The sequence below is a fragment of the Chelonia mydas genome, chromosome 8, assembly GCF_015237465.2.
Source record: "Chelonia mydas isolate rCheMyd1 chromosome 8, rCheMyd1.pri.v2, whole genome shotgun sequence".
NCBI lineage: Eukaryota > Metazoa > Chordata > Testudines > Cheloniidae > Chelonia > Chelonia mydas.
This window is the reverse complement of record NC_057854.1, coordinates 59,648,926-59,721,014: the sequence shown is the minus strand read 5'-3', so window position 1 is coordinate 59,721,014 and position 72,089 is coordinate 59,648,926. Positions and strand designations below refer to the sequence as shown.

Sequence of the window (72,089 nt, the reverse complement as noted above, 5' to 3'; positions counted from 1 at the left end):
TTCATGGCCATAAATTTGGTAAGGCCCTCGCCATGGTATATCAGCCCTTTTTTTCTGCAGTACTTGGAGGGAAGAATTAAAGGCACATCAATTGCTAGGCCTCCATATATTCTAGCACCTGGTGGGTCCAAATAAGCATTCCTACAAATGGCTCAAATTAAGAGATGTTTTATTAGGGTTGGAGAAAAAAATCACAAGTACTGTAGGCTTACCAATTTAAATGGTTACAATTTTTAAAAAGAATCGTTTCTAGTTTGGGCACCAGGGAGTATCCGAAGATGGGCAGGGTTTCCCCCTTTTAGCCCATTCCTCCAGTAGAGGTCATTGGGTGTCCCTGCAGATCCTGCACGCCTGCCAGGATTCAGTTCTGTGAATTGTTCAGCCAGGTTGCTACATGGCTCTTACCAGCATGCTGCTCCATCTTCTCTCAGAACTTGTCTATACTACTTATTCCGACAAGAGGGGTTCTCCTGTTGGTGTAGGTAATCCACCTTCCTGAGAGGTGGTAGCTAGGTCAATGGAACAGTTCTTCAGCTGTCTATACAGGGACTTAGGTCATCTTAACTATGCCACTCGGGGAGTGGATTTTTCACACCCCTGATCAATGTTGTTAAACTAACCTAATTTTCTAGTGTATACCGTGCCTTAGCTAGATGTCCAGCTAAAGTCAGGTCTAGTGTAGCTGTTCTAGCATCTCACATGGCAGCCTTCACAACCCAAACACTACCTGATTTCTGAGTCCCAAAGACATTCTGTCTTGCTTCCTCACTCTTGGCCAATCATCCTCCCAACTGCCCCTTGTGTTGACTTATGGCCTCTGGAGGTAATCAGCACATCTGTCACACATACAATCTTGTAATCCAATAGGTTATCCCAGTGAATGACACCTGAGTTGAGGAGGTTGAGACAGGTAACCAGCAGGGTTGGTTTCACTGTGCTTGTGGTCCAAATGGAATGTGTATGATTGGCCTTAAATTATCCAAAGTTTGATGTGTGTCTTAGATTTAAGGTTATTAAATATGTTCAGGTGTCTTATGGTCTTCCCTGAATCTCCTCTATTGACCGGCCAGCCCCAAATCCATCTGTGTTCCTCCTCATTACCCAGACCAAAACCCCCCAACCCTGCAAATCCCACATCGTCCATCTCCTGCCCTAAAAACTACAGAAGCAACTCAACTCCAGAAGAAAACTAGTCTGGACAAAGTACTATGCACTATAAAGCATTTCTCACTTTATTTTTGGCTGGAGTAGCCTCTCTCAAACCAAATGGCAAGATTTCCCCAATGTCACTTCTAATAAAACAACTATCCCTCAAATCCTGCTTTTAACAATCCATCAGAAAAAATCCTTCCAAGCTCTCTCCATGCTGTGGGAATAGTAATGTCTGATCCTCAGTAGCAACTGTTAGGGCCTGAAACTCCCAGCTAGAGTTGAACTGGGGTTGGTCTAATCGGTGGCATGGGGGGAGGCATCTCCAAAGCCAAGTGCAGATGGGGGATGAAGCATTGGTCCTCCATCTTGTTCCCTCTGGAGGATTTGCACCTCCAGGAACATTAGCACGGATGAGCCTTGTTGCTCGCCTGAGTGTGTCTTTCCACCAAACAGTCATGTTTTCTGTAATCTTATTTGTCAGCACTGAAGAGGTTAATCGGGTCTGTTACTGTTACTTGGGACACCAGGAGACGGTGCTGAATGATAGAATGATTTAGGTTCAAAGAAGCAGGCCTGGAATGCTGGGATCAGAAGGTTCCTGGGTGGTTGGAAATGGCAGTTCTGCGTAGGTTCCTCCTGGCTGCTGTGGTGTCAGGGAGCGGCAGAAAAACTGTTGCTGTTTGCTTATCAAGCAGTAAGAAATAGTGTGCTGACTCAGTGTCTCACAATCAGTGATGGGAAGTTTAATTTATTTCTTGTCCTTTCTTTGGGATAGTTTTGGTAACAGTGAGGGAGACGGACTGGGGGGAGGCTAAGATTATTGCTAAACTGTTAATTATCTCCAAGGAGAGAAAATGTCTTTCATAGTTGCGAATGTGTGAATTAACTGCTGGTGACGGCAGACCCGAGGGACAAGTTCCCAGAGCACATGTAGCCTCCAGATGTCCATCCCTACAGAAGTCCAGTCCCCAGCCCTCCTTTTGCTTGTCTCCTTGAAATGGATAATCCATTGAACTTCAAACCCACCCAGACTGAGCCTGGTGTTCAATGTCTGATGCATTAGTACCTTAGCCTTTGCTCACTGAGCTAGGAATTATTAGTCATTATCTAAGATCCTTATATAACCCACATCACCACAGTATCTCAGCACCTCAGATTGATTAGTATATTTCTCTTCACAGTTCCTTTGGGATGAGGTATAAAGAGACTAAGTGACTTGCCCTAGGTAACACAGGATGTCTATGGCAAAGCAGAAATTGAACCCAAGTCCCCAGAGTCCCAGTCCACAACCTTAATCATAAATCCATCTTTCCTCTCTCCAAGGTGAATGGCAAATTGACCATCAATGCTACCATGGTTGGGTCCTTACTTGATTTGTTTATAAACTATCCAGTGAAGTTATGTGAGATGCTGTACAATTAAGGCAGTAATTAAAATAAAACTGGACCTAATGGCCCAAGAACCAAACAAAAAGACAATTCCATATAACCTACAAACAAAAACAGATTGTTGATATTTACTATAGATGGCGTTATTTTATTAGGAAGATATTAAGGTAAAAATAAGTGTGGGTAATATTTTTATAGTATTTATAGTCTGGTGAGCTGCAGGCTTGTTAAGCACTAAGCTTAACAAGCTTGTCTCATTTTCATGAGCTATTATCCTAACTTCTCTGCTTCCTAAATGTGGTATTTTCAGTGGTCTCTTAAAAATTTAATATTTGCCTAAACCTATCCCATGAGCGCTGATTCCTGACAGAGAATTATGTGGATGGACCCCTGAACCCACATGGAGCTTTGTTGACTTTAGGGGTCTATCTGTGCAATTCCCATGGCAGGATTGGGGCCATGGTTACAAGTATTTCCTAATTTTAATTTGGCTGGCAGTGGAGGGAGCATTGTTTCTCAGTTTATGGTAAGTGTTGTCAAATGCTGACTTTTTACCAGTGACCAGAGTCTGGGAGGTTTGTTTACAACACCACCATTATCCCATCAGCAGAGGCAGCAGGTTTGTATAATTTTTGGTGGTGCCCAGAATGGGTCCAAGTCTTCCCCCACCACCTGCCTAAGCTCTGGGAGGGAATTTGGGTGCGGGAAAGGGTTTGGGGTGCAGGCTCTGGGAGGAAGTTTGGGTGCTGGGTGTGGGCTCTGGGCTGGAACAGGGGGCTGGGGTGCAGGAGGGGAAGCGGGCTCTGGGAGGGAGTTTGGGTGCAGGAGGGGGTTTGGGTTGCAGGCTCTTGGACAGAGTTTGGGTGCAGGAGGGGTGCAGGCTCTGGGAGGGAGTTTGGGTGCTGGGTGATAGCTCTGGGGTAGGACGGGGGTTGGGGTGCAGGAGGAGGTTTGGGGTGCTGGGTGTGGGTTCTGGGCTGGGACAGAGGGTTGGGGTGTGGGAGGGAGTGCAGGGTGTGGGGCTGGGCCAGGGATGAGGAATTTGGGTGCAGCAGGCAGGCTGCCCTGGAGCTGGGGCGGGGGGCCAGAGTGGAATCCCCCCATCCCCAGCCCTCCCCCGCTGGCAGCAGCGAGCTCCAGGGGAGGGGAGAGGGGACCCCCCGGCATGACACTCACCCAAGCCTCCCCGGCTGCTGCTCAGGAAGTCCAGCCAGGATAAGCCCTCACCTTGGAGCCTTGGAGTTGCTTGCCGGGGAGGGGGCTGCCATGCGCCTCCTCCCCTCCTCCCTCTGCAGGTGCAGCAACTGCCTCAGCCTGCCCCAGCAGCGCTTCCTTGTAGCTGGTAGCTGCCGGTGAGGGAGCGCAGTGCAAGCTGCAGGGGGCAGCCTTCCACTGTCCAGGGCAGGCAGGGTTGCCTGGGGGTGGCAGGTGGGGCCAGAGACCCAGCCCAAAATATTGGTGGAACCAGGCCTCTGGGGCCTGAATTTTCTGGAGCCTGAGCACCACAGGCCCATACAACTCGCCACCCCTGCCCATCAGACCTTTTGCCAACTAAGTTTTGGAATGGAAGGAAATAGGATAAAAGAATTGAGAAATGTACCTATTAATTTATCCTCTTGTAGCTGCAGGGTATATTGTCATCTGAAAGAGAAACCATGTGAGTTTTGGGTTTTATTTTTCTTAAACCTTAATTTAACAACAGCTGCAATCATGTAATATCAACTAAAAACATGTAAAATTGGAGGTGGGGAGACTTCCAGGATTTATTTAAAAATTGGAAATTCTTTAGGAAAAGTTGGTTAAAAATACTCAAGTGAGCTAACCTAAACCATCTGATCTATTTCCTGTTAACATTACATCATGTAGTTTCATTGTGTTTACATACCTTTTAATGAAACAATATTTATGCATGTGGAGAAGGGGGGAAGTTGATAGTGGTAAGTGTACAAGAGGCTTTACTGTAATAGAAGTGAGCAGCAGTGAATGCTTATGAAGAACTTTATTTGAAACTAGGTAGTTTCAGATGGGAACCAGCATTGAAAAGCTGAGCCACTCCCCTGCCAAGTGGCTCATGGTGAACTGTCATCAAAAAACATTGTGGACAAAATGGCAGCAAAGTGCACAAGAACACTTTTTTAAAAAAATCTGGGGTGAAATCCAATTTTGCCATTGATTTCAGTGGAGCCAGAATTTCACCCTTGGGCTTTTCGAGCTTGGTCCTAATTTTGAAATTTTGGATTTGTATGTGTACAGCTCTGTCTTTATGTGTGAGGTGGGAAAGGGGTAGAATTATCCCTAAAATTGGATCCTCTTCTGGTACAGGATCCTAAACTGATTCTCTGTACTACCCACTGGATATGCAATGCACCCCACAAATCTTCAAATCTACCAATGTTAGATACAGGGGCAGAATACCATTTAATGATGCTTCCAGAGCATTTTTTCAAACCAATAAAGTGTTTTTCTTGCATGTCTATCTTGAAAAAATACAAACTGTAGTAGAATAGAACAGGTGCAAATATATTATAAATAGAGTGCTCCAGCCCAACTAATTACGACTAACCACCTTTATTAACAGATTTTAGGTATGCAATTAATTTCCCATTATTTATACATTCATTCAACAGTAATACATGACCAGTTTACAGGATGTTGGAGGCGTTGTTAAGAAATGCTAAATAAAGCCGCATTGCTCATAACAGCTGGAAGGCAGAAATAATTTGTACCTCTGGCAGCCCCAGCTTTTTAAAGATTTACTAAGAAGAACACCACTGATGCAGTTCAGTGATTCTCACTGAATATTTATCAGGCAGACAAGAGTGCAAGTAACCTGACTGGTTGATCAGTATTCTGCCAATCAAATACACAAATGGAGAAAACTAAATAAGTTTAAAGAGAATAAACACATAAGTCTGAGCTACAAGTAAATCATCTGAAATTTGAGCATGTCAAGCAACTGTGTTGTTTTAAGTTTTCAAAGGTGGGTCTGAGACAGGGAAATAATACGGCTTTAGAAAACAACAGGAGATGAGAAAAATATGACCACCATTGCCCCCTGACTGAGGACCAGGATGTTGTTAATCATAAAAACAATTACGTCACAAGTAGTGTCTGATAGTGAACTTTGAGAATTCATCCAGCTGAGGAGGAGCTCTCTCTAGTACACATAGTAGGGTTGCCCAGCATCCAGGATTGTCCTGGAGTCTCCAGGAATTAAAGATTGATCTTTAATTAAAGATTACATCATGTGATGAAACCTCCATGAATACAGCCAACCAAAATTGATAACCCTAACCCCATAGGTTCTCTGCACACAAGGTTTGTGGAACTGCTGATGGGGGGCTCTGCAAAGCTGTGTGCTGTGAAGGAGGGCTCTGCATTGGTTTTGAATAGGCCAGAATGGAAGGAGTTAATGGGGGTGAGCTAGGGGAGGAAATCCTGGATCTATGCTTACATGGATCCAGTGGTCCCAACATGAGGTATGTCTGGAGTAGGAAAAGGGTGTTAGCTAAAATGTTTGTTTTTAAAGAATACCTTTTATCTTAATTTAGACAAGCCCTTAGGGAGAATGAAGTGGCAGTGTTTGGTGTTCAGCTCCATATGCTGTGCCCTGCATTCTGCCTATAAGCTACGACTGGCATATCATTCCCTGTTCCCTGTGGATTTCTCGCCTTCTTGTGGTTTTGCACTACTGCCAATCACACACGTATCGGAAATCTACACCATACTTGGTTCTGGCTATGTGCATGGAGGTTGAATTTCATCCAAACTACATAAAATATTATCTAAAAATCCATTGGATCGTTTTGGATTTATTGCCTACCCAAATGGTTATAATGGAAGTGATGGAAAGCAAAGGAGATTATGGAATAAAGAAAACCAAGACAGTAAAGTTAACAGTTTAAACTAAGGAATTTTTGTCTTTCTGTTTCACAGACTGTAGTGATTGTATGGCCACATTATGGATACTGCAACTTCAAGCGCTAAAAGTGCTTTGGTATCTTCTATTACCCAGATGTGATCGGTTTATCTTAACACTTTGGTATGTCACACGCAGTCACTGCTGATTTTAATTTTTGAACTAAACCCTTATATTTCACCCATGATTCTGAACAGAAAATGCTATTCAGTGTTTCTTAAAATAGCCTGTAGTGTACAAGTATATTATTCCAGGAAGAAAGTATTACAAAAGCTGCATACCTTATGTCTTTCATCTAAACATTACCAAAAAGCGTAGGGAAATACGGTTCCCTCACTGAATGTGTAGCTTCCATTGATGAGAATTCTGCCTCCCCCAAAGAAAGCCATTCCTACCCACAACCCCATTAAACTGATCTTAATCAGATTTTGTGCCCAACTTGGATTAAGTGTAAGTGCGTGAAACTCATGGAAGTCAGTTCCCCAAGCACAGGATTGCTGTAAACGGTGGTTTAAGTTACACATCAGTGTAACTGTTAAAATAGAGTAACTTTGTTCTCCTGCCACACACACTGATGCAACTTCCCTGAGAGGCTGGAAGGGAGATGTAACATGTAAACCGTCTAACAGGATGATATGGGATAAAGCCTAGGACATCCGTCTCTCCCTCCAGCTTCCACACCACTCTCTCCCATATTCTTAATACCTTTTGTTAGCTGTTCTACCTTCTATATCTCCCTTCCACCACCTCAGGAAATTTCTCTTTTGACATACCCACTGAATGCTTTGGGGCTACTTTCTAGCCAATTTACAATAGATGTTTAACTTACATCAATGCCAAACACTTCCTAATTTGGCGCTCTGAATATAAAATGCCATGTGTACCTCTGGTTCTAATATGGACCAAATTTGGTCCTGATTGACACTCTACATAACTCCATCCAAGTCAACGGGACTGCAAATGGCGCAAGCCAGGGCCCTGTATTTTGTCACTTCTTCATTAATAATGTTAATACATTTTGGTGTAAATTCTGCTCAGGATGACATGGTTGCAACCCCTATTGCCTTACACAGGATCTATGCTAGTGTAACCGAGTTCCATTGTTTTTCGCCTCCATGTGCTTTTTAAAGTATCAGTGACAATTCTTAAGATTTCCCACTCATTAGTGTACAGGAATCAACTGCAGAGCTTATAAAAGAACAAGGCATTTTCTGATGCACACAATATCAGAAATAGCTCTCATAGCTGAATATAAATGACTAGCTGAATATAAATAGCTGAATATAAATGACTAGCAGACTTGGTGTTGCCACTTCTTGATAATGTCCTTCAATAACAGGCACTGAAGAAACTGGTTGCTTGGTTAGTGAGTCTCTGTGCTGACGGCTGCTGGGAGGGCTTTGTCTCCTACATGCTCTGTCATGCCTGTCCTTCCAAGTGGTGCCATTGTTGGCACATCTTCTGGTAAAGCTGTTTGGCCGAAGGGTGCAGGATCGAGTGTCAAACAAAGGAAAAATAACTGCAGTGCAAGCCTCTCCACTTCTTCATCAAGCACTAAAGGAGTATGGAGTTTCTACACTGATGCTTCCCATGGGATCAAAATCGGTCCCTTTACAGTACTGATCATAAGTATTCTTTTTATTGCTTTTGTAATAATATTACACATCTGGGCCAAGTATACTCGTTCCTAGACTCAGTTGTATCCGTGTAGTCTTTTCTACTTGCATTAATGGACAGTATGAGTTGGGATGGGCAGAGAAATGGGGAAGCACCTGTCCCAAAACTGTAGTGGATTTTAAATTGTTTGTGAAATGTTTGAAAGCTTTCTGTTTAGACTAAAAGGGGAATCAGATTTTTTTTTAAAATGGTGAGGATTCCCTTCTCTCTTTTATTTGGCTCTTGTTGTTTTTGATCTTTAAAAATGTGTTTATACTTAATATCTCTGGTTCCTAAAGTTTGTCAGTCATGGGACTATCCACCTGTAAAAATGTGTGTTAGAACACATTTTAAATGCCTAAAACAAGGCACTAAGAACGACGTCTTACGCAAGTTTGAAACAACAGTCTTCTGGAATGAGTGATCTACTGGAAGTTTAATTCTGATATATGTTTAGTTAGTGTTGCAGTTGCCTTATCTAATTATTTATATGTATGCATAAATAAACTTTGATTACATTTGATATGATTTTAGACAACATACCGTACAGATTAAAAAGTACATAAACTATGTTCTGATATAGGAAGATACAGATTGTAGCATCTATAGCAAAAAGGCATGGTGTGACATAGCTTGCCAGAGTGTTATGGTTATTTTGGATATGTTTTTATTTTGAAAGTTGGGGCTCTCCCAATCCCTTCACTTATTAAATGTTTAAATAAATGTTTCATCCTCTGTGTGAGTGTTTTTCTTTGATTATTCAGCATAAGTTGTTGGGAGTAATAGAAAAAACTCACCGGTAACTTGCCTATATATTTCAATATATCCCATCCATCTCTGGGGTTAGACTGTGCCATTCAATTTCTGCTAACCAGTGGGTGCATGGTATGCAAAGGAGGAACCCCAGTTCTCCTGAATCATTCTTTCCCTCCCCGAAGCCTGTAGAACTTTCTCTGGAGGACAGATACTCTGCTGGATTTTGTGGGTAAAGCCTGGGGCACAAAGGAGATGGGACAGAGGACCAGCCACTCTTCCTGTTGTTGTCTTAGGCTTACTCCATGGATAACGCCAGAAGAAGTACAAGCTGTGAAGTGTTCCCATTATTGCTGTATTGAAATTGGCTAATGGCACAAGGATCCTTCAGAAGGTAAAGGGGCATTTGTCTGCATCCACATTTTGGGGGCTATCTATTGCCAAGGATTCTAGGATGTCCTTGTCTCCTCCATACACTTCACAACCCCTTCCCTTTTGAGAATGTGATTCCCTGGAAATTTTGCAAGGTAAGTCTCTAGTTGAATTTCCAGCCCCCTCTGTTCCTCTTCTATGGGTTTTTCTAGAGCCGGACACAATGGGGCCCCAATCATCGATGAGGGACTTTAAGCATTACTACAATACAAATTAATAATAATGTGGAGATCAGCTACAATGATGTCCATAACCAGGAACGCTTTCTAAATGATAGCTATGCTTGGATTGTGAGGCCTTCCACCTTAGTCTCAGAAGATCTGCCCTTATTAAACACAGGGAGTTGACAGTAAACCTTTGTGTGCTAGATGGAAAAGTTATTAACAGACATATGGGCTGCTAGGAATTAGAAAGAACTGGAGATTAACTGAATTATTAAAGTACATATTTACACTATTCTGGGAAAAAATAACTACAGTATTTAAGATACTGTGTTACGTTTGCTTGGTGTACTACTGGATAACAATCAGTCAAACCAGGTTAAACTGCTAGGGGGCAAATAATAAGTGTGCTCTATTAAACTGTTTTGTCCTTTCAGCTACCAGGGTAGATAATTTGATTTTTATATATCATCTTCACTGTTTGATCTGGCCTCTGATTAGACCAGGCTCTACAAACCCTCAAATCTTTTATAACATTATACTTAGGCAAGTTTATCAGTGAAGCAATGCAAGAGTTAATGTAATTATTTCACCAATTGTTCTGATTTTTATGGCAAATTAATTTTATTTATTTATTTATTTATTACTGAGTCTAGAGATGAAGATTGCCTAGTCTGCAATGTTTAGCAATGTAAAGTAGCTGTTTTGTAAATATCAATGACATGTTTATGTATGATAACACAACAGCATAGTCTTCTATGGTCTATCATGCTTATGTTAATTGAGTGAAACTATAATTTGATACCAGACTTCATGTTGCTAGCAATTACTTCCCAGCATCTCTGATACTATAGCCTAAATTTAGGTAGAATAGCCCCCACTGTAATATAGTCTGTGGAATGTTTGCTGGATGCAGGGTTTTGTGTTCTGGAATTGTGTTTTGTGTTTACATGACAGCATGGTATTTTGGGCCTCAATCCTGCAATAGGATCTGTGTGAGTGGACCCTGGTGCCTATGCATAGTCCCACTGAAGAAACTGGGTCTTCAAATAGGTTCAAAGGGTCCACCTGGGCAGATCAGATTAGAGGATTGGGGTCTTACTTTGTATTGTGTCCATACAAATAAATCCCCAAACACTTTACAGACTTAAATATGCATTTAGAGTTCAGTGGCAGAGGGGAAGAGGAAAAGGGAGAAGAAATTGGCAAGCTCATAAGGAAGAGAGAGATGGGTTGGTTTCTAGATGTAGGAGCAGGATCATGCACTAACAAAATGGAGAGAAAGGCCAGTGCTAAATCAGAAAGAAAGAGGAAAAGGAGGGGGAAGCAGTGAAGAAAGCAAGTCAGGGAGAAAACTCGGAGCAAGACAATGAACATTTGAAAAAGAAAGGTAGCTTTGAACTTACTTGGGAAATAATAATTTTGTTTGATGAAGGGGCAGTATATTCTCCTTTGCTCATGTGAGATAGTGGGCCGAAACCTTCTTCGTGTGCTGGAATCTGAAGAACTAAGATTTGGGGACCTTTTAAAGAAGAGAGCTGCAATAACCAAGGGGAGAAGATCTTGTATGAGGATTTTAGCAAAAGGTAGAATTGGGGCTGTGCCTTGCACAGGAGTAACGTGAACAATAATTTATATGAAAATGTATTGGACACTGTGATGCAGATTCTACCCCACACCAGCCCTGGAGGGGTTAAAGTGGCTAGCTGGGCCAATTAACTCTCCTGGCTGCACCTGGAGGAGGAGCCAGGGAGCAGTATTGATTAGATGAGGCTCAGCTGGATGGGAACAGGAGGGGCCTGTATCTGAGAGCAGCTGGGGTATACAGAGAAGTAGTCTAAAATTACTCCCTGGGAGGAGGGAGTTTGGGCTTGCAAACCCAGAGAGGGAGGGAGAGCGAGAGCTAGCCAGAAACGTAGGAAAGGCCTGGGGGAAAAACAGCAAGATATGCGCTAGGGCAGACTGAGGCTGCTGATGAGAGGGCCCTTGAGCTGGAATCCGGAGTGGAGGCTGGGCTTCAGTTCACCTACCAGCCACTGGGGAAGTGGTACAGACCAGGCAGTGGAGAGTGGACTGCCCAGGACAGTTTACCCCCAAAGGACTTTGATACCCTGGAAGGAGGAAACACACATAGTGACTTGGTTGGAGGGCCAACTTGCAAAAAAGGAGCACCTGGAGTTGCAGAGAGACTCCCAGAGGTAGGCTCAGTACCTGATAGGAGCTAATTCCCAGAGCTGCTAGGAGGAGACACCCTAGCTATGGCGAGTGGACTGATCACAAATTTCTTGACTTAATTATTTGAAATTATTCACAAATTTCTTCAAGTATTTTCTGGTCCATTGGTGCAAAATAGTCATTTGCAAGTGTGATGTTTTTCACTGTTGGAAGTTACATTTGCCAACATGGTATTGGATAAGTGGTCACTAACTAGCACAGCGCATCTTGTGAATGGCAAATCAGTCAGACAATTTGAAATTTGCTTTCAGTGAATGTTTGTCCTTAAAGTTCCTTCTTTGAGTATTTCTCTTAGTAAATCTGAAGTGCTGTAATACTTGCTGTAAGTGTGTGTCAGGGTCATGAATACAATACAACTGAAGTTGACTTATAAATCCAAATGAATTTTCAGAGGAAAACTTCCTATGCACTACTCATTTACCTCTAATTGCTAGGGGGTGATTCAGATCTCCATTTTCAGAGAAAGAACTGAGGGAGAGGATGAATCCAAACTTGTGGATGATAGTATAAGTTGTGACAGCAGAATCAATGGTACTTTTTGATGAAACATAATGAGATGCTATGTAGATGAGCACACCGGAGGAGGACAAGACAGGAAGCAAAGCAGGAGTAACAAAAGCTAACAAAAGCCTTTATCTTTCACTGGTCTTATGGAGTTTTCCTTCAGCACCAGGCAAATATTCCTTCATGTTTCTGACTGAAACTTGTCAGCCCTGATTAGCTGGCACTTGCAATGTTTTTAAAATTCTTAGTTTTGGGCCTTGTGGTGTCATGTTGCACCTGAAGCCTGTTAGCTAGTACAGCAGAGCTTATGCCTTGAGTTACATCATTTATAAAATCTGTGCTGCTTTTGTGTATGTGTGTATTGCGCGTGCACACACACTTCTAAGTAAATATCTCTCTCCTGTGTGTTGGCTTGTTTGTTTTGGGTAGCTGCTTCAAGGACCAAATTGCTGCTCTCTATCCTTGTACAGGACTTAAATCCATCTTCAGATCATGATAATTACTGAATACCCCATGTCTGCCATGTTGCAACTCTTTATAGTAATATTTCCCTTTTCTGCATTACACCCCCACACCAGGAAAAACTCAGGAAAAAAAATTAAAAAAACCTGCTACCATCATTAATGCTAGGTTAGGACTGAGACATCAAGCTCCCAAAAAGCAAGCTCTGCTTTACATTTGCCCCTGTACTGATGCATTCAACTATGGTTTCCTTTTATATCATGAATTATGTAATATCAATTGGATTTTTTAAATAAAATCTTTTGGAAGGTAGGTTACCGCTTATGCAGTCACGGAGTTTGGCTTGACTTTTAAGAATCCTGTATAGATTCTCTGGCTTGCCTTCACCTGGGCAGTGAACCTTCATGCACCTGCCTTTTCAAGTCACATGTCCTCGAAGGCATGTCCCTGGAAGCCAGGATTAGCCCCCAACTATTTACAGTGCTGTCTAACTGTATGGTACAATTGTGCAGTGTCCCAAGTGCATTGGTGGAGAAGTGAGAAAGGAACTTTATAAATATCTTCTTCCTCCTCTTCAACAGGATGTTTGTTTGTGATATAAGAGGTTGGGGTGCCATGGCCTCACACATGTTAGTTTTCCCCTCACTTAAAAAAAAATTAACAAATGTTGTCCATGGTTGACTTTTTTTTTTTTAAGGTGGGGAAGGTCCTGGAGATGGTCAGGTGTCACTGTATTTATTGATTAACATTTATTTGAAAATCTCACTTTCTAGATCACTGCCCATCCATCAGCAAAGCCTTCCATTGGATCAAGCCCCTAACCAATCACCATCACACCCCCACTAAACATTCTTAAAAAAAGAGTAAAGGACAGAATACATAAGCCTAAAGGACAGAATACACAAGCCTATCTGTGATGGCTTAGCCCTTGTAGCTCATGGGGTGAGACCGGATAATTCACAAATTCTGTAACACTCATGATTTATCTGGGGCACCACTCTCTAGAAGATAAATGGCCGAAAAGAAATCAGCCATAAAATACTCAGCTGTACTATAATCTGTCCCAGTTTGTAACTTGCAATTTACAAAGGAAGGTATAAAACACCAAAATAGCAACCCATATGGGTTATGCTTTGTGTAAAATTGTTTTCCTGTACGTTCGTTTTGTCTGTTCCTTGTTTATTACAGGGCTGTATTCCAGAATCAGTGGCAATTTGGAAGGAGTCACTTAAGGTTAAAGAGGCACAGTCTCGTTACTAACTTTCCTTTTTTGTTGGTGCTGATTAATCTGAGGTTAACATGAGTTTTTTGTATTCATAAAGATGTATTTATCTAGGCATTTCTAATGCATCCATCCCACATGTGATAACCAACACATTTATGTAAAGTAGACAGTCACTGGATGTAGTCTAATCTCCAGAAAACTAATTTACATGTGCTTGTGGCTTGCATATGCCTTAGCATATCAGTACCAGATACACTCACTAAAATTCCATTTAGACCTGGTTCCACGGTAGCCCACTCAGTCTACTCCACATTCCTTTCTGTAGGGGGACCAGATGGGTGAGCCCCATTTCTATGAAGAGGAAGTCTTCTCAATATGAGGCTCTAGTGTACATAATCCAACTATGTACAAGGATTACAGAGCTTGGCCTAACGAAAAGAGGCTTCCTTGCAGTAGGTTGTATATTCCTTTTTGGCCCTGACTAAAACCATGCATGGAGAACAAATTTTTCTTTCCTTAAAAAGTCAAGTAGCTTTTTATTGGCAGCTAACCCCCGTTATGACTGCAACAAGATTTCCAGTGGGAAGCCACTGGGTTATCATAACGGGGGTTAGCTGTCATGTGCCAGCTTAATCTGGGACCACCAGAAGTAGGATGAGCAGATATTCTGATTTTATAGGGACAGTCCTGATATTTGGGGCTTTTTCTTATATAGGCACTATTACACCTCACCCTCTCCCAATTTTTCAGACTTGCTATTTGGGCACTCTAACCAGAAGGAACATTCTGACTGCACTTCCTGTCCTTATCTACATAGGCCTCATATTCCCCCCTCCTTGTTTTGCGTGTCTGTAAACTGGGTAGCAGCCAAACTCTGGCAGAAGGAGAACCACAAGGCAGTCCTGGTTCCAAAACAACCAGCAGCAATGCATGTGGGCACAAAAAGGAACCCTGAGCTTTTTCTTCTCCCATGATCTTCAGCTTTCAGAACAGAATTGCTGTGGAAGAAGGAATGATAAGAGGGCTGCAGAGCCATGCAGGTGCTGGTCTGAAGAATGCTGGGGGTGGGAAGGATGCCAAAAAGGGAAAGGAGAGGAGTTACAGCTGGCCCAGTAGAATGCCAGAGGAAGAGAGGCAGGGAGGAGATGAAAAATGGAGTCCCCTTTCAGGCAGCCAAAGGAAGGGGCCGTCTGCTGACCCCCATTTGTGCATGTTTTTTTTCCAGGTTAAATTTTCAGTTTGCAACATACTCCAACCCAAAATATGAGGAGAGTGTGGCTGTCAAGGCTAATTCCCCACACTGGCACTTCGAGTGTGGCAGGTAGGGGCTCTCAAGGATGCTAAAAATTGCCACTCCAGGCTTGTATTAAACTCCCAAGGTTACAACTTTTCTCTGACCTTGGATTGGTAGATGCTACCACCACCCAAGTGCAAAACCTCTTTGAGAACCCAGGAAGGCGCACTTGGGAATTCCTTCCTGTGGGGTACCCTCAAGCCCTTTCACCCTCCCCCCATCCGGGGAAGAGCTGAGAAAGAAGGAAAAAAAAAAGGGGAAATCAGTTGTTGCCACCAGCTAATTAAACAACGTGCACAAAACTCTTAAGGCACACAAATCCAATTCTGTTCTTAAAGGTAAATGTTATTAATAAAAAAAGAAAATACATCTGGGGACTTAGACTTTTTTGCTAGATTTTTAAAAAAAAGGACAACTACAAGGATTAAGCATCAAGAATAGCTCTCTTGAGGTCCAGTTTAAAGGTTGCAAGCAAAACAAAAGCACCTGGGGTTAGCACAGAGGAATCTACAAGCCATAAAGAAATAAAAGGGATAAACCTAATTGCGTCTTCCTAGGCGTTTCCTGATCTACTTACATATCTAGGGTTTTAGATGAGTAGTTTCTAGGTATGATACTGATGATTTTTATACCTGGCCCAAGCTTCTCACAGCATAACTGTTCCCTGTCTGCCTCTCCCCGAGAACAACAACAGAAGATCAAAAGGGAAGTCTTGTTTCAATTTTAAAAAGCTCTAGCCTTCCCATTGGCTCTTTTGGCCAGGTGCCCACTCACTGCCTTTTACCTACGCATAGCAGTGAGACTTTTTAACCCTTTGCAGGTAGAGCAATTAGAGAACAGCTACTAAGAGGGATTTTATAGCTACTGGCTGGCTGGGTGTCCATAAAAGAGAGCTACCCCCGCCCCTTCATTTATCACAGTGGCTTTCCCCTTAAAGGAATAATCAGTAGGTAAAGAGAACCCCCCTAATCTATATGGTTTAATTTTTCCATGCACAACTTTATGGGTTTTCTTATGATTTGTTTTGACCTGTGTTATGATTTTTGCATGCTTGAGGCTGGCAATGCTGCTTTAATTTTTGGGTGTTCAAGTTTTCCTTCTGCTGGAGAGAGAGAAGAGATTTCTTTTGGATGGTAAAGATGGAAAATCAAACCAAGCAAAATAGGTAAAAGCACCACAGATAGGGGTAGCACAGTTGTGTAAAAAACCAAAATAATCCTAGGGTAGGGGGCATGTCTGCACATCACTCTGGGCCTTGAAAATCCTGGCTGCACATGCACTTTCTATGGCTAAAATGGGAGCTTTGGCAGCCCTGCTTTATAATCTTACAACTTGATCTGAATTGTTCCATTTCTCCTCTGTGTCAGCTCATGAGTATTGGTACTGAATAGTCAACTACTAGTTTAAAGTGCCTTTAACTAGTCAAGTTAATTATGCATGGATGTTTTGATAGTATCATTGGGGATGCATGAATGGATCAACTATTTTCAGCTATTTTACTAAATATTTCCAGACACAGAAACCATTACTGTATACGCTACAAAATGTTCTAAGTGAAGTAGCCAAAAGTTTTAAATGTCTTGTATATAGCATTCTTGGCAATATGCCAGAAGTCCGTTCCCCCCCCTCCCCTGTCACAGGTTTAACACAATGTCTGGTTTAACAAAGAAGCTATGAGAAAATACTGCACTATCAGTACAGTTTTATGTTTCTGATTGTAAAGAATGCTGGGAGACAGTAGTTAATCATTGCTTATCATGGTGAGATATTAGGAGTTTCTGGAGTTTAGTTATGGCACTCAGGGGATTATTTTGCTTAGCTGAGTGAAATAGCCACGTAGACGTAATAATCAATATCTTACGGTAACATTTACATACTCACAAATATGGGTTGAAGTTATGTTTGGCAATCTGAACTTTTGTAGAATGAACTACAGCACTTTCTTCCGCCCCCCGCCACTCCCCCCACCCCCAGATGACACGAGCTGTTTTCCCCCACAGCTTTGTGCCGTGCATTCCTAGGAATTGTCGTTTTTAGATTTTTAATCTTGGGCATCTAGGCCATAAAATTATTCTCTAGTGTTGTTAAAAAAAAATCTTTAAAAGCTTCCTATGAATTTTAAAGGGATCATCAGTTTTGGCTTTTTGTTGTTCTGACATTTGAATGATGAATTTACTACTTTGGAGCTTGAAGCCCAAGACTTAAAATTCAGAAGCTCTGCTTTAAGAAGAAGAAATACTGATTTATTGCAATGCCAGCTTTTCTGAATCAAGTGTTTTTTCTCCTTTCCCATCCTGATTTGTAGTAGTTTCAAACATCTACTAATAGAACCACCCTATTTGAGAAACATTTAATTTCATGGATTGCTTAGGCTTCCGCAAGGTTAAAGGTGTGTGTGTGTGTGTGTGTATGTTTCAGATTCTTGTCAGCAATGTTGATAGTACATAGGATAATTCTGATGACAATTGATCACCAGGCAGCTTCTGTTGTGCTTGGCTCAAATGTAGAGTCTCTGTAAACATACACAGTCAGCAAGAGTTCTGTTACTTTTTGCTCTGGTCCCCCAATGCATTTCCCTTTACACTGGTGACAGCCATCCCAGTCTTCTCTGATTGATGGATTTCTCATCCTGTCAGGGAAGCAGGGAGTTCATTTCAGGCCCAAATGTGATCAAAACGTATGCTTCTGGTTGGAGCTAAGGAACACACCAAGAGCTGACAGTTTAATCAGTGGAATGTGGGAGAAATGTCCTGGAACTGAGAGCTCCAGTATTAAGTGGGTGGGCCATAATACCTTTCTTGCGCCATGTTGTTCAAGTGCTCATAGATAACAGAACAGCCATGTATTACATTTTTTTTTTAAAGTTGCTTGCTTCTAAAATCTCTGTGGGGATGCATGGCTCAGTGAGACTGGTGCCTACCTCATAAAGTGCATTCCATTACTCTGGATCTGCCAGGTGAGTGGAGGACTTCAGTTGCAGTCTACAGGAAAACATGAGTGGTTCTTGAAATAGATCATAACTGATCTGCTGTTCAAATAGTGGGCCCATTCACAACCATTTTGACAAACAGCAATGCAAACTGTCCCCAGTTCTGCTCCACAGCAAGTATGGATTGAGACTTGACCACAGATACTTTCAATTTGGATGGATGTAAGAGATTTTTTGTTTCTTCATTGATTCCATGGATGGTTTTAGATATAGGTCTAGTGTGTGTGAGACACAACATGACAGAGCCTGGATCATGCTGCTTGCTCCAGCATGGATAAGGCAGTGCTGGTATACAAATCTCTTGGACCTATCTACTGCTGGCATCATCAGCTCTGCTAACTCAGGAAGACTGTTTGAGTCTACATCCCAATCCGCATCACAGGATAATGATATACTACTCTCTCCGCTTGGCCACTAGATCTGATACTCACTTTGGGAGGGTAGTTCTGAAATTCTAGTTTAATTAAACCGCCTTAGCTCCCCTTCTCTGGGGTTATACTGCTTGCTAGGCTTTTTTTTTTTTTTTTTTTTAAATTATGTAACCTTTCTGCTGGGAGATGTTGGAGTGAGAAGGGCCATGTTCAATATCAAGGGGTTCCTCTTAACATCACAAAACAAAAATGGCTCAGACCCAACCTAGTAATCTGGGAAAACTGACCTCCACCCTGGGAGCCTCTAGGAAGTAATCCTTCCCCACTCCCAAGCACTGAGAAGAAAACAAGCATTAATTTGGGAAAACCCTGAAGCAATGATTTGAAAGTACACAACCAATAAGTAAAATACCCACCCCATCGTATTCTGGGCAGTGTCCTTTGCTTCTGTTTCCTACCTTGTGGTGTGAAAGTTCAAGGGACAAATAGCTCTTTAACATGACACCCCTTCCCTTTCCCTCTGCTGCACCCCACTTTGTTGTCTGAGGAAGCAACATTCTAGAGACCTGGGGTGCCTTCAGGTGAGTTCTCCTTCTGCCCCTGAAAGGTGGTAAAGGTTAAGTGAAGACTTTGCCTTTGCTCGTTGCTATATCTTTGGTTTCTGCTGCATTCACTCCCATTGCTTGCTGCTGCTGCCTCTGCTCCCCACTGCCACCCTCACTGCTGTCTCTAGAAGTGATGCTGTGCTCTGAGGTTCTATCACTTAGTCCAGTTCTTAGTGACTTCAGCCTTTTAGTGATTTCAGTGGCTAGTGGGGAACCTCTCTTTTGCTACCTCTTCTTCTGTGTTGTTCTTTCATCATAGTACTGTCTCCATTACCAGGCCTAAGATATAGGCCTTAGATCAGCTTATCCAGGATTTCCACCTTCGTGATCACTGAGAGAGAACCAGGACTCTAAACTGAGTCTAGTCAGCTCTCTTGTTACACACTAGAAGGGGAGGATCAAATGGATTCTAGGATCCTTTAAACCAAGTCCCTGCTACCAGGAACACTTGCTTGGCATCACTACCATCTGGTTAGTGAGTGAGGCTCAAAGTAGGAGTCCTCCTCAATTAGGGCAGTAAGGATAAAATTTCTTGACCCCTGCATTCAATAGTAAAGTGAAGTTCTACCTAAAACAGCCAGTTGATCCCTTTGGCAAAGCAGGTCGGTCTGCTGGTCACCTCTGCAGAGTAGCTGTGTCTATGCAAATACGTTCTGCTCCTGAGATTGTTTCCCCAATTCATCACTAGATGTCGGGGAGAACTCCTTCACATCCTGCTTACACTTAACAATAGTGATGTGTGCTCTGAGAGTGGTGTTCTCCTGTATATTTACACTGTCCACTAGCCTCCCTTCCTCTGAGTTCTACTCCCACAGGTCACCTGAGTTTAGCAGAAAGAACTGAGGCATCTGGGACTACATGGCCCTTCCGTAATCCTGCAGAATTATAGACATTCAGTGCTTTGAGAGAACACTTGCAGTGCCCAGCGTGGATCACACTTTTCAGAACTCTCCCAAAGTGCAGTAGAACAAGACGGTTCATTCCACAAGGTGAATCTGCAGAGGCCACTCTCAAAAATTCAAGTGACTATCATGAGTCAGGCCATCTTAACTATTAATTATTATATATTAAGGGGATCCCGGATTGAGATTCTGTTGTGCTTGGCTGTATACAAACACACAGGATGATGCAGTCCATGCCTGGATGAGACCAAAATCCACAGCCTGTTGAAGGTGTGGCTGAAGTAGGGCAACAAAATTTTCTCTTCTGGTTGTCAGAGACTTTACCCAGTTCCTTTTTTCCTGTGTCTGTTCAGCACTCAACCAAATATGATGCAGCTGTGACACTTCAAAGGACATCCACAATTGCTGTGTGGCAGTACTGTATCCCTAGCGTTACAGGGAATGATACAACGGTTTTCCTGCACTCCAAGGCTGTGGATTCCAAAATGTTCCTGTCTGTCTAGTTAATTACAGAACAGCTCTGTCCATAATATTTATTCAAATGTATAAAGCCTCTGTCTAGGGCATTAAGTGCAGCATAATCATTTCTTACTGACCCTAGTAATAAACTGATCACAGTGTCCTGGACTTCAAAAAGAAGAACTAAATATTCACAGTTAATATGAAAATATAAACATATTTGGAAATACATGAGAGAAAAGGTTGTTTGTTCTGTGAAGGCTTTTGGTGTTCCAGAAGCATATTAGAAAGAACTGCTAGTTTCTACTTTATCATCCATTAGCACTGTTTTTAAAAATCTGTCTGTACTAGCCTTGCAAGTGTGTTCTTGCCAACTTCAGCTACTGCTCTAAGCAATTCTTTATTTGGCATCTCTTTGACCTGTGTTGCCATCTGTTTGCTACCCCCCATTTATCAGCACCTAGTCACCTACTGTGAATGCAGAGCAGATGAAAACTGCATGCAATATTAAAGGGATGATCAGTATTTTATCTCTGCTTCTTTCTTTTCTTCCCAGTGTCTGTATTTTGCCAGTTGAAATTATTAATTTCATTTTGGGTTTGTTTGTTCTTTTCCAGTGATTGTTTCTCTGAAGAGGCGGAAAGAGGCCTAAACTAAAGATGTCACTTTAAAGAGGAGGAATAAGTGATAGAATTTTCATTTAGGCCTGAAAGTTAGGTTAATGACGAGATTTCCCCAAATGGAAATGTTCTCATTATTTTTAAAAAAGAAAATAGCTACGGTATATTTAACATTGCTCTGTGATGGTGGCACTGTGTTAATGAACTGTACTGCTTAATGTATGGTAGGTCAGCGAGAAACAATCAACACCTAATTAACTGCATGATCAGCTTGCTGTGTCTGTGCCTGCTAAGGCTTCAGAGACTTGCTCAATAACATTCTACATTGGAGAGGAACATAAAATGGTGGCTGTGTCATAGTTGCCCTTGCAACAGTCGGGGAAACTGTTCTATATTTAAGGATGAATACTCAGAAAACAGGATGACAGCTCTTTTCAGCTGCCTGGCAAAAAGTGCCTCCTAAATAAGGAGGATAAATGTCAACTTGATTGTTAATGCTTTTAGTTTAGCATTTACTAATTTTCTGTGTTAACTGGTATCAGAGATAAGGATTTTTAAACTATTTAATCTTGACAGCATCCATTTAGCTGGTTGGGTGACCTGAATTTAACTTGACATACTTATTAATCTCTTACATTGTGTTTGAATATTTTCCATATTTATCACTTCAAATCTTTTACTTTTGTTCTTACCTGTTAAGTAAACAGTTGAAGAATAAAGAGGGAGAATTGACTACTAAGGTTACAGATTTTTAGATTTCATTTTCTTTCTTAACAGTAGTCCTTAAACTGATAATGATTAATGTGGACATACACTTCTGAATGCTGTACGCAAATGGAAAGTACATCTAAACTAGCTATTCAGGTGCTATTACTGACAATGATAAATACATGAGGTCAGTGGTTTGTTCTTGCTACCATTAGTTACTGTTGTTATGAACCATATGACCTGATGAAAAGCATTGTGATTGTTCATCCACTAATGAGGAAAGGGAATCCAGAGAGAAATCAATTGCCATGTTTCCAGTTAATAGGACTAAGCTCTTTAATAGAGAAAAGAAACAAACTCTGAAACCTTTAGTCGTTTCTCGACAGACAGAAGAGTCTCTGCACTCGAATATTAAATAGACAAACCCTAAAGTTTCATTCTAGAAAGAGGAATTTTAAATGTATCTTGAGTAAAATAACCATAAGATGAACATGTTTTAGGCCAAAAAATAATGCTGATTATTAACTGAAATTTGTCATAGTCCTTCCTATGGACCGTTTTCTTTCCCAAGTGTGAGGAATGTTGTATTGTGAATGGCCCCCCTCACTGCACTACTGTAAGCAACCCCACTATGGGTATCAGTTATGGTACATTAAGCCCTTTCAGAAACTTGGTAGTGTGCTCCTTGTACCATGAACTTAGAGGCAATCATTGTAGGTGATCTCCCTAAAACGTAAACTGGTCCATACCCACTTCACACCAAAAGCGACACACTTGTAAGATTAGCAAGTCCTCCCTCTTGGAGCATGGTTTTATTAACAAAAAGATAGTTTCAGACTAACCCACATGAAGGAGAGGGCTAGGGAGCTACTGAAAGCCATCTGCTGTAGAGGAAGCTCTCACAGTCACTAAAAATCAGCCTGAGCAGAGGCCAAAAGGAGCTGGACTAGCAGCAGCTGAGGACACATGGCAGATATAGAGTAATTTCTAACAGTGAAAAGAAAGCAGACAGGATCTCTCAAATAAAATGGTGAGCAGGGCCTCTGATTTACAGATATCAAAGATGGAGTTGGGGAAGCAGGGGAAGTATCCAGAGAATGATAGGCCTATGATAATGGCTATGGGCTATTAAGTATGGAATACCCAATACAGTGAAGGCAGAATGGATCTTACAGCATGTCATACAGGAGGAGAAACAGTCAAGTAGAAGAGACAGCTAAGAGATAACACGGAAGATGTGCCACTGCAACCACTATGCAGCACCCGGACACATGGGCGTGATAATCCCACACCTATTTGCATGAGAATGTGTGTAGGCTGAAAGTAATTTACCAACACTGGAATTTGTCCAGGACACACACTTATCATTCCTGTTTGTGCAGTGCGTGTCTTGGGATCTCTACAAAGCCTTTGCAAACTAAGGGGGTTACATTTGCTCTGAATGCTGGGACCTCAACACACTATGCTTCAATACAGTGCTGGGGCATTAGGTCGGTACCGATGGAGAAGGACACCTACAACATCAGCAACTCTCCCTGTAGCACCTAGGCTTCTGTTGGAGATCTCCCAAATGCATACAGATCACCAATGCTTAGTTTGTCAGATTGGACATGATCACAGCCTAATGTTTTATATTGGAAAATATTGATTTAAAAGAGACTCGAAAAGCTTTAGTTATACAACAGAATCACTTATGATTTAGTGTGTGTGTGAGAGCTTATAATTAGTTTAAACATTAGAACATGTTACACTCAGCTGAAAACTCGTATCTTATATTATAATTGGGGGTAGTGCCACTTCTCACTAATCCAATCCATGACCCAAGAGAAGGATTTTTATTCTGTTTATCCAAACTAGCAGCATGCCCTGTTCCTTTAATGGACAGTTCACAGTAGTCCATTGTTTCCCCTCTAGACTTTATATATGAAAAATTTACAAGAAACATTTTTCATTTGGATACGTTTGTTTACGTCACCATCAGGCCCTCGCACAACAATCTAATTATGAAGGGGCAAAAGCTACACTTTCAACAGTGCAGTGAACAGGCAGATCAGGTGAATCTGCCAAAATGTGAGTGGCACGAAATATAGGCCTATCCATAATAAATGTCGTATGGTGCTGTGAAAACGCAAGTCATGCAGAACTAATCTAGGTGTTTATTTTCTACCATCTGCACCTGGCTAGCCAGATTTACGAAGCTGTTACCAACATGACTTAGAAAACAAAAGCATTCCATATCTCTCCTTTAAGGTTTAACAAGCTGCTGTGTATCTCACTTTATTAATCCAAGCGCATTTGGGCACCAAATGCACAGTTGCTTAAATACGCCTGGATACAATTACAACTATCCTTGGAGCCTTCTGCAAACTAATGTATTTGTTGTGTAATATGCATGTGTTTCTCTTTACACTTGAGACTGTTTAGTTGATTAACTGGGCAATGCGCTGAATTTTAGCTTGTGAATTACAGAGTTTACAATACGGTGCGGTAACTACCATTCCAAACCTCAGCACTTTTATTTCTAACATGGATGGTGGCTTCTCTTGGATAGTGGTGGATGTTGATGAGGGTGTGGAAATAGTCTTCCCTGGCTGGTAGGAGAAGGACAAGAGGCAGCTAATTTTCCCATGGATTGTGATAAGTGAGTGGGGTCATAGGTTTCTTCCCCGTAATGACTTTTTAAATTCCAGACAGACTGCGGTGAACTAAAAGTGGCTTTCAATTTTTTGACAAAGCTGAAATTTTCCACCGGGGCGGAGGGTGGAAAGTATTTTATGTTCAGCTCTAATATCCGCATAAGAACAAACTACCATTCTTTGTAAGGCAAATTCATCCATTGGCTGATTTCTTCTGTTCTTCTTCTTTTACCATTTGAAAACATTAATAAACCAGAAGAAAGTTTCTTCTGCTAAATCCTTAGTGTCTCTCTTTAATGTATTAATGAGTCATTGCTGTCAGTCTGAAGGCCTGTGTTTCAGTTTCTGATAGATTTCTGATCCAAGAAATCTGGGATATGAATCCCTTTCCATGTGCATGTAAACTATTTTCTGAGCTTCATCAAAACAGGACTGAGTTGGTTCTTGAATATTCCTGATAATAGCTTCCCTTGCAGGACTATCAATGTTAATCTGAAAAATAAAACAATATTAAAGAAAGTTACAACAAAAATACAGAGGACAAAAATAGGGCACTGCAAAGATGAAGCTTGGTAGGCTGCAGTCTATGCCTTGCATCCATATGATCAACTTTGGTACCATGTTTATATGTTGAAAAGGAGCTACAGGAGAAAAGTTATTAAGAAAAATAAAAATCTAAAGTATTTAAAAATCTTGGTATAAAAGTGTTCACCTCCCCCCCCTTAGTTAGGTTCCTATATCTGTATTTATATATCTAAATGGAAGGCCTGTTTTTCAGATGTTCTGACCACCTGAAATCAGTGGGCACCATTGGGTGCTCATCACTTTTGAAAATCAGGCTACTGAAGTCACAGTATATTGTACAACAGAGACTGTACATCAATCCTGATTAGGAAATGGGTTATTGTGTAAGAGACTCAGGAGTCATATGGGGATTTGAAGTGGATGAGTGGAAGGTTTGTGGATGTCTAAGACCTTAATGTACTGGTGCTGTTTACCTTTCTGATAGAAAGGTACTGCAAATAAGAGTTGAATCTCACCATGATCTAGGAGATTGACCAAGGCAATTGCAGTTCAACAAAACATTTTGTAAGTTAGATTTGCTCTATTAAGTTGCATTTATTAGAGACTGAAAGAGCTGGAGGCATGTGAATTAATGAGTGTAACCGTTGATGTGTGGAGACCTTGCTGTACTAACGGTGTTTTTTAGGTGCAATCTACTCCTTCCTGAATACTACTGCATTTTTTTGTTTGTTTTTTGAATACAGACTATGTTGAGATTACCATCAGCTTCCATTTAAAAAAGTTTCAAGCCCTCATGTTTGTTGAGAAAAACTTGAAAACAGGAAGCAAGCGTGATCCCAAAGACTCAACCAGAAGGCAAATGAAGAATTCACAATTTATTTAAAATTTTTTATGCTGATCTCATGATTTTGAGACCTGACTCATGATTATTCAATGCTTGAGGCTGGCAACACTGATCAGCAAATGGGAGGTTATCCATCTCTGAGCATGTGTATTTTTTTTGTACATTTGTGACTGAGTTTCCTATAAAAGCTCAAATGAAAAAACAGCAGGCTGGCCAATCAATTCCCCTCACCCCCAAATCCTAAAAACAAAAAACCCCTCAAACGCCTCATAATTTTTAAAATTATCCCATGAATTTTTGAGCCAGTCTCAAGAATTTTTAACTTGCAAGGCTGACCATATTGTTGTTTCTTAATCAAAGCTGTAAACTGTCACCCTACTCCAACCTTATCCTGGCATCTGAGGGCATGGCTACACTTTCAGATGTAGAGCACTGGGAGTTAAACTAACCTTTGGAGACCGCAGCAGGGAAAGCACTGCCGTGTGTTCACACTGTCAGCTGCAAGTGCAGTGGCGTGGCCACATTAGCAGCTCTTGCAACGCCACAGAGAGCAGTGCATTGTGGTAGCTATCCCAGGGCGCAAGTGGCTGCAGCGTGCTTTTCAAATCCGGAAGGGAGTGGTGGAGTGTGACAGGGAATGTGTTGTGTGTATGTGGGGGGACAGACTGTGTTTTGGGGGGCTGAGAGTGTGTCAGCATGCTGTCTTGTAAGTTCAGACAGCAGCAGACCCTGCCCCTGGTCTCTCTCTCTCTCTCACAAACACACACAAACGCCTGCCTTTGCAGCAGGACCATTTCTCAGTTATGGTTTGCTTTGTCCCGGAGCAGAGAAGCATGCCGGCTGTCAGAAACTGAGCTTTGAAAGGGGATATCCGCATGCCTGCAGCTGAGTTCAAAACAATGAGAAGAGTGGCCACTTGACTTCAAGGGATTATGGGACGTTTCCAGAGGCCAATCACAGCGCAGTAATGCAACATGTCGTCCACACTGACACCTGGGCATTTAAGCCGGGGCGCAGCGAGCTTTATACTTCTCATGGAGGTGGATGTCCAGGAGCCCTACGTGCCTCGCCAGTGTGGACACCTCGGGAGTTAAGATGCCTGGGGCTGATTTTAATGCACTCTAACTTGTAAGTGTAGCCAAGGCCTTAGAATCAAACTGGGTTCTTTCTAGCCCTCACATCTCCAGCAATTTGCATTGTGCATTTGGAATTTAGTTAATAATTCTCTTGCTGATGCACGAGCCAGAAAAAAATCTAGCGCGCTGTGTTGGACCTGCAGTGGTAATGAGTAAAAAGTAGATTAGATTTGATTTTTGTCAGTGAAGTGAGAAGATATGATTCTTAAGACACCTCGAAATGATCTGCTGGATGTGATGTTTATATAGTGTTTTAATAGAAAAGAACCACACTGTAATATTAATCCCTGTTCATACAGCCAAATCTGGTCTGTTTTTCCAAAAATTTGTCCATGTTTTTATTAGAGGATTATTAAGGATTGATTTATTGAAGTAGCTTAACCATTTGGGATGAATTACTCCCATTTTTCTTACTTCTCCAGTGCTTTTGGGAACTTGATGGTCTTTTAGCATGCTTCTGCCATCTCTTAAAAGGGATGGAACTGGGTAGAGATCTCACTTAATTTCCAGGTACTTATGGAAAGACTGGACTAAGCAAGGGTCATGTTCAAAGTCTACTGGTGTTTGGAAAGACTCCGTTGGCATCAACAGGCTTTGTACAATCCTCTAAAGGAATGGAAAAAACCCCAGGACTTTAGTTCTAGACTCTGTTCTGGCACTGACTCCCTCTGTGGCCTGGGGCAAAGAATTTTACCTATCTGCCTCAGTTTCTTATCTGAAATGAGGTTAAAAATACTTAATTACCTGCTTCACAGAGATGCTGTTAAGATGATTAATCAAATAAACATCTTACACTGCTTTGTACAGTGAGTGCCACTGCCAATTATTTATTGCTGCATTTTTTAAGCTGCTGCTTTCAGTTTCAACAGATACCACATGCATGTTTTTAATATAAACAGGGGTGTGCGCACACGTGTGAGGGAGGGATGGAGCAGTTCTTGCAATGTTAATTCACCTCTTTAGGCGCCTGGGGCTGAATGTAATTTTTAAAAATTCTCCTGGCCACAGAAATTCTTTTCCTCCGTGATTCAATCTTCTTGTAAGTTTCACATGCAAGCCAGAATTCAATGTTCTCATCACTGTATTCTGTCTTCAGGTAGCTCTTGTAGATTATAGGTCCATCTGAAAATATTTTAGAAGTCAAACTTTATAAACTATAAATGATAGCATTTAGGAAGATAATTGTCAAACAGATTTTGCTTAGCTCTGAGTGGAAAAATGACTAGATAAGGATTATGGACCAGTTTTGGTACTTTTTCTCATGTTGAATAGTTCCTCACTCCACAAGAAATCTTACAGAAGACAATTGGGGTTACTCATGGGATAAGGTGCTACCCATACTGACCATGAGTATCTGAGACTACTTCAGGGGTGCTTCTTCGTTTTGTACATGCGCAGAACTCCCTTAACATCAGTGAGAGCTGCACATGTGCAGAAAGAGCAGAATATCAAAGAAAAAATTTCCTCTTCCTGTGGTTTAAAAACCACACAACAAATATGCATGTTATAAGGCTGATAATTATTTTAAAAATTCAGTTCTACATCAGAGTGAAAAACTTCTAAACATCAAAAAATCATGGTCTAACTGGAAAAAAGGGAAGGCTTTTATTTTTTATTTTCCATTTTTTTCCCCTGTCATCAAAAGGAAAGGTGACTTTTGTTGCTGCCATCATTGTAACTAAGAAAGCTGTCAGTGTGCTTTCCAGCAGATAAAAGGTTTTGCAAATTGTGTTCTCTACCCTTAATGTATACCAGTACACCTTTGCTATAATGAACCCTTGGGGATCCAAGCCTTTTGTTCAACATAGTCAGGGGTTCGTTACAGCGAAAGGGGTGGAGGGAGACAGAGCTTCCGGGGCCATGGCGGGGAGGGTGAGTGGGATCCAGGGACCATGTTCGCTATAGCTCAAGGCTTGCTATTGCAAAGGCATTATAACGAGGGACTTCTGTACTTTGTCCAAACATCCCGACTCCCACTGATTTTTGGCTTCACTGGTGGTAGCAATTGTTGGAAGCCTTAGTACGCTATACGTTAAAGAACAGCTTCAAGAATTTAACACCATGTCATTTACACCTGCTCTGAGCAGCAAGTGATGATGCAGTGGCTAAAATGGCTGCAGTCATGAAAATGTTGAGGTTTCAACCACTGTTACCACTTGCTGAGCAGCACCTTTGTCAGCAATGGTGAGAAATATTTTCCAGTAAAACCTAGTGAAGGCAAATACTTTAAGACCAACATAGCTCTGGGATAAGCAGTTGCAGCTCCATTGACTTCAAATGAAGTTTCTCACGGTTCGTATACTTGGCCCTTTGCAGGAACCTGAGAGCAATGTGGAGATATTTCATCAATGGCAAAATCTACATTTTGTGAGTGTTTCATAGCGCTCTAGTTCTAAAAGCAAATTTCTCCAGTGGTGCAGATCACAGAGTTTTCTGGTTTCTGCAAGAGATGTCAGCATGCCACAGGCTGGTGGTGGTGGTTACAAGCAGTAATGCTGCTTGTGTGTGATTTCTGATATTTCAAATTGCCTCTCTATAGCACAGTGCATTCCAGAGCTTCCCTTGCACAGTAATACTCTATATTGCCCCCACTAAAGGCTGTGCTTTTATAGCACAACCTGGCCCTTGATTGATTGATTTTTTTTTTTTGCTTTTCAATGTATTCATAAATGATCTGGAAAAAGAGGTGAACAGTGAGGTGGCAAAGTTTGCAGATGGTACAAAATTTATAGTTTTACTTATAGATTTCCTCCAGAACTTCAAGCACCACTGCCCATCCATCAAACTCTCTTGAACACTCCCATACTAGCACCAACTTCCTGGACACCATGATCAGCCTTACAGATGACTATATACAAACTCCTGGATCCAGCAACCACCCTGAACACAGCAAGTAGTCTGGTATCTACAGCCAGGTACTCAGTTACCACAGAATTTGCTCAGAGGAGAAACTGCATGATATGCACATAAATGCCTTCACCAAACAAGGACATGCCACCAGAAAAATAGATCACATCATGTAACGGATCACCCAAATACCTTGGGAGAACCTGCTTCAATACAGGGAAAAAAACCCAACCCACTGAACTTACACCCCTAGTTTTCACCTACCACCCCACACTGGAACCCACATGGGATATCATTAAATTACAACCCATACTTGAGGGGACCACATCCTGAAAAATCTTTCCCAAACCCCCTCTTCTGGCTTTCAAACAAGCTCCCAACCTCACCAAGATCATTATCAGAAGCAAGCTTCCCACAGACCAGGACACACCAGCTCAAACGGCATCATATCTTGCCATAATAACAAGTGCAAACCTGCAAACATATCTCCACTGCTACAATGATCAATACTCCACAGAACACACCTTTCAAGATCCATGGCTCCTATATCACATGCCTCTGTTAACCCATGGTACACCTCAACTAGCATATCAGATGTCCCAAAACAACTATGGGGGTGAAACCAGACAATCAATACGCTCTTGAATGAACTGTCACCAAAAATGCCCTATAACCCATGGGTGAACACTTTTTACAAAGCGATCACTCCATGTCTGACCTCTCAGTCCTCATCTTCAAAGGAAATCTGTGGAACACCTTTAAAAGATGATCCTAGAAACATAAATTCATAACTTTGCTGAACACTTAAAAACCATTGACTTAACACATATGCTGGATTTATGGCTTATTACAACAATTTGTAACACCCCCTACTGCCTGCTAACCCTTAATGGCCCACTTCATTTTAAGTGGTCTTCTACAGCACGTGTGAATCCCTTATGGTTATTGGTCTGTCCCAGTTTGTATTTAATTCTCCAGGCCTGAAGAAGAGCTCTGTGAAGCTCAAAAACGTGTCCCTTCCCCAACAGAAATTGGTCCAATAAAAGATATTACCTCACCTACCTTATCTCTCAGAAGCAGGGCCGGCTCTAGGCATCAGCAAAACGAGCAGGTGCTTAGGGCTGCACATTTCTAGGGGTGGCATTCTGGCACCGGCCATGCTGCCCCAAGGAATGTGCCCCAGCTCGCCTCTGCCTGCTCCCCTGAGCACGCCGCTGCTGCTCCGCTTCTCCCCCCGAGGCTTGCCATGCGTGAAACAGCTGTTTCATGCTGCAAGCCTGGGGAGGAGGGAGGAGAAGCCAAGCGGCAGCACGCTCTGGGGAGGCAGCAGTGGTGGAGCAGAGCAGTAACGGGGAGCGGTTCCTCTACCCACCCCCCGTTACTTCCTGTGCTCCCTCCCCACCCTCGCTCACATCCGCTCTGTCTGCTCCCCTGAACGCGCTGCCTCTCCTTCTCCTGAGAGGGAGGGGGGAGAAGCGGAGCGGCGGCAGGCGGAGCAGAGGTGAGCTAGGGTGTGGGTTGCAGGGGGGAGCCACAAAACAATGGATGGGGGGGAAATGCAGCATGCCTCGGGGAGGACGCAGGCCCGAGATTTGGGGAAGGGGTTGGGAAGGGGTGCAGTTTGGGCGGGGGGGGCACAAAAAAAAAAAGCGGGGGCAGCCAAAATTTTTTTTGCTTGGGGCGGCAAAAATCCTAGAGCCAGTCCTGCTCAGGATACATAGTGACTAATTATATTGCAATGGGCATCAAGGGCATTAGTGGTGAGTGATTTGGCATTAAAATTTTTCATTTGCTTTCCTCTTTAATGGAGGTCAGTAACCATAAAACGCAGTGAATGGAGATATTCCAATGTATCACATAAACTCTTCCTATCCACACATTTCTAAGAAAGCATTAGATAGCTGCTGGTAAATTAACTCTGCTGGATTAAAAACATACAACTACTTACATTTAGTAGTCATCAGCTTTTCAAAAGATTGGGACCACTGTAGCACTTCCTCCAATGACACTCTTTGCAAAAGGGGGAAAGGTTATTGTGGGATTAGAGTTGTAGTTAACTGCGTGACTAATGCTCGGTTTAAAAATAAAGCTAAATTTCATTATCTAAAATACAGTCACATAATTCAGTGAATCTATATGCATTTTGCTCTCTACAAGTTCATTTTTGGATGTTTCAGATCTCATGCCTATAGTTTTGAAGAAAAGATAACTTGCAATAACTATGGACCCAGTTCTGCACTAAATTACACCCATACAGCTCCCTTTGAAGTCAATGGAAATTGTGTGTGTAGGCAGTGCAGTACAGTACTTCAGAATGGGAGAAGAATAAAGAAAGCATTAACAGTTCAGACTGTCAGCTCTCTGAGGCAGGGGTGATTATGTAAGGTTGCTCTGTGTCTAGAGACCCTGCTGTAGTTCAGGACTTCAGGTGCCACTGCAATGTTAGGTGATACTATTAAAGTCCCTGAGTATGATAACAAAACAATGTAAAAACAATTTCTTCTCCACTAACACCTTCTACATTTATCATTAGCTGCGAGGTTGAGCTCTGAACATTATGCAGTAGAACCTCAGTATTATGAACGCCTTGGGAATGGAGATTGTGGTTATTTCAAAAGTTTACGACTGAACATTAACTTAACACAGCTTTGAAACTTTACGATGGAGAAGAACAATGCTGATTTTAACCATCTTAGTTTTAAATGACAGTTTCCTTACCTTGTCAAAAATGTTTTTAAACTTTCTCTTTATTTTTTTTAGTAGTTTACATTTAACACAGTGCTGTATTGTATTGCTTTTGTTGTCTCTGCTGCTGCCTGATTGCATACTTCCAGTTCCATATGAGGTGTGTGGTTGATGGTCAGTTCATAACACTGATGCTCATAACTCAGAGGTTCTATTGTAGCTGATAAATGATGGAAAGACTAATAGAATCTTGACTGCAAAAGACACTCAATCCATTTCATTCATCTACTTGTTTGTAATTTAAAATTAATCACAGTATTACTAATCAAGAGGATTCTTAGAGGTGACTAACAATGGATTGTTTTTCTTTTATGCTCGTTATTCTTACGTGGCAATTTCCTGGGTTTCTAGGGGGTCTTCCATTTATTCTCTTAACTCTTAGTTCTGTGAAAGACAGGCATCAGAGAGAACTAAACATCTTGAAGAAAAATAAAGTTATAAGGGCCAGATCCTGCACTGGTGTAAATCAGCATAACTTTATATATACCACCTGTGTCTCCGGGTCTTATAATTTTTAGTATCCTACCACTGGTAACTTGAAAGAAATGCCTATGCTAAATGTTCATGTAAGAGATTGGAGAAAAAATGCATTGTAATTCATTAGGCTCTAATCAAACTGGAGAGGGAGTTTTCATTCTCCCTTGATCCTTCCATTTTGGCATCAGTTTCTGAATCCCAACTAAAGGCACTTAATTACCATAAAGTTCAAGAATAATCCATATTTGATTAAAAGCAGTATTGGTTTGTGGATAGTGGGTACTAATGACTGATTTGTAAGCCTGCTCTGCACAGCAGCTGTTTGCTGGTTTTGTAGTCTAGTTTGTGGTGATTCCTTAGGTTTGTTTCACCATAATTCTAAGAAGGATACCACTGCCGTGTCTTACGGTTTGTTATAGCAAGCCAATCTTTTCTGGGCAGAAAAATGAATGTCAGTTACTCAGCGCATTTCTGGATAGTTTAACTCCTATTTTTGCTAGAAATTTTGCAACCACCGAACTGTGGTCTCAGCTCTTCTGTAATTTCTGGTCACACAGTTGGTTCTTGTTCAAGTAAGGCTTTTCTCATGCCTAACTGACCTCCTCTTTACATAAATACTTGAAGTGTGTGGTTATGGCAAGAGAGGTGGCTCTGCAAAAGTTGCATCTTGCTCCTGTGAATGCTTATTCGTTGACAGAGCTGCTTCTGAGTCATATCTGCTGTTACTGACACAGACACATTTTTACTGTTGTCAGCATTGTCACTCTTATACAGAATAAGTGACGTTCTTGTCTGTCTCCCTGAGCGCCAACAAAACTGCCATTTTATTTCCATTTCTGAATATTTGCTTCTAGTGTTAATCTGTGAAGCAGAGCAAACACAGCCTGATTTTAGTTACTCTCCATGGGTAAGTTAACACTTAGGGAAGATGATGTTTTACTGTAAACTGAGGAAATATATGGAAGTCACTGAGGGGGGAAATGGGTATGGGCTATGAAGATGTTTTCCCCCTACTTTTGTGATTATAACCCCACTTAGTCACAGAAGTTGTATCAGTAGGATCTTCTGCAGTGAGAATCCTTTTGCAGAGGGAGAAGAACTGATCATGTCGTCACTATGCAATGTATACTGCACAACTAGAAAAGAAAAAGTACTTAAGGGACCATGGCGCACTGCAGAAGGCCTGGGACTGGGAGTCAGGAGACATGACTTCTATTTCCCACTCTGCCACTGACCAGCTGTGTGACCTTGGGCAAATCGCTTGATTTGTTTTCCCTCCCAACCTTTTTCTGTTTTTTGTATTTAGAGAGTCCCTGCCCCGATGAGCCTACAATCTCTCACTGTGTTTATACAGTGTCTTTCACAATGGGGTCCCAATCTTGCTTGGTGTTTCTATGTGCTACTGCAATAAAAAATAAATACTATTACTAGTAATAGTGAGACTACTGGCTCAGTGAGGCTGTTTTGGATGCTCATGTATTATTCTGTGGTGGTCTGGAAGCCTACTTTCGCCATCTCTGACTCAAAGAATACTTTCAAGATAACACTGAACAGCACACTGATACCCTCCCACCAACAGCACAAGAAGAACTACTCCCCATGGTCTCCTTCTGAGGGTCGAAATGACCGTCTGGACCTATACATAGGATGCTTCCGCCGACTGCACAGGCAGAAATTGTGGAAAAACAACATCACTTGCCTCATAACCTAAGTCATGCAGAACGCAACGCCATCCACAGCCTCAGGAACAACCCTGACATTATAATCAAAGAGGCTGATAAAGGAGGTGCTGTTGTCGTCATGAACAGGTCTGACTACCAAAAGAAGGCTGCCAGACAACTCTCCAATACCAAATTCTACAGGCCACTTTCCTCAGATCCCACTGAGGAATACACTAAGAAACTGCACCATCTACTCAGGACACTCCCTACATTAACACAGGAATAAATCAACATACCCTTAGAGCCCCGACTGGGGTTATTCTGTCTACTACGCAAGATCCACAAACCCGGAAATCCTGGACGCCCCATCATCTCGGGCATTGGCACTCTCACTGAAGGACTGTTCAGATATGTGGACTCTCTACTCAGACCCTACGCCACCAGCACTCCCAGCTATCTCCGTGACACCACTGATTTCCTGAGAAAACTACAATGCATTGGTGATCTTCCAGAAAATACCATCCTAGCCATCATGGATGTAGAGGCTCTCTACACAAACATTCCACACACAGATGGAGTACAAGCTGTCAGTATCCCTGATGATGCCATAGCACAACTGGTTGCTGAGCTCTGTGACTTTATCGTCACGCACAGTTATTTCAAATTTGGTGACAATATATACCTCCAGACCAGTGGCACTGCTATGGGCACCCGCATGGCCCCACAATATGCTAACATTTTTATGGCTGACCTGGAACAACGCTTCCTCAGCTCTCGTCCACTCATGCCCCTTCTCTACCTATGCTACATTGATGACATCTTCATCATCTGGACCCATGGGAAGGAAACCCTGAAAGAATTCCACCATTATTTCAATAGCTTCCACCTCACCATCAACCTCAGCCTGGACCAATCTACACAGGAAGTCCACTTTCTAGACACCATGGTGCAAAGAAGTGACGGTCACGTTAACACCACCCTACACCGAAAACCCACCGACTGCTATGCCTACCTTCATGCCTCCAGCTTCCATCCCGGACACACCACACGATCCATTGTCTACAGCCAAGCGCTGAGGTACAACCACATTTGCTCCAACCCCTCAGACAGAGACCAACACCTACAAGATCTTCACCAAGCATTCTCAAAACTACGATACCCGCACGAGGAAATAAGGATATAGGTACACAGAGCGAGACGTGTACCCAGAAGCCTCCTGCTGCGAGACAAGCCCAAGAAAGAAACCAACAGAACTCCACTGGCCATCACATACAGTCCTCAGCTAAAACCTCTCCAACGCATCGTCAGTGATCTACAACCCATCCTGGACAATGATCCCTCACTTTCACAGGCCTTGGGAGGCGGGCCAGTCCTTGCCCACAGACAACCCGCCAACCTGAAGCATATTATCACCAGCACCTACACATCTCACCTAACTCGGAAACCAATCCATGCAACAAACCTCGATGCCAACTCTGCCCACATATCTACACCAGCGACACCATCACAGGACCTAACCAGATCAGCCACACCATCACCAATTCATTCATCTGCACATCCACCAATGTAATATATGCCATCATGTGCCAGCAATGTCCCTCCGCTATGTACATTGGCAAACTGGACAGTCCCTATGTAAAAAGATAAATGGACACAAATCAGATACTAGGAATGGCAATAAACAAAAACCTGTAGGACTTGGGTACTTCAACCTCCCTGGACACACAATAGCAGATTTAAAGGTAGCCATCCTGCAGCAAAAAACTTCAGGACCAGACTTCAAAGAGAAACTGCTGAGCTTCAGTTCATTTGCAAATTTGACACCATCAGCTCAGGATTAAACAAAGACTGTGAATGGCTAGCCAACTACAAAAGCAGTTTCTCCTCCCTTGGTGTTCACACCTCAACTGCTAGAAGAGGTTCTCATCCTCCCTGATTGAACTAACCTCGTTATTCCTAGCCTGATTCTTGCTTGCATATTTATACCTGCCTCTGGAAATTTCCACTACATGCATCTGACAAAGTGGGCATTCACCCATGAAAGCTTATGCTCCAATACATCTGTTAGTCTATAAGGTGCAACAGGACTCTTTGCCGCATGTATTATTTGTACACTTTTTAAATCCGTTTGTCTTGCAAAGTGCTAAGGAGAGCTGGTTGGTGTTTGTTTTTTTCCCCACAAAAAAACTTGACTTTACTGAGACATCAAAAACTGGAAATTTTGGACTGAAAGATTTCAATTTGGAAATGCCATTGTGGTACTTCATGTGAGCTGTATTTCGGTTGCCTCATGTTCCAATTCTCTTCTATGGGTTGGGCTCCCTGGCTATAAAGCACCACAATCTCCTCTCTTGCTGAGCAGTTGCAGTGTACATAGGAATCTATGGCATCATGGGAAACATAAATTGGCTGGAGAACCTGTCCAGCTGAGAGAACTGGGGGTATAAGGCACAATTTTTCAACCTCTGGCAGTGGGGCTGAGTTTAAAAAAACAAAAACTAACCCCCTCCTCCCCCAACATCCTGTTTTTAAATTCATCCCAGGTATAGCTCCATTGACTTCAGTGGTTACACCAGGGGTGAACTTGGACTAGATCTCTGTAGGCCTGAACAGTTCAAATTAAAACAATCCTATTACTCATAGCCTAAAGACACTGCGAATATATTGAAATTGATATACTATGAAGAAACAGCATGAATAACAGGTGATCAATATGTGCAGCCGTGATGACAAAATGCATGGGTAAATATTCAGCATAAAATTGTATAGTTAGCCCTCTTGACTTTTTCAGTCAGGAGGCTAAATCCCTTCATACCTTGTAGGATTATGTGACTGCAAAATTATAGTACTACTTACTTAGAAGTGATCCCATTTTCGTCTTCTCTGAATAGCTTACAAAGACAACAAATATTTGGGCTCATTTTCCTAAATAAAGAAAACATGTGAGTTTTGGAACCTGATATAGTACAGCAGGTGCACTTGAGTCCACCCTGATTTTAGAGGTCTGACCAGTTCCAACCGTGTTCCTCGTTTTACATATAGGGAATATAACTGGAATTGGTCAGACCTCTAAAACCAGGATGAACTAACTGTTTAAATTCACCCACTGTATTTATGAAAATATTTGACAGGAATGAGGCATTTCCACTCATCTCAGTGGAGATTTGGCACCTGGCTCTTAAGCATTAAAGAAAAGAACAATTGAAAGACTTTTTTTTTTTTTTTTTTTTTTGAATGCTTGTTAAGGGCCTAACTGAAACATATAAAGTTATTGAATTTTTAAGACTTGTTCCTTTCGTGCTTTTTTAGAAAAACATGAATATAACAATTCTCTTTTATAAAATGAGACATCCATAACTCCATAGTCCAAGATACGTGACTCTAGAAAAGCTTCTGTCTCGTTACAATCAACTGCAATGCTATCCCTAAATTTGACACTTCCCTTAACTTTTTTTCAGGGTTTTATGTTTTTCATTTGCTTTTGTTGAGAAGTAAATTATTCCTCCTCTCAAAATGTTTTGAGGGACACCCTATAAATATGCCTGAAGAGTTTTTGGAGATTTGGGGCCTGACTCCAAGTACGTTGAAGTCAATGGGAATCTCTCCACTGACTTCAGTGGCTTTTATATCTTGTATGTAAGAGCTCAAGATTTTGATTTAAACTTTGAGTTTGTGAGTGAATTATTGAATCTCCAAGACAAATGTTTGGGACATGCTGAGTCAATATTAATCCGAATTATTGATCAGACCTGGTAAACTTGTTCTGACATATGAATCCTGTCAAAAACTATGGGTACTCTGTGTGTTGTTGTGACGAGGAAATTAAGGAAATATCTATCCTAGAAAATTATTTGTGAACTGAAGAAAGTCTTCTCGTTTTTTATTTATATATTTTTTTTATTTATTTGTCCAACTCCTCCTCCTTTAAGCAATGCCTTATGTTTTGAAGGCCAAATTCTTCAATAAATTTTATATATAATGTTGTTTATGGAATGGGTCTTTCTGTAAAATGAGTTTGTGTATATCAGTCTAGAATTAGATTACTACATTGTAGTCCACACCAATAATCATAATAATAAGATCTCTTTTCAGTCTAGTAATTTAAATCTACAATTTGGTTCAGATTAGGGCTTGATTGGCCTACACCTATCCTAGGTCTAGACTGTGATTTTATATTGGAACACAAAATAAGGATGGTGCAGAGTTTCACTGCCCCAGGGGACATTCTGAACTGTGGAATCCTTAAATTCACCTCTTTTTAGAATTGGGCCATATCCTTAGAGCCTGAAATCAATGGAACTACATCAGTTTAGACCATCTGAGAATCTAGCCCATTAAGTTTTCTACCAGATATTAAAATGCTTACTTGCAAAGCACCATAACAACTCTGACTGATAATACTATATGACGCCTTATCCCCCAAAACTGAAGAGAATGCATGCCAATAGCCTTGAGATGGCTGCTCAAATTCTCACAGCTTTATGGCTTTGCATAGTTCCCTGTGTGTAATATATGCTCCAAACATTGCCCACAAGCAAAACCCAAATAATGTACTCAACAGAAACCCCCACTGGAATTTAAAGCAGACTTCAGGGGGAGTTGCTGGGTGCTTAACACTTTAAAAAAGAACAAGCCATGTTTTTAGGTGCCTAAATATGGATTTAGAAGCCTACCTTCAGGCCCCCATTTTTGAAATACTTAGCTGTAGCCTTTATCTGTGCTGTAATAATAAAAAAAAAACGTTCATATCCAGATACATTTGTACTTTGGATCATTGGAGTGGAACTCATGCATAACCTAGGGGGCTTGATTTTAAAATATAAGGTAGTCTACATTGCTGAACTCTTCATTAAACCAGGAGTTGATAACAAATATTTTTTCTTCGGTTGCTGTATGGAAAACTCCATTGTAAAAGGAGACTGTTTTGTTCTTACTGGAGAACCATATGTCAGCAATGATAAACGCTTCAAACAAATACTGTGGCCTAGAGCTTACCTACATTTTGTAGTTCATGAAAGCAGGACTATGTTCTCTGTTCTTCCTTTATTTGAATCCTCTGATAATACATTAGATAACAGGCAAAGAAATACAATGTACTTTTTGTAGCACTATTATATGAATTCCATATTTTCATGTGAATTTGATGTTTTTCTTCTGAAGCCTTGTCTGCACCGAGGATTTGCGTGAGTTTCAGCCGTTGGTGCTAGCAATTTGTGTAGCTGCACTGGTGCAACTCATAAGGTAGACAGGGTATGCTGCAATAAACTATGATTTACTCTGGAGCATCTTATGCTAGTTTCAATCAAGGAACGATCCACTGGTACAAAGAGTGGCTTCAGCTGTCTACATTAGGGGTCACATCTGCTGCTGCCCTAAATTGCAGTGTGGCTTCACTTACTCGAACAGAGTATTATACTAATGTATACCATGCCATGATCTGGCGCTAGCCTGTTGACCAATGGCGTTACACTGATGGCAGGCTACCCATGGCTGTAATCAGAGCAAATCTAGAAGGTAAGAAAGACTTGAGTCATTCTTTGAAAGCTTCCATTATGTAGTCTGGTTATTTGCTACTTAGCAGCTTATGTAGTCATATAAATCTGTGCAAAGTGTGCACATTAGGATTTGGTAGCATTTCCCCCCTCTGTTCATAAGTGTAAATGACTAAACAAGTGCAAGGTAGCAAAGAACTGGACCCTGAGTTTTGCAATTTTATTGATTTATTGCTTTCTTTTAGATCACTGTATTTTAGTACTCATGGTAATTGTGTCAAACTCGAGGTTGAGGTTCTCTGTCCATAGAATAAGCACAGCATGGGCATCTGTGTTTAGTGTTTCCCACACCGCTCCTACCATATGCTCTGATCTGTCCTGGAGAGATCACTTCTAGGTAATTCAGTCTCTATCATGCTCAGCAGTTGGCCTTTCTGAGGCTAAAAACAAAACTCCATTGAGTTCATGAAGACAGAATTTTACCCTACATTGTCAATTGTGAGGCTGTTCATAAATTTAAAACGTTTTTTTTCTAAATATTTTCCTCTTTTTGAATTATTAAAACTTCTTTCTATTTCATGTTTCCACTTTGTCCTGGATTGGTTTTTGGATTTAACTTTAATATTTTTAATATTATATACTGCATTAAAAAAAACCTCTTGCGCTCTCTCTCAATAAGCTTTTTACACAGTTTGGAATTTTGTATTTTTAATAAAGAATGGTTTATCCCACTTGGTGCTGTGTTTGCATTTCTCATGCAGTTCCAAGTGCTTAGCTCTGTAGAAGCGTGGCTGTCTGGGTGTCATGTCATCTGAGAGTCTGTGGTGGCCCAATCCTGTGAATCATTGCGTGCCCAAAATTAGCAGCTGGGCTTAGCACCATTCAGGAGGTGGCTCTGGGTTTTTATGCATCAGCATTTGTAGATCCCACTTCTCATTCAGAAAGGTTTTTACAAAAATAAAGAGTCCCTAGACTGCTCACCCTGATATTCTGCTCCTTAGCCCACCTGCACTGCTTATCTCCAATAATTAAAAGCAGTACGTGATCAAATTTGATCCTAATACTTTCATTCCCTATCTGAGCCCAACATTATTACTGTTCGTAATAAATTTCACTTGTAGGTTTTCAGCTACTGTATCAACACACAAGTCAGTTTATAGAATTACATTCAGAAACAATATGAACATTTCTTTGATAATGCTTTTAAAATGCTGGATTGCATATAATCCGATTCTAAAAACAAGGATAAGATTAATGAAATATGCTACCTTGGATTAATGTGATGACAGAAATGTGTAAATACTCAAGACTGTTGTGATTTAGCACAGTTCTTCTTCATCAGGTTTCCCTTTTCCTTCATAGCCCTGCCCCACGTATGGACCTGCAGAGAGAGACATACACGCTGGTATACTTTTTGTTTTGTTCTGGACTAGCCCAAGAATACTGTATACTGTTGAAATTCACATGAACGTAACAGTTATCAAAGGGGTCAATCTTCAACTGGTGTAAATCAGCATAGTTCTATTGAAGACAATGGAGCTATACTCACTTACACCACTTGTGGATTTAGTCCAGAATTGTGTTCAAATTACACAAATCTGTTCCTTGGTTTATTATAAAGCTCTTCCACATAAGTTCATGAAAAGTATTTTAGCATGTAGGATTGTGCATTTCCAGCAGATTTCATCACCCAAAAGGCAAATCGCAGGGCCCTAGCTGAATTAGTACAATATATGAATGAATGAAGTAGTCCCCCACATTCTGAGAATTAATCACACTTCTGATAGTAAATGAATCTAAGATCTAAAACTATTCACAGATGGAAAGGATATGAGTAATTTGCTGAACAATCTAAGTCTGAGATGACTGTAATTACAATGATCTATAATGAGAGAATATCCTGTCAAACAGAAAAATGTTTTGATAGATCAAAGAGAAAGGCCTTTATTTTGAATGAAACTGTAATGTACATTACAGTTTCATTTCAAGCATGAGAAGATTATGCCGTATGAGGTTGTAAAGAAGCTATTTACTTTTTTAGTATGCAGCTATTTTGGCTGTACAGTGAAGTCTCCATAAAGAAACCTTTATGATAAAAGTTTAATTGCACTCTAACCTCTCCCTTTTCAGTTTATTGCATAAAGTTTTATTGATCTTACTATATTGAGAATTTAATACAGAAGAATCACATAGGCATGCATTTGTCTACACATTGTACATATTGAGAAAATAGGTGCTGTTGCCATTGTAAGATCAGCTTTAGAATGGCAACCAGTATGTGTGGGAAGTATATCCTGGACAGAAAGATTATGCCCTTATCTCTACATTCCCTGTTTATGCTGAAGGAAATACTCCAATTTAAATTCTGAAAAGAGTTGTGCATAATCTTATACTTACAGTTTTTTTTCCTTGGATTGTCACCCCCTTTTTAATGTTTCATTTAGTAGTAGCACTTGGCCAGAGGGTCAAGTTTCGAAATTCCATCCTGAGTGTTTTTCTTTATATTCTTCTAAAGTAAAAAGTCTTGTCACACTCTGGTTGTATCCACACTGTGTGTGCTGTTGCCCGACTCCTTTCGTGCAAATATATATGCAAACTGTGTGTGTGGTTAATATGAAGGGGAAAAAAAAAGTTCCATTGGGCTCCTGATACACCACTGATAAAAACAGGCTGTGTATTGACACTATTGTCACCTCTGCAATGATGAACTGAAAAAAAAGGATTTCAATACAGTAAAATACTTCAGGTATTCTCTGACAGGGCCAGTTTTGTGACTAATATTTTCCATCTCTTGATCAAATGACACTGTACAGAAAAAGTTAGAAACACACTGTTGAAAAGAGATAAGCATCCCATCACTGAAAAATGGCGCATTCATGTTATAAAGTTGCGATCAAGAAGTGATTATCTCCAATTGTTTTGTTAGTCTTACTTTTCTGCTCTAAAAGTAAGTTCTCTCTGAGTTCCTTAGTACGATACGTGTTTTACATGTGCATTTTCAATCAACTTTAATACGTTGCATGGTGGTTGACTCTGAAGCACTATGTTAAAGTAGGACTTGTTTTTACATTTTGTGAGGTCCTTTATCATCGTTATCCTAGTTGGCAAGAAGGGTATGTCGTCAGTGCAGAGTTAGCTCAAGTTATCTACACTACATCTCGAGTTCGCCTAAGTCAGATGAGAATGGCCACGCTACAAAATAACACTTGAGTTGCTATGTCCACATTGGGGCTGCACTCCCTTGTGTGTGGTGCTAAGACTTCTGGGGCACACCCCATAGTTCATAGTGCTGTAGTAAGCTGAGCCACTCTATGAATTCTTTCCCAGTGAATTGTGGGAGGACTTGCCTGTTGTTCCTGCATACACAGGGGAATTGTGGGAAGTCATTGGAAGATTAATGGTACTTGAGTGGCACCAGCTTGTGTCCACACTACAGAGTGGTCATGTTAGTAGATGATGAGTTGTGGTTACTTGAGTTTTAGCCTGAGTTAGTACCATATAGGAATGAATGAAGTAGTCCCACACTTTTCAAGAATTAACTGCCTGGGGTGGTAGATTCTCCCTGGGTTTGGCTTAGCCACCCCTGCTGCCCTGAGTGGCATTTTGACCCTGTGCTCCAGAGCTCTCGTGACGTTGGGGTGGCGGGGACCAACCTGAAGGAGTGGCTCTGTGACCTGCCACTTGGCTCCACCACTTCTACCATAACCACTGGATCATCAGAAGGCTTATTCAGTCCCCCAAGACATTCAGATGTGCCCTCCCCTACTGGTTTCGAAACTCTGTTCTAGGAGGTATGAGAGGGACAGGGTGGCAGATTATCTTGAGTACACTCAGGGTTTTGACATGAACAATTGAGTGAAACAGACACTGACTTGCCAAAGAGTTTTGAGAGGACCGACCCCACCTCCACGTTTAATTTTTCATTGGATCTTTTCTTCTCTCATCTCCCCACTCTTTTTTGTTTTACTTAGTCTCTTGTAGGCAAAACATGACTCCAGTTCATTTAAGTTAAAGTCAAGTTTTCAAACCATAATCATTTAGTGTGCTAGGCCTATTTTATTGCAGATGACTCTGCCAATGTATGGCCCTTTGATTTGTATAAACGTGTACATCTACCTGGTCTGTTCCAACAGTGATTCTGCTTAAGAGGGGGGCGGGAAAGATGGCTCCAAACCTGCAATGTGTAAATTGGCAGAGAACCCTTGGCAGATTTCCACTAACTTCAGTGGGATTCTACATGGACATAAAGGTCTACCTGTATGGAACTCATTGCACTACTGGGACCTCTTTTTACAAAGAGGAGAATAAAAATCTTCTGAGAGTAAGTATTTCATGATTAGCCCACTTGTGTTGGAGAAGGGAGTTTTGTGGGGAGAAAAAGGAGGGAAATGTCAAAGATTCAAGTTCAAATAAGCTTCATAGAGGGGTCTGAACCTGCTGGTGTGCTTATCTGATTAGACATTCTGAACCTTTCAAGATTCACTCTCCTAGTGAAACCCCTTTCTGATGCATTCATTATAAAACAGTATTTTCATTCTGCTTTTGTTTACTCTTCGTACCTTTCCATAAGCTTTACAAGTACAGTGTCATTTAATTATTTTTACACAGATCTCTGGACAAATATTTGTGCAGTGTAACTTGAGCTCCTTATTTGCCAGAATAAATCATAATGATGCATTGCCCAATTTTATTTGCATGCCTGATCAAAAATAACATGTATTTGCACAAGCTGCAGGTTACAGAGGATCATGAATTCCGAATTCATAACTAGAGTAACATGAAGAAGCAGGCAGAATATGAGTGGAGGCGAAGCACCTCACCCTTACAATTATATTCAGAAACCTTTAATTAAATAATGTTGAGGCAGTGGAACAATTTTACCAAACTTGCTCAACACAAAGCACAATTAGGCTGTTTAACCTTCACCAGTGAATTTAGACTGTCACTCAAACATTTCTGTGTATAATTAATGTTTTCTAAATAGAAAAATATTTTACAGATCAGAAGAGGTTAAATATCTTATTCATCAAAAGATTGCAATGTCCTGAATACATTAATACCTAAACTGGAACCCTAACTGACTTTAGAAAGAGTTACATGTTTTTTCACTAATGACTAAATGTTGTTACCACCTAAAGGTTCCTTGTTGGCTTACATGAAATGAATGTGCTGGTCTCAGTCCAGTTTCTAGTGGACAGTTGTCCTTTTAAAATTACATCCTTATATTGGCACACATTGACACTCCCATTGGTGGTCTCAGTGGAGGCCCAAGATAGGAATGGGAATATTGTTGTTTATTATTTCTGTTTGTGGTAGGGGCCTGGGAGACTCAATCATTGACCAGAACTCATCCATTGTGCTAGATGATATACAAACCCACAGGGAAAAAAAGGAAGTCCCTGCCCTAAGGAGTTTACAATTTAAGCAAAAAGAAAAGGAGTACTTGTGGCACCTTAGAGACTAACCAATTTATTTGAGCATAAGCTTTCGTGAGCTACAGCTCACTTCATCGGATGCATATTTTCCACGAAAGCTTATGCTCAAATAAATTGGTTAGTCTCTAAGGTGCCATAAGTACTCCTTTTCTTTTTGTGAATACAGACTAACTCGACTGTTACTCTGAAACAATCTAAGCAGAGACTCAATTCCTCTTTTAAGGGCACTGGGAGTGTAGACTAGCCCTTAGTAATTTTCAGCTCTTTGCAGGCTGGGTAGAAACACTGCCCCATCTCAGGTGATTTCAGTTCTCAGTGACTTTTAGCAGGCAGGGCAGAAACACAGTCCTACCACAACTGATAATCAGCTCTGATTGGGCATTTCACATAACAAAAAGACTCCTAATGAAGTTTGTTTAGTTCTATACTTTCAACAGTGGGCAAGAACAGATTAAACCAATCTAGGAAGGACTCTTGAGGGTACAGAGGGATCCTCCTTTTATTTTTACAGGGCTCTGACATTTAAGCCACTGACTTAATGAGGTTCTTTCCACTGAGGGTGACAGGTTAAGCAGAGTCCTGCTTTCCTACAATAATAACAACATTGGTAACCATATTTCACTGCCCCTGCATTCAGTATTAAGGTGATTTGTACCAAACACGAGCCAAAGTTGATCACTTTTTGCTGAATATGAGCAGGAGCAGGAGCAAACTATATTTACATAAACACCCAAGTCTCTCCCCCTCCCAGCTAGCTGTCAGGGAAGCATTCATTCAGACCCTGCTTATAAATGTAAGCTATTGATTCGTTCATATCTGCTGAAACACTGCAGAAAAGTTGTAATTATGTCCAACCTAACCTAAAACTGGAAATTCTGGGAATTAAACACCCAACCTGATCTCCTGAGACTTCTAGAACAAAGAATGTAGATAAACGGAGTTTGGATAACCATCCAGGCTTCTGGATACTTCCTTAAACTAATCTTCGCTAGTTTTTATGTAGGTAAATTACACCATTTTGTCTGTCCTTTTGTGGTCATTATCTGTTCCTTTTTTGCAGAGAAGGCAAAAACCCTCTCCCCACTCTTTTCCCAGGAAATAGTTCACTAAAATCTTTCTTCCCCCTATTTTATATTAAAATAATGAATGTGTCTCCTGCTGAAGTCTGTGGGAGAGGATCAGAGTAAAATTTGTTCTGAAACAAGTTTTCATGGGCTCTCTGTAAATTTGAGTAATCATGTCTGGAGACTGAAAACAGATTTAACTTGGAGACAATCAACAACTGTGTACCTGGAAGCAAGCTAGCTGTTTGTAAACCGTAGCTGCAGATGGGCAGACCTCAGAGTTCTGGCTGAACATAATGAATCCCATCAGGCAGAAGCAAATTTTCTCTGGAGGATCTAAAGAATCCTCAGCTGTTCACACTTTTACAGATGGTGGTCACTAACTCTTCCATACAGTGATGATGTGTGGTCTCTTGTGGATGTAGGTGCGATACATCAGCCCCAGGCAGATGCCATAGCATAGAGTATTGTGAAGCCAGAATTATTATATTGTGCAGTACATTGTGCAGCTTAACTTTACAATAGGTTCTTTGGACTCTTGATCACAGCCAGATTCTGACCTCAGCTCAATGCAAAGAGGCCATTGGCCGCTCAGTCGAGGATTCTACAAAACAGGAAATTCCCAGTTTGTGTAGACTTATGTGCTGCACACCTCTTCCACCTCCCCACCCCAACCACTGATTATCTTACCTATAAACTTCATCTCAGTGCAGCCCATGCTCGTTTCCATTTGTCTGAGAGAAACATTATTGCTGACAGATTAGTAGTGCTATCTCAGTAAAGTTTATTACATAACATTTTATAATTGTTTCTTTCAGAATGCTCACTTTAACCCTCGTCCCTTCTTTCTTGACTGTCGGATACCCATAATGTAGCCTTTCCATGTCCTTTCACAGGACTCAGTTTGAGTTTTGATCCTTTACCAAGAGTGATAAGTGAACTAAATCTTCCCTAGTTGAAAGGTAATGTGATCAAGTAAACTTACACTGTAGCTTTCACTTTTGTTACACAAATGCCCCACTAGAGGTCGTCATGAATCATCTTAAATGAGAACAGACAAATTGTCAATCATGTATTAATTTAAACTGAGGTCAGTGATGGGGTTAGAATCGGTGCTCCGAGTTTCTTAGAGAAGTTCTGTCACTTGATTATAATGAACCAGCTCATTGAGTCAGTCCTGAAAGAGACATTCTTGTATATTACCTAGAGCTTTTTATTGCTAAAGCAATAAACATTGTTGTCCGCATAACTTTTAATATAGTCTTGTTCATTAGAGTCCTTTCCTCCATGTTTTCTACTAGTAGGTGTAAGGGAACAGGAATGCGTGAAGCCAAGTTCCATGAAGGAATCAATTGTGGCTTTAAGTATTCAGTAGGAGAAAATGTCAAGATTTTTTTGGGGTGCTGCAAAAATTTTCAAAGAAAACAAACCATAGAGGAACCACAACAGAACATCTTTGGAGAAAATACAGTTATGTTATAGCTGATACATCAGTTGACTTTGCCTCCTCCAGGGCTGGACTGGCAGATACAAAGTAGCCTAGGAAATTTATTTTGACCAGATCAGGACATAGTGACTTTGCCTCCCCTCTAAGACACTGCTCTCGCTCCTCTTCACAAGCCCTAACTATTCTTCTCCTTTTGTCCATTCCTCTCCAGGCTTGATGGAGATGCAGATGTAGTCCAGGCAGTATCTTCTGCATGGCTCACAAAGTTCCGCTATGACTCCCTTAGGGCCTCAGAACCATTTGTGTATGCTATTCAGAGAGATATCCTACACAGGATCTGAGTAACTGAAAAAGGTTGCAGCCAAAATTTTATGGGCCACTCAAAGGACTGTTTATGTGTAAATCAAACATTTTGTCTTTTTGTTATTGTAGCATTTTGGCAGTGAAAAGTATTTAATAAAATTAAGTTCTTTTGTCTCTCTTGCTTCTCCTCCTCCTCTCCCTTTTCTGTTCCTTCATTCCATTTTTCTCTCTCCTCTGTTGTATATGGTATCTCATTTTTGTTCCCTAATACAATTTTTCTTTCTCTCCTCCCTCCACTTTCTTTTCAGTTTCCTTCTTCCTTCCTTCCTTCCCTTTGTTTTTTCTCATGTGCTTTCCTCAATATTCTTTTTCCCCCTCTTTTTATAATCTCTGTCCCTTTGCTGCCCAATGTACACCTCTTTCATTTTCCTCCTCTCACATTCTCGTGCACACCCACACTTGCTCCCTATCTCCCTCTCAGATTCTCTCTCTCATGTTGCTGCCCACTCTATTCACACCCACCCACACGGATAAATGTGTTCACTGATGCCCAGCCTACTCTCTCACACTCATACTAGTCTCCCATCCCTCACCTGAGAGACATTACAATCTCTATTATTCCCCTGGTGCCTGCCTCCTTCATGCCTATATACCTGGTGTTGGGGGTGTGTGTGTGTGTGTGTGTGTGTGTGTGTGCGTGTGTGCATGTGACGTGCACCCAAGAGCATGGAAAAGGTACCTGGCTGATCTTCGGTCTACCTGAGGCTGAGGGGAGACTATAACCGCTGGGGCACCCATTGTCAGTTCAAGTGACAGTCTTTATGGGCACTCCATTTCAAATGTGCATAAGCCCCCTGTGCCCTTGATTGGAAACTTCTTGTCAGCAGTGCCCACATGGTCCATGCATGTGCTCCAGCTAGCCTCTTGCCATGTACTGAGAGTATATAGGGCAATGCCAGACCAATTGCTGATGCAGTTCCTTCTCAACCAGCTTTGTATGAGTAAGTTCCTATGGTTTCAGACAGGACTGTATTCAGGGGAGCTAGCCCATCCTGCCCACACAGCCACAACTACGCTGCTATATTTAGTGTACTAGCTCAACCAAAGTAGCATGGGTATGCCTACATCGGCTGGAAATTACACATACCCTTAAATTAATTTAGTGATTCTGCCATTACTTCGCTCTCTGTAGAAGAGGTGTGAAGCAGGGATGACAGAGACACACCAACCACTTTTCCCTTCACAAAACTTTTACTTGTTTGGAAGATTTAGATACTAAATGTGTCAACTGATTGGATTTTTAGAACATTTACTCTCAATGCAACATATTTGCGATTTAAATATACTATGAACATGAGTAGGGTACGTCTACACTAGTTATTTTTTTACTTAACTGCCAGTTCAATTCTGTTAGCTCACCTGAGTTTACATGCTAAATGGGCTGTTCCACAAACATTTCTTCCTGGATGCAAACATGTCTGGTTTACGTAGGGCTCAGTTTGAGTAAACCACACACATACGTGGAGTGTCCAGACTACGTGTATTAATGTGTTAGCTGGCAATTAACTTGAGTTAAAAAACAACCTCTCTTGTTGGTCACTTCTGTGCATCTTTAAGGATATCATCTGGACCTTTTCTGTTGACGAGGAGTTTGTTGCACTAAATATAGTGCAGCCTTTTTTCCACTAGAGTGTGACTGCGTGGGGCTCTAACTTACTATTGTTAGGTACAAGGCACGTTTTGAAGAAACAGTCCTCAAATTCTGCAAAAATGCTTCGACCACTGCAATTTAAGAACAACCCTCGTGGCTGTTTGACATTTTCAGAGGAGCTTGGTTTACAAGTGACCTTAGTGCATTGAATGTGAACTAAAGTTTAAATACAAGCTTTGCAAAACTGCCGCATTTCTATCTTGTTCGCACACAGGGGCACTGAATGGTTTTATGTTTCAGTGTTTTTAGTATTTTTTTCAAGAAATGGTGCTCAATTTTATCAGTAATCTGGGACTGTTAGTTATGACACAATAGCAGTTCAGCTGGATTTCTTAACTAGACATATCGGGTGGAATTTTCAAAAGAGCTTAAGGGGAAAAACTCAAAAACTTAAGGGAGTTGAATACCCAGCTCCTTTTGAGTCCTTTGAACAGTAAAATTTCTCATAATAATTTAGAAATAAACTGATTTTTCTCCCTTGATAATTTGCCATTATAATGAACAGTTTAACTTTTACATGGGATGGTTGTTGGTGGAGTCACTTCCTTCCTTGGCTTTATCAAGAAGATATTCCCTAAGGAAAAGAGAGAGACCCAAGAATTCTTTAAGCTGTTAAAAATGAACTTCAAAGAGAGAAGACTGTCTGTCTGTCTTTGCTAGTGCCTTTAGACTGCTCCTTTATGAAAAAAGTGGCTTCATGACCTTCCCCACTCCCCCCCCCTCAAATAAATAAATTTAAATATCAGGAATATAAAGTTTTGGTTTCCTGGTATTTTTGAATCAGAAAATACACTGAAAGTTGAGGTGTGCTCTTCCTGAAGCTCTGTTGAAGGAGAAGGAATTTTGAATCTTTCAGAGAAAGCGCTTTTCTCCCAACTGTTTGGGATTTGAATTAAAAAGGTGTTAACCTGAACAGAAACTCATACACATTTTAAATAGTCTATAAACATCCCCTCCACTGTTAAAGCTGCACTTTGGGTTCAGTCTATTGTGATGTCATTGTCCTTCTTCGGCCTCCTGCTAAAATGAGAGAAGGCAATACTTGATATTGCAGTGTATAAAAGCAGCAGAAAAAATTTTGTGAATGAAATCTTTGAAGTCCTGTGCATGAAAAAAAAGCAATAAAGGGCTCAAACATAAATCTGTTTTTCTCTCTGTGTTTCAGCAGCCATCACCAAATTAATTGCATGGAATATTAAGCAGGAACTTGTTTTGCAATCTTTCCTCATTTGGTGACTAAAGACTTCCTCTCTAAAAAGGTTTTGTTTGTAGGGATCACACCACCCAACACTAAAACCCCCATTTTCTGAAGGGAAGTTTTAGACAAGAATGTTTAATTTTTCCACCAGGTTGTCATATATTCTTTGGTGTCTTTCACACCCACTGTGGAACCACAAAGGAAGGGTGATAGTCACAAAGCCCATTGCTTCATAGTCAAGCATGAGGGGAGTGTTGTTGGCATGATGAGGTGATAAATTACACTGTGCTCTAACATTGCAGTTGTGCACTGACCTTTAAATTGCCTTCCTGTTTGTACATAACATTGGGATGCCTCTAATGTTATGCTTCTGTTGGCAGCCTTTTCATTGCATACGACTGGCACATACTTGTACTGTGCTATGTTGTTCTAATTGCAGTTGTTCCCTCCTGATTATCATCAATCTTTCAGACAAAGTTTTCAAATCTGGATGCCTAAAGTTAGTCTCCAAAATCCACATTTAGGGCCCTGATCCTGCAAAGCTGATATATTTAGCACACTATCACAGGGTTATTGGTCCCTGCGGATAGACTAAGCCCAGTTCCTCATGACCAGAACAGTTGAGCCCAGTTCAGCTAATTAAAGAGGGCTAGGTTACACCTGGGCCTATAAAAGGCTGCTAGTAAGCTGCTGGGTAGAAAGGACTGAGACAGGCTGAGCCCTGGGGTGGGAAAGCCATACTGGAGTGGAGCTCACCACTGTGATGGGTCTGTGGAGCAAGGGGCCAAGGGCTCAGGGAAGCAGCCCTGTGGCTGTTGCTCCAGGAAGGGAGCAGAGCTGGCTGAGGCCAGGAGCTGGAATGCCAGAGACCCCTGCGAGGGTGGTCCTGAAGCTTGGGGCTAAGGATGGAGTTTTAAGACTATTTTCTGTTTGTTTGATAACCTTTGATTAAAGAAATAACTCTCCTTGAGAAGTCCAGGCATGGCAACACATGCTTTGGAGCTGGGGAGTGTTTCCGTTTTGCCCTGGTGACACACCCATATTGTAAAAATCTACTTCTACTAAAGTAGTAGCCTCACTTCTTTCACTTTAATGGTTCCTCCCATGATCAAAAGGTCAATTAATTTCTCTACTGAAACTTGAAAACAATGAAAATGTTTCCTTTAGTGGTAGAGCAGACTTTGGGAAGATAACTTAAGAATAATCATTGTTTGAGTCAGAGTCTTTTCTTGCACTGTACCATCTTTCTTCATAGGAAATGTGGCTGACCACTAACCCGATTCAGTAACTATAACTGGATTCCACAAATAGACCGGGAGGTTTCCATTCTCTTCTGATACATTTATGTTCTGAACTTGGAAGACTAAATCTGATCCTAAAAATCAAAACAGCATTTTTTTACCTACAAAATCAATACTTTATTACAGGTTAGATATAGGGCCTAATCCTGCAGCCCTTATTTAGACAAAACTTCTGATGAACTTAGCCCAAAGTCAATTGCTTTGGAAAGTTTGAACAAAATCCATCCAGTCCAATGCTGGTAAATATTGCCAAGTTCTACTGTAAAAAGATGTTAAGAATTTTCCCCCATCACTAAAAACTTCTCTTCACTCTAACTTGGAAATGCATTCAAACACCTCTAACAAAAAATAGTTACTAGCAAATGAAATTAAAATCTGTGCAGTAAAACAGTTACACTAATTGTAGACTTATGTTACTGTTTAATGGACTAGTAATAAAGGAAATAAGAATCCTTTATTGAAGGTCGGGATTTTTTTTTGTACTTTCGCTGTGGATTCTATAATTGCTTAATTTTTTGTCATAAGTAAATCTGTGGACAGATTAATGTTTAGTCTTTTTTCCTTAAAATATGGAAATTAAATTTAAAACTGAAATTAATATTAAACTTTTATGTAACATTAACATCACGACTAAGACTTTTCCACCTTAAAATTGTAAACATTCTCTATTCAGAAAATAATGTTGATCCCAAATCCCTTAGTAACTTTAGCTTGCCCACATTACCCCCAGGGAGTATTTTGGATTACTAGTTTTTTCCCCACGTGGGTTTTTTCTACACAGTGTCTTCATAACAATCCTACACGGTGGGTTCTTGCAAATATTATTAACTCCATTTTATAGAGTTTACAATTAGTTAAAATTATGCACAGATAAGTTGCTTTGCTCTAAGTCATGCAGAACCCTTTATTTCCTGACACCCAGTGCCCTGCCCTAACCACTGAATCACAATCTTTACCTTACTTTGTGACACTAAACTTACAAGAGGTATAGTGATGGAAGCCACCAATTTAGTGTCATTTCCTTAACAGTTTTTATACAGAGAGTGACAAATGAGCTCTACCTGACATCTCTGAATATGTTATATGTTGAAATTCTCTTCTTTCAACATTGATTCCACTCTGGTCATTTTAGAATCAAACTTTGAAAGTTCTGTGCAATGAGTAGGCTGCTGTGCCTGTAAAACCGTGTGTGTGTATAAAGAGGTGTATTGATACATAGGTTGGTAAATGTTCCATAAGAGTGGGTAGCTGTGCATGCAGTTCTCATATATATATATATATATAGGTGTGTGTGCATTTCTGTATGCCAGTGTAGATATTTGCAGGCACTAGGGTCGCACGTGTCGTCTTTGCTCACCTCTTGTACAGGCCTGCAAAAGCTTGGCTCTAAGGGCAAGAGGTTTCCTTCATGTTACATTCATAGTGGATTTCTCCATTCACTTATATACTAGGGTGGATTAATTTCCTCCTCTACAGGACTCACCGGGTGCAAATCTATTGCCTGTGTCAGTGTTTCATAGCTTTTCCTGGTTAGTAACTCCTTATTTGAAGTAAAAAAAAAAAAAAAATTGTTGCAAATCTCACATATTCTTACTGTTTTACCATATGTAAAAACTGTATCAAAAATAAGCCTACATCAGATTGTATCAAAGATAAGCCTACAAGATGTTGACAGAGAACACTGGACCTTGAAGGCTAAAGGTGTGAGTCACTCCCCCATTCCCAACACTGGTTGAGAAATACTGGTCAATATTATGTGGGAAATCAGACTAAACCGGACAGTCTCTATGGAAAAAATAAATGGACACAAATCAGAAGTCAAGAATTATAACATTCAAAAACCAGTCGGAGAACACTTCTTTGGTCACTCGATTACAGACCTAAAAGTGGCAATTCTTCAACAAAAAACTTCAAAAACAGACTCCAGCGAGAGACTGCTGAATTGGGATTAATTTGCAAACTGGATACAATTAACTTAGGCTTGAATAAAGACTGGGAGTGGATGGGTCATTACACAAAGTAAAACTATTTCCCCATGTTTATTCCCCCCCCCACACACACACTGTTCCTCAGACGTTCTTGTCAACTGCTGGAAATGGCCCACCTTGATTATCACTACAAAAGGTTCCCCCCTCCACCCCCCCAAAAACCTGCTCTCCTGCTGGTAATAGCTCACCTTAAGTGCTCACTCTCGTTACAGTGTGTATGGTTACATCCATTGTTTCATGTTCTCTATGTATATAAATCTCCCCACTGTATTTTCCACTGAACGCATCCAATGAAGTGAGCTGTAGCTCACGAAAGCTTATGCTCAAATAAATTTGTTAGTCTCTAAGGTGCCACAGGTACTCCTTTTCTTTTTGTAAATTATCATAGTGGTCATTTCTGGCCTGAAACTGTATATCCAGCTAGCTATAATTTAAATGCGAAGAGTGAGATTCACACCAATGCAGAGGACCAACCCACTTAAAGCCTTTAATGGGAGGCTAAAATTTATGCTGAGAACCTTGCGTAGACCCTTTTGCATTGACATATTTTAGCCTAACTTATCTGCCCCTTCTTCCAGTTGCTATGGCAGAAGAGCTAACGTACTTTTTAAGAATTGTAGATAATTTCTCCATTAAGCGTGGGATAGTACAGAATAGGCACAGTTTCCATACTCTGGTTTGTAACGCAGTGTTTTGGAAGCCTCTGCCACATCTTGGTGTCACACATCCCACAGTTGTGAAACCACTAGCAGTGCCGATACTGCTTGTGTTGGGGGTGTGGGTGGGCGGGCAGAAGGAGGTTAGTAACAAATTATGGAATGGATTTGACTCCGTGCATGTACAATTATAAACAAACCCAGAGATTACAAAAAAGTACTGATATTTCATTTAATCAAATCAAGTCCTTAATCTTTTGAACCATTATATTTGCTTCCCTTTTTGTAAATTCAGAGTATCAGCTCTCCATCCAGGCAGTATTCCAAAGGAAGAATTCATTGCAAAACACAAACATTATGCCCTGCATATTGGTAAATTACTGGTCTTTGTATGGGAAGAATTCAACATGCTATTAATAAATTGCTGAGCTTGTGCCATTTAACTATTGCTTACAGACATTTGATTTTTATTAAATAGATTAGTATAGATGCAACTCTAAATCACGTTCAAATATTTCAGGCCTCTCGGACTTTGTTTAAACAACGAGCTTTGTATAGCCTTGCTATAGCAACTGAAATACAGTACAAGGGTTATAACAGTATGACAGAGAGTGCTCTGTGTTTCTGCAGAGTTTATTGCTTACCAGAACACGGCAACGTTACTAAGGAGGCTGCAGTGGGCTGGAATATCTCTGGCATGAGTAGACTTTTAGAGGTGGATCTCCCATGTGCAGTAAAAAAGCAAGAATAATTGAAGTGAAGGATTTAGAGATGTATGAAACACTGGTTTGGTCAGCAGGGGCACATGTGAATGTTTACTTTGGTTATGAGCATTTCTATTTTCACAGTGAGTTTGGGGCTTGAGCAAAACCCAAATGTCAGTTCAAAATTCTTACACAAAGATGGAATTTCCCTGGGTTTTGTGACTAAATCAGCAATTTTGAATGGTTTTATATAAAATTTTGAGTGGGCCCATCCTGGATTGAATGGTTTTTTTTTTTTTTAAAGCCATAGTCAGCTTTTGATGAAGCTGATTTGAGGCTTGAGTCTGTAATGAAACCCCAAACCAGTTGAAAGAAAAGGAAGACTTGTGGCACCTTAGAGACTAACAAATTTATTTGAGCATAAGCTTTCGTGAGCTACAGCTCACTTCATCGGATGCATTCAGTGGAAAATACAGTAGGGAGATTTATATACACAGAGAACATGAAACAATGGGTGTTAACATATATACCAAACAATGGGTGTTACCACTGTAAGGAGAGTGACACTTAAGGTGAGCTATTACCAGTAGGAGAGCAGGTTTTGGGGGGAGGGGGGAACCTTTTGTAGTGATAATCAAGGTGGGCCATTTCCAGCAGTTGACAAGAACGTCTGAGGAACAGTGTGCGTGTGTGGGGGGAATAAACACGGGGAAATAGTTTTACTTTGTGTAATGACCCATCCACTCCCAGTCTTTATTCAAGCCTAAGTTAAGTGTATCCAGTTTGCAAATTAATTCCAATTCAGCAGTCTCTCGTTGGAGTCTGTTTTTGAAGTTTTTTGTTGAAGAATTGCCACTTTTAGGTCTGTAATCGAGTGACCAAAGAAGTGTTCGCCGACTGGTTTTTGAATGTTATAATTCTTGAAGTCTGATTTCTGTCCATTTATTCTTTTACGTAGAGACTGTCCAGTTTGGCCAATGTACATGGCAGAGGGGCATTGCTGGCACATGATGGCATATATCACATTGGTAGATGTGCCGGTGAACGAGCCTCTGATAGTGTGGCTGATGTGATTAGGCCCTATGATGGTGTCCCCTGAATAGATATGTGGACGCAGCTGGCAACGGGCTTTGTTGCAAGGATAGGTTCCTGGGTTAGTGGTTCTGTTGTGTGGTGTGTGGTTGCTGGTGAGTATTTGCTTCAGGTTGGGGGGCTGTCTGTAAGTGAGGACTGGTCAGTCTCCAAAGATCTGTGAGAGTGAGGGATCATTTTTCAGGATAGGTTGTAGATCTTCTATGATGCGCTGGAGAGGTTTTAGTTGGGGGCTGAAGGTGACGGCTAGTGGCGTTCTGTTATTTTCTTTATTGGGCCTGTCCTGTAGTAGGTGACTTCTGGGTACTCTTCTGGCTCTGTCAATCTGTTTCTTCATTCAGCAGGTGGGTATTGTAGTTGTAAGAACACCTGATAGAGATCTGTCGGTTGAGTGTCACATGGTTTGGGGCTGCATTGTAAACATTTATTTCATGAAGTTCTAGCCACATTAGCACTAGTATGGCCAGATTTTACTTATAAAATACACAAAGCTTTTTAAAATTTTATTTTAAAGGCTTTATTAAAAATGTATTAATTGTTTCTGGAAATTCTAAGCATATTGATCTGGGCTGCAGCTGAAAGGAGGTGTCTTCTTACAGACTAAGAGATGTTTTGCCTTCAGACCAGAAGCAGCTCTATGAACCACCGGGAAATGTTGCATGGACAGCTGGTGGCTTGCAGCCTACAGATGGTGTACCATTGTCCCAGAAGTTATTAATAAGGCAATTCACAAGCAACACGTGATTTGCCTGCACAGATAACAGTTCTGTCCCATCCAAACTGAGATCAGAATTATGATAGCAACAGCCTACAACTTGTATATAGATATTGTATTTAAAATGCAGTTATGGTCAGAAAAGAAACTGAAAATGCCGCTTGTATGTATTCAGAGTCCTCTGCTAGGTTTAGTAATAAAAGTTAGCTTTTACTCCTGCTAGCCCTATAGAACTAATTCACCTAAGAGAGACTGACATAGATTCTAGTTAATGTTGTGCATCATCAACTAAATCATTCCAGTTGCAGTGTAGCATGGGATACATACTCAGGCAGCTAGCCGGAGTCACCTCCTGTGCGTAGCTGGTGTGTTTTTAGTGTACTAGCTTGAACAGAGGTAGCGTGGGTCAGTCTACCCAAGTTGGGAAGCATATTTCCAGTTGTGGTGCAGCTAAACCCTAAGAGAGAGCCAGTTCTCTCTCCGTTTATGAATTTGTTCTCTCTCCACTAAGAGATTTGATTCTCTTCAACTGAGAGAGAGCCAGTCTCCACTATAAATCCTGAGGCTCCAAACACTGAGGTTTCCCAATCCAAGAAGAGCCCTTGAGTTCATGTAAGCAGTATTCAGTGACTTTGCTCTCCAAGACATTTTCTTTTAACTAAAACCCTTTATAGACAAGAACCTGGGTTTTGGAACCTTAAAAGGTCCAAAAATCCCAAATGTAAGCAAACAGAGGAAAGAAAGTGCTTTCCCGAAGGTCAAAAATACAAAGAAGAAATCATCACCACACCAAAGACTTAGACAACAAAAGGAAGGGTGAGAACTCCCACTTTGTTCTACAGCATAGGAAAGATTTTTAAAGTCACTGTTTACTGCAAGGGGGAATTCCGTGGGGAATTTCTGTGCTTTGAAGGAAGCCAGAATTCATCTTGGGACCATGAAAATGCTGCCTTTCTAGATTTCTGAACTCCTTTGTAGTTCAGATTTGTGTTCCATGAATCCAGACCATTATCCTTGAGTTGAAATCCCATATTAATAAATGTAACAACATCCATAGATATTAACATATCCTAATTCCATATGAACACAAAGAAATATTATACTAGAAGTAGGAAAGAAATAGACCCTTATAGTAGCTTAAGGATGGGGAAAAACTTTCCAAAGATCGGTTTCAGAGTAGCAGCCGTGTTAGTCTGTATCCGCAAAAAGAAAAGGAGGACTTGTGGCACCTTAGAGACTAACAAATTTATTTGAGCATAAGCATCCGGTGAAGTGAGCTGTAGCTCACGAAAGCTTATGCTCAAATAAATTTGTTAGTCTCTCAGGTGCCACAAGTCCTCCTTTTCTTTCTCCAAAGATTGTAACTGGACAAAGCTATAGGATTTTAATCTGACAACATTGTAACTAAAACTGATTTGATGTGAATTTTAAACTGCGTGCTGTCACCTATAACTGCCAGAATTATTGTTCACACCTTGTGTGTAGTGTTGAGGTCGCTTCACTTTACTTGCCTTACAATATTATCTGGCTTATTGCTTAAAAGAACTAACGTTAAAATCTTTGGTTTGATTCCTTAACTAAGTTTCAGTTCCAAAGTCTAAATCTTTTAGAGCAGGGATTCTCAACCTTTTTCTTTCTGAGGCCCACCAAACATGCTATAAAAACTCCATGGCCCACCTGTGCCACAACAATGGGTTTTCTGCATATAAAAGCCAGGGCCAGCATTAAGGGGTAGCAAGCAGGGCAATTGCCCAGTGCCCCATGCCACAGGGGGCACTGTGAAGCTAAATTGCTCAGGCTTCTGCTTTAGCCACAGGTGGTAGGGCTCAGGGCCTCAGGTTTCAGCCCCATGCAGTGGGACTTTGGCTTTCTGCCCTGGGCCCCAGCAAGTATAACACTGGTCCTGCTTGGTGGACTCCCTGAAACTTCTTCGTGGCCCCCCCCCCAGGGGGCCCTGGACCTCTGGTTGAGAATCACTTCTAGAATTACTTTTCTGTACACAGTTAGCAAATCTCCCTCCATTCTGTCTCTTTACAAAGAGACTGTCAGCTTCTGCGAGAGAAATGCCTCTAATTTCTTTAAATAAACTCTATTCCCATTTTAACTGAGTTTTAACTTACACTCAATATGTTAAATTTCTCCTTTCTAATCTATACATTTGAATATCTACAAAAAAGTCCATTCCTTATCTCCTAACCTTATTCCAAGTTTAAAGAGGACTTGCATTTAACAGTTAAAATACCTTTCTACTGGAGTTGGCTGCTCAGTGTAGTTCAAACTACAGAGTTATCTAATGTGTTGATATGTTACACTCTACAGTAGCCTTCTTTCCATTTTTATATCTGATAATTTAAATTTTACTGGTTTATCTTATTTCAAATACTAAGAGTCCTGTGTTCCTTAATTATTTTTCTGCATATTGCTGGTGTTTGTTTTTTTATATATTATGCAGACTTTGACCATCTGTATCTAAAAAGGAAAAGGAGTACTTGTGGCACCTTAGAGACTAACTATTTCACCATGTTTATTCCGCCCCCCCCCCCCCCCCCCCCCCCCCCAGTGTTCCTCAGACGTTCTTGTCAACTGCTGGAAATGGCCCACCTTGATTATCACTACAAAAGGCAACCTCCCACCCCCATCCCCCCCCCGCTCTCCTGCTGGTAATAGCTCACCTTACCTGATCAGTCTCCTTACAGTGTGTATGGTAACACCCATTGTTCCATGTTCTCTGTGTATATAAATCTCCCCACTGTATTTTCGACTAAATGCATCCAATGAAGTGAGCTGTAGCTCATGAAAGCTTATGCTCAAATAAATTGGTTAGTCTCTAAGGTGCCACAAGTACTCCTTTTCTTTTTGCGGATACAGACTAACACAGCTGCTCCTCTGAAATCTGTATCTAAAAGTCTCTTATGCAAACTAACTGAATGACAAAAGTATCTCCTTCACATCTATCTCAAGTTTTTTAAACAATTCACTTTGCCTAGAATTCAAACTTCAGCTGTACCCACTACTTGCTTAGGCTCTGTTACTATCTTTCACCATTTCTAAACTTTAGCCTAACTCCATCAAACCTTTAGGTAATTTATTCAGCCTGCCGTGTTTATTGTAATAGTCACCCTGCATGAAGCTATTGTATCATTGCTTTCTGTGTTGTCACAGTAACAAGTTTCACAGTAACACAATTTCAAGCATCAGGGTTCCAGAATCCAGGAAAATGCAGAAATGGAGGATGAAATTAGAGCTAAAATAATAAATACCTGGATCAGATGGAGAGAGAGAAAGAAAGATACCAGTGATTAAAAGGGAAAGTCTATAAAAGGTTGGTTCATCCAGTTTTAGTGTATTGTGCTGAGTGTTGGACAACAAAGAAGAAACATGAGCAAATGGTCCGTTCCACAGAAAAGCAAATGTTGAGATGGAGGAGTGTGTGTAAGCAAGAAAGGCAGAGTGTGGAATGTGTACGTTAGAGACATGCTCAAAGTCACATCCATAAGTTAAAAAAAAAAAAAGAGGGAGTGCAGACTCGGATGATTTGGTCATGTAAAGAGTTGTCCTGACAACTCTGTGGGTAAGAGTCCAACAGTTCAAGACTGAAGGAAAAAGAGGCCAATCCAAGAAGTAGCTGTGGCATGTCATAAAGGAAAACTATCGATATGTGGTGTGATAGAGATTCTAGTACTGAACAGCACTCTTTGGAGGGAGAGGACTTGTAGAGCGAACAGCATTGGATGAGTTGGTACAAGGAAGAAGAAGAGTTGTCACAGTAACACACGTGGACTTGGCATGTGTGTCTAAACACTGCTTAATTTCAGGCTATAGAATCATGCTTACCCCTCAGAGTATTATATTCTTAAACCAACAGTAAAAGTAGTAGTAATGGTTTTGCTAGATTTTGTTTCAGTTGACACTACTTTCAGTTATATTGTCCTAACCAACATATCTAGTTTAATCAAAATTGTTTTTCTTTACTTAAGATATTTTAATAATAAATTGAATTTTATTTATTGTAATCTGATTCAAGAAGATTATATTTGATATATATATAAGTTTAGCTGTTGATTTATGATAATAATGCTTAGCTGCTAGTGAATCTTAATGAATGTAAACAACCTGTTGATGCTATTAGTATCCTAAGTAATTAAATGAATACCATTGTTGTTGATGCTCAAGCTTTTTTGAATTTTATACTCTGTTTTATAATAGTCCATTCAAAATAGTTTTAATTTACTTTATTTTAAGAATTCCTTGTTAAGAGGTTGCTTTAAGTATTGCTACATTGTATCATTCATTTTATGTACCTTTCTTTCCCTATAGTTATCTCACTTGCATAATCCTTGTGATCTAATTGTTAGTTTCTTTTAGCATTTTTTTATAACTTGAATAAACTTTTTATATGTTTCAAGTTTGATGGTTTATTTTGGGGCATCCCTTAGTGTGTAGGAAGAAGAATCTGTGGTGAATTCTGTGATTTACCCCTTAAGAGCAGTCTCATTAATGAACATAATCAATAATTCCATCCTTTTGATTCGGTTTTCTTGAACTAGTTATGTGAGAAGCAGTTAATTATTAATTACTATCTAATTGCTTCTCCCAATTATCAATTTTGATGATTGTTTGTTTGTTTTTCTTTGGTTATTTTACTTTGAAAATTACCTGTTGTCCTGTTCCTTTGGACCCCCAAAGCCCTTCCCCAAGGGGTGGTACTGTAAACACAGTCTGCTCTCCTCAAAAGAGTGACTAAGGCCGAGTTATTTCTGCTCCCTTTGGCACAGGCAATGGGTGTGTACCCCCTGGTCTCAGCAGTGTGAGTCAAACCCAGAGTCTAAGATTGTGCTGTTTTGGAAAACGGAAAAACTGAAACAGTGAGATAAAAAAGAACTGCGAGGGAGGGAAGCACAAGATTTTATCCTGGGCGCGGAGAGAACTCATTGGCAACCGTTTTCATGGTTATTTATTTTCATTATAAACTTTACCATCATGAAATCTCTGAACTCTGGATCTGATAGTAATCGTGTTTTGGAATTACTTAGTAAGGTTACGACTTTGATCTTCTGCTTTGGCCCCCTCCCCAGTAATCATTGCCCACTTTGGTGCTCATCTGTCTGTAGCATGGCACATTTTATAGAGCAAATTTAATACAAGATTCAGAATGAAACGTAAATGACCTTTACTGTTAATATTGGTATTATAAATTAGACTCTGTCACAGCATCTACCAAGACTCTGTAGCACTAACACTGCAGGGATTTGCTGGTCAGCCTCACCAGTTACTGTCACTCTTGATAAGTAAGCAGGAGTGGTCTGGAATATTTAACAATTCAACAATGTGAAATGTGGTGCGAGTTCTGCAGTTGTTCTGCACAGATGGTTTCTCTCATCTCTGTTTCAATAGTTGTTGAATGTCTTAACTGTTAAGGTTGGGGAAGTGCAAAAATGAGAAGGAACTTTAAGCCTGAATCTGATTTTACATTGAGTAAATCAGGATAATCTCCACTGAAGTAAATGGAGTTATGCCAGTGTAAAATGGGTGCAAGAGAATGGGGCATCTAGAAAGAATTAGAATATTAGAACAAAGAGGTTTCAGACAATAACCGAGATGGCTGTGCTTCAGTATTTACCTCCTTAATTCAGGTGTCAAAACCTTCTTATGATAGAGGAAAAGCGACCATAGAACTTCTGTGCTTTTGTCACGTAACTTTAATTTAGGAATTGCTTGTCATTATTTCACACTTTGCAGTAAATTAAATAGTAAAAATGTGCTACATACCTACTTGCTTAATACATAAATAGTAATATCTAGCTTATATAACTTAAAATAAACCTATTCTCAATTGTCACATTTAATATAATACATTTTAATCAATACAATAGAACTGCACACATTTATTAACACTTCATAGCCTGGACAAGTTCTCATTTGGCTTATTGGTCTGTTTTATGCATTTCTGTAGCTAGTACAAAAATTGACAATTTAAAAGTATTTTTTCTCCCAGTATCAATTATTTTACCCATCATGCTCAGATAAAGGGTATTATCCTAGCTCTTCCAAACTGTTGTCTGTCCAGTGGGATTTAATATGTCAGAATTCACAGTGGGATACAATTAATTAATAACTATGTATCCAGTTTCAGTTTAGTGGCATAAAGGAGAGAGGATCTCCCCCTCGACCGCCCCCTTTCCACTCTATCAGGCTTGGAAACCTAGCTTGGGTGCCTTCATCTGGTTGGGTTTTATCGTGTCTGATAGTCTATCTGCACTTCCGCCAGCACTTCAGAGAATGAAGTTTCCCTTATCTACACTGAGCCCCAGTTGCACAGGGGGCAACCTCTTTGCTGTCGGTTAATTGACATGCATAGTCTACCCTCAGACTTTCCTGGCATCAAACTGCTCACTTAACACTGTTGACCTGAAGCTTGTTTAAAAGATTACGGTAGGCTTCTGATTTCAAGAATCGTGGATATGAGTCCCGCTCCATTAGCACATATACAGTTTTTTGGGCTTCATCAAAACTCGTAAAAGTTGGGTCTTGAGCCTTTTTAGCTGTAGCTTTCCTTGTATGATAGTCAATATTGATCTAGGAAGAGAAAATCAAACTTTGTTAATATCTTTTAAAAAATACTTTTTGCCGTTATATTTGTCACTTTATCTTCCTGAAACACAGACTCTCAGTCTTAAAACTCTGTCCAAGGTTTCTTTAAGCTACAATAATTAATCTATCCTGAAATAGCACCTTTCATTCAAAATTGATTGAACTTAAAAAAAAAATGTCATACAAACACTACACAGGAATTGCCATTCATTAGTGCAATGCAGCCACTTCTGGGATCAGAAAGAGTAACAACAACTTAAGACAGAAAGTGAAGAATAAAATATCCAATTAAAATTGAAGGAGAATTTTTTGGTAGGATGCAGGCATCTAGTTTGGAATGTGGCCTATGCGAGCACTTCTACTTTTCTCCAAAGTGTCCTTGAATCTTTACGGACCATAAACGATCCAGACTGGTTTCATGTCTCATTCAAGTGACAGCGCCTCCATCAGCAGAACTGGCTCTTAACATCTTGTTCAAATCAATACTGACTTAGGGGGAAGAGTGCCACCTGTTGAATCCCCAGCACTACTTTCACCTGATGAGCTCACTGCTCAAGGCAGTATGATGGAAGGTGACAAGATGAAAACATAAGAACCTATGACTTCTCTTCCTGTGTGATTAAAGGTGAACCTGTCCTTGTATAGCCCCACGTCTATCCCTTGTCAGCTCCCATAATCTTTCATATGTAACACAGTACAGATTAACTTTGTACTTACTTGTTTAGCTGCATCTATCTGAACAAACTCTTCATAAATCTTCTCTGCCTTGTCTCGCAAGTGATCAGACTTGGTTTTCTTATAGTCCTCACAAGCCAGCCAGAACTCAATGTTCTCCTCACTGAATTCTGACTTCAGAAACTCCCTGAAGGCACCTTGACCACCTACAGCAAACAGAAATACTTAATCAATTATAATGTTATATTTATAACTTAAATTGGGGAAGATAAAATAAATACAATTAAGATAAAGGTCACATTGAAGTCTCCTATTATAGTAATAAGATTTTGCTGAAATATACAGTGTTTGTGTGTGTAATATATATATTGTGGTGCACTGCAAATGAAGGGTCTGATCCAAAGGCCACTGAAGTCAGTGGGAGTCTGTTCTTTTCTGCATGGTCTGACTTTGGCTCCAAGTGCACACATAGCTCTTATCTGCATTATTTGGAGTAATGTGGGCATGTGGAATCTGATCCAACCCCATTGAATTTAATGAGATTATTTCCATTTACGTCAGTGGGAGTAGCACTGTGCCTATGGAAAGGATGGGCTGTAAAGTTAAGGCAATATATTACAATAGGTAGCCATGTGACTGTGAAGATGTGAATTATTGAAAGGCTATTGGACATTGTTTTTAGCATTATTCACAGAATGCTACAGCTTCATAGATTTGTTTAGTCTGCATGAAAGCTCACTAGATTAACATAAGAAAGTAGTAGTGATAAAAAAATACACTCACTTTGGCTTGCAAGAAGCTTTTCCAAAGACTGGGACCATTGCATCACCTCTTCTGCAGAAAGCCTGTGGTGACCAAAAGAAAAAAATACTTAATGCAAGAAACAAAAATGTTAACTGTTAGTTATTTTGGTTAGTGGCCTCTTAGGAATACGTAAAGAATACAATTGATTATTCAATGTTATGAAAATGCATTGCTTGCTCATAAAATCTCTGGGGGACTCTGCATGAAATTGGTTGCATGCTATTGACCCTTAACTCAGACAAGTAAGAAGCAGCAGGGTTCTTGAAGTAAATAAAAGGAGAATGGAGGGCCTGTGGTTAAAGTCCTGGATTGACCTGGTTTTCATTCCAAGACTCATTAACTTCTTCTGTAACCTTGGGCAAGTCACTTCACCTATCTGTGCCATTTGTTATCCCTCTCTCTAAAATGGGGATGGTAATATTTCTCTACTTCACAAAGGTGTTGTCAGGCTTTAATTCATTAATAATATAAGTAAGTATTAATGAATAGGTGTGGTGATTGAGCACCACTGAACTGCCCATAAACAATTAAAAAGGAAATGGAAAAAAGGAAAACAAAAAAAATTATTTCAACTCCATTGATACCCTCTGTGTGGTGATGCCCGATTTATAAAAAAAACCCTTTTGTAACTAGGAAATTGAAATTAGTTTGATCTTAGAAATATTTTATGGTTCATCATGTACTTTACACATGAGTGAAAATGTAATAGACTTGTTTGTGAGGACAAAATATGGCAATCTAGCCTTAGTTCATAATTACTATGTATTTCTAAGAGTCCAGTACTTACGTCACATTTCTGGAGTTAGACTTGATGCTAGATTCAAGATGTGGTACCATGGACTTCAAATAGCTTTTCAGATCTGCACCACTGAAACCAATGATCAGACATGTAATGAATGGATGATACTGGTTAAACACAGTTATAGTTAGGTAGCATTCTGTATGAAGGTCTTAGGACTTGTAAACATTTAGGGCCAGATCATCCACTTCCACAGTTGATGCCAATGAGATACTTATGCAAGTAATTACAAGTAATTGCTCCTTCTTTCCTACCACTCATTTTTATATTCAACTTATTTAACTTAGGAACTGCTCATCCATATCCCTTTCCATTCAAACCCTGTTATAATAATGTTATCATTTTATAGCATTGAACATGCTATGCAGAATATGCTTTGCTGTGGGTAAACTCTGTGAAATGGCACTAATTCTGAATTCTCAATTTGCTAATGTTAATTTCACTCAAAACACGTTTTCATTTGACAGTAAGTCACATATACTTACAAAGCCTTTTGCTTCCTTTTATGAACTTTGCCTTCTCCAAGCTTGCAATCTGCTTCTTTCAGTTCGGTTGGGTGGTTGTGAGGAAAAAATAATCCTGGCATATTGCTTAGTGTCGATGTGGGGTTGACTTCTGAAGAAATAGTCCTGAGAGCTGCAATTGTCTGCTTGCTGTCTGTGGTGCCTGTTGCCTTTTATTGACCCAAACTGCCTCTCGAATTGGTGTGAACAGATCTGTTTATCATGCAACATAACCGCAAGCTGTGGAAGTTCCCCTTTTTCAGTGCACAGTGACGTGTGTCTTTCAAAAAGAAAACAGACAGCATTCGTCTTGTGGTGAAGACTGAACCGGATGAGACTGGGTCTGTTTTGTGAGGCAAAAAAAAGTCTTAAGTAAAATTTGAAAAAGCACAAAAAATCTTGTCTACATCTGATTGGTGATTTGAAAAAGTCTGTTATGAGTATGTTTTGGGACTTTTATTAAATGTGCTTCCAGATGTTCCAGGTTCATTTCATCTAGTTAGAATGCACCTGCTATACTATGGGATGGATCAGCTATATCCATTAAATACAATTAGAGAGATGAGATGGTTGAGGTAATATCTTTTATTGGACCAAATTCTGTAGGTGAGAGAGACAAACGTCTTCAGGTCTGAAGGTCTTACCTGAAGAAGAGCTGTGTAAATTCCAAAGTTTCTCTCTCACGCTGATGGACTCTGCTCCAATAGAAGATATTACCACACTCACCTTGTCTCTCTAATATCCCAGGGCTAACACTGCATACATTACGTACAGTGGCATGTACTGGTGCCACGAGGTAGCAGAAGGTAAGAAGTTAGAAAACATCCTGTGTTAACATCAGAGTTCTGCATCCATAATGTAGCACACTATTTACAACCTATTTATGTTAATTGCACCTTGTGTTAGAATACTGTGAGCAGTACTGCAATATGTTTGTTTATGCTTGGTCTACAATATGGAAGTGTTTCATACTGGCTTTTGTAGGAAAGGTCTTGAGAGTTGTCCTGAGTAAATTTGATCCAATTATTACATTTCATACCATGCTTTTGTAGAAGCCTAAAGCCATATTTTATAGGTGTCTCCATTTCCAGTTGTGTGATAGGGTTATTTCTAAATTGCTGTACCAATTGCTGTTTGCAGAAGGCAAAGTAAATCTATAACACACTGACTGAAGTGATTTGCCTTTGCTCAAAATTCTGTATTTTCAATACTTGGGATTAGGGTTTGAGTCTACTTGCTCATGGTGCATAGGAACTTTGACTAGTCAGGGGGAGTTCTGTAGATTTCATTTAAAAATGTCTGTAACCCTTATGTTTGTGTGAAGATAACCTTCAGAACAGAACAACGGAGGCAATGTTGTCTTTGAGTCTACACACACGCTGCCTGAAATATCTGCCTCAGGCCAAAACTGGTGCCTCCGTACACAACCTGAGTAATTAAGGAGTGCCTCTGGGCTAGAACACTGGAATAACTTTTGTGGCTTGTATCTCCATTATGTGCGGAAAATGGATGATTAATATGATTCACCAGCCTTGCCCTAAATCCCTGCTAGTACACAGGGAATTCCCATAGAACTGAGCTTCAGAACATACAAGGGCTGTATAACTCTTGCAGAGGTTCCCTAGGAAACATCTACACTGCAATTGCAACGTGCATTTAGCCCATGCCAGCTGACTGGGGCTTGGACTATGGGGCTAACTGTGGTGTAGAAGTTCCAGCTCAGGCTGTAGCCTGAGTTCTGGGACCCTCCCACCTCACAGGCTTCTAGAGCCTGGATGTCTACACTGCAATTAAATATCCCCACAGGCAGCTGCAGGTAGACATACCTTAAATCAGACATACCTTAAGTCAGATCTCATTCCTTTCACTACAGAATTGCACTAGTTCTGCTATTACAGAAACCTCCATGGGTGCAGGGGAGGGGTCATAATTCTTCCCCAAGAGACGTGAGAGTTTCCTTCATTTATCTCTTTGGAATGCTGATTTGGAAACTTCTGTGTGTTTCGGTTGACCCCTGAAAGCTGCTGTCTATCTGGGGTTTCTGGGAAGTTTCAGCTGTTTCCTTTCCTTAAACCCTGCATGTGCGTTGAGCTCTAATTAGTAACTAGTGGATAATGTGACCAGGTTGCCTGAGATCTCAGTTACTGAGAACTTGCTCACCTCTCTGAAATTGCTCTACAGGAGTGTGGTATTGAGGATACAGTCTGAATGAAAATTAGGTTGCAGTAGTTGATATAAGCATGCAGATGTGACTCTTGAGAGCTAATTTGCATGTTGAGCGTGTCAGGATGATGACAGCTCGGCTGTCCTCTGAACGTTGGCAATCACGTAAGTGTTTCAGTCTGAATACTTCCTGTGGTGCAGTTGGTGCTCACATTATCAGGTAAACAATGAAGTCCACAGAGGCAGGCTTATTTACTAAATGCTCTCAAACTCTCTGACCCCAGGCAGGGCTAAAAAGAAAGGAAGAGTTGTTAACTTTCAAAAAATTGTTTTTATAATAAAGCCATTTGTTGTCTAGCTGCTGGATTTTTTTCTTTAAGTACTATGGGAATTTTGTAGCTTACAAAATAAATGCATCAGGTCAGTATGGGGCCAGGTGGAAACATGTGGAGCCCAGTTTTCAGAAGTTGACAATAAATACCACATTTGGATACTCAAACTTGCCCTTAGGTGGGTAAATGACTTCTCCTTGTGTTTACTTGCTGGCTTGGGTGTCCAAAAGCAGGACTGGGATATCTGACTGAGGTATCCATGTTTCAGAATTGGACTCAGGAAATTAAGCACCAAGTGCTTGGTCCTGTAAGATGCTTAGCACTCTTGAGGGTGCTCAGAACTTCTCAGCTCCTATTGAAGTTGGTGGCAACTGAGGGTAATCAGCACCATGAAGGAGTTCTCAGCACTTTGCTGAATCAACTGGGGGCATCAGTTATAGCTGTGGATGGGTACAAACACAGCACAGGCTTGGTTCTATGGCTTTGAGAAGGGGGCTCAGGCCTGGTATTTGTCTGCTGTCCTTGCTGAGAAAATAAACTAGTTTGTTTATTTTTACATGTCTGAGTCCCCATTCTAAGCTTGGCTAGTGATCGTCAATTTCCCCACTCCAAACAAGGGGAACATAGCAGTTTTGTTATCTTTAGACCTGGAACTTGTTAAAACTGTACCTTTTAATCCTTATTTTGTTTGTTTGCCTATTTTAGAATGCAAGGACCATGTTAACAACCCTTTTACATCATATATTCAACTGAGTAAATAAAGGACCTTATTCTCCTGTTACTTGCACCAGTGTAATTCCATTGACCCCAATGAGGTTACCTCTCATTTATACTGTTTTGAATAGGGAATTGGGGCCAGTATTTTTTTATGTGTGCTTTATTCTATTAATTGACAAATTGATTTAATAAATTAATGGTTAAACTTCTTAAATGATTTGATGATTCAGACTTGCAGTACTGACCAAAAATGCATTTAAAGTAACTTTTCAGCTTGTCAAGGGCACTCACAGTTGAAATAGCTTTCTTTGGCAAATCTATTCGTTGTATACAATTTTAAAAAATTTGAACAGAAATATTAATGACCAAGTATGTCCCTATTTTGTAGTCCTGAGCTTTGAGTGCTGGCACAAAGCTGTACTTCAATAACAAGGAAATGAAGAACTTTTATTCTCATTCTATTTTATGTAAAGGAGGCTCAGATGCCATAGAGATGGGCGTCAGTGCGAAACCATAAGATAGAAATACATTGATCATTGCTGATGACTTAGTCTTGCTATTTCATAGTTGATGCTGTGAATTGATTAGGGCATTTCTTTAGAAAAATCCTTGAACCAGTAGCTGGTATCACCATAAAACTATAAGGAATTTCCAGGAAGCTGCAACAGAAACTTTGATGCAGGAACTAGTGAGGAAATAGTTTCAAAATATTTTGGCGATTTTGTGGTTAGACCAACATACACCTGATGTAGAGCCTTTTCATATTTGGTTTGAAGTGCTCATAATCCCACTTCTCTCTGGTATTTGCCAAGATATCTGGAACCTGGTCGTGGAACTTTTTTTTGTTACACACAGCTGGTCAGCCTTGAGGTGATTTTTTTTTTTTTTTTTTTTGAAACAGAAAAAAAATTTTATTGTGACAATTACAAGAATTACCAAAAAACCAAATCAAAGTATGCAACAAAACAACGCAAACAGAAGGTATAACACAGCAGCTTTCAGGAGGGAGAAGTGTTCAGGCTAGCCTGGGCCCAGAGCGGGGGGGCTTCCTCGACACTCGTGGTCTTCCACCCCCTCGAGTTACCTAGTGCCATGCCCGGTATCACCGATTATCCCCCCCCGAGAGTGCCCGGCAAGATGGGCATGGCTGCGGGGTGGGTGGTTTGGGGGTGGGTGGGGGGACATCCACGTATTATAGGACCCCTCCTAGATGACAGTGACGATGGTGTCCACAGCGGCAATGGCTGGGGCTGGTGTCTCTCGCTCTTCCCCTCAATCAAAGGGTCAGACGGAGGGAACCGGACGGGGTCACCGAGCAGAGAGCCCCGGACAGCGCCCACCACTCTTCGAAGGTGTCAAGGGAGTCAGTGGACGCCGCCCAGAGAAACTCCGCTCGGATACGTGAATGTACTGAGGATCGGAAAAAGGCCCTACAATCGCAGGACGTTTCATGGGCCAACCTCTTCTCTCTGGTTTTGTAAATGGCTGTTTTAGCCAAGGCTAGGAGGAGGTTAACCAGGAGATCCCGCGATTTTGTGGGGCCACGGATGGGGAGTGTATAGATAAAGAGGTGGGGAGAAAAATGAAGCCAGAAGCGCAATAGAAGATTTGTGAGGAGCCGAAAAAGGGGCTGCAATCTGGCACACTCTAAATAGACATGCGCCAGGGTTTCCCTCACATTACAAAAAGGGCA

The 72,089-nt window shown here is 40.7% G+C and overlaps 2 protein-coding genes and 1 long non-coding RNA gene across 3 annotated transcripts in view; 1 reads left to right on the top strand and 2 right to left on the bottom strand.

Moving 5' to 3' along the window:
• The window catches only part of LOC122461521, a 17,130-nt gene extending 8,311 nt beyond the window's left edge, over positions 1-8,819 (top strand). The window contains exons 3-4 of the long non-coding RNA XR_006283463.1: positions 6,477-6,582; positions 7,799-8,819. This is a non-coding gene — a long non-coding RNA (uncharacterized LOC122461521). The remainder of the gene's footprint in view (positions 1-6,476; positions 6,583-7,798) is intronic.
• A 13,331-nt stretch (positions 8,820-22,150) lies between these two features.
• RGS13 (regulator of G protein signaling 13) lies at positions 22,151-42,768 on the bottom strand. The gene is made up of 6 exons (XM_007062983.4): positions 42,596-42,768; positions 41,467-41,579; positions 37,563-37,631; positions 31,772-31,833; positions 27,932-28,098; positions 22,151-24,963 (listed from the first exon to the last, which is right to left on the bottom strand). Exons 3-6 carry the CDS (start codon positions 37,625-37,627, stop codon positions 24,790-24,792), a joined length of 468 nt encoding a protein of 155 aa, XP_007063045.1. The 5' UTR covers positions 37,628-37,631; positions 41,467-41,579; positions 42,596-42,768; the 3' UTR covers positions 22,151-24,789.
• A 20,725-nt stretch (positions 42,769-63,493) lies between these two features.
• On the bottom strand, positions 63,494-67,529 carry RGS1 (regulator of G protein signaling 1). The gene is made up of 5 exons (XM_007062982.4): positions 67,167-67,529; positions 66,670-66,750; positions 65,862-65,923; positions 65,121-65,284; positions 63,494-64,388 (listed from the first exon to the last, which is right to left on the bottom strand). Exons 1-5 carry the CDS (start codon positions 67,265-67,267, stop codon positions 64,203-64,205), a joined length of 594 nt encoding a protein of 197 aa, XP_007063044.2. The 5' UTR covers positions 67,268-67,529; the 3' UTR covers positions 63,494-64,202.
• Between the last annotated feature and the right edge of the window lie 4,560 nt (positions 67,530-72,089).

Coding starts and splice junctions, on each gene's coding strand:
- RGS1 (XM_007062982.4), bottom strand. CDS start 67,267: ATGCCAGGATTATTTTTTCCTCACAACCACCCAACCGAACTGAAAGAA. Junction 66,751..67,166: donor AAAAGGAAGCAAAAGGCTTT/GTAAGTATATGT, acceptor CATTGGTTTCAG/TGGTGCAGATCTGAAAAGCT. Junction 65,285..65,861: donor AAAGCTTCTTGCAAGCCAAA/GTGAGTGTATTT, acceptor TGTTTGCTGTAG/GTGGTCAAGGTGCCTTCAGG.
- RGS13 (XM_007062983.4), bottom strand. CDS start 37,627: ATGAGCCCAAATATTTGTTGTCTTTGTAAGCTATTCAGAGAAGACGAA. Junction 31,834..37,562: donor GAAAATGGGATCACTTCTAA/GTAAGTAGTACT, acceptor CCTTTTGCAAAG/AGTGTCATTGGAGGAAGTGC. Junction 28,099..31,771: donor AAAGCTGATGACTACTAAAT/GTAAGTAGTTGT, acceptor AAATATTTTCAG/ATGGACCTATAATCTACAAG.